The 63,933-nt window shown below is 37.3% G+C and overlaps 2 protein-coding genes across 2 annotated transcripts in view; both read right to left on the bottom strand.

Annotated features, from left to right (window-relative positions):
* Nucleotides 1-9,208, bottom strand: part of LOC127435251 (ELKS/Rab6-interacting/CAST family member 1-like) — a 294,247-nt gene extending 285,039 nt beyond the window's left edge. Inside the window, exon 1 of the mRNA XM_051688552.1 lies at nucleotides 9,052-9,208. The gene's annotated coding sequence lies outside the window, so the exon portion shown is untranslated. The remainder of the gene's footprint in view (nucleotides 1-9,051) is intronic.
* Nucleotides 9,209-11,929: 2,721 nt separating this feature from the next.
* Nucleotides 11,930-56,559, bottom strand: ninj2 (ninjurin 2). The gene is made up of 3 exons (XM_051688575.1): nucleotides 56,321-56,559; nucleotides 14,108-14,318; nucleotides 11,930-13,841 (listed from the first exon to the last, which is right to left on the bottom strand). The coding sequence occupies exons 1-3, from the start codon at nucleotides 56,474-56,476 to the stop codon at nucleotides 13,693-13,695; spliced, it is 516 nt and encodes a 171-aa protein (XP_051544535.1). The 5' UTR covers nucleotides 56,477-56,559; the 3' UTR covers nucleotides 11,930-13,692.
* Nucleotides 56,560-63,933: the final 7,374 nt, after the last annotated feature.

Genomic DNA, 63,933 nt, shown 5'->3' on the forward strand with positions numbered 1-63,933 from the left:
TGTACTTGTAAGAAAGCTACAAAAGTTAAACTTACCACTGTGAAACATCCTGCTCAAGTCGTGCTTGCAAAGGTGGTTCGGGTCGATCAGCTTGTTCTTCCAAACTTTCATTATCGGACTCAGACTCAAACTGGTACGGCAAAAACCGACGCCACTGTTACCATAGTTACAATAGTGTTTACAGCTGTTAAGGAAGCCTGAAACTCAGTTATGGTAAGGGGCATTACATTTCCGACACACGCTCTACGCGGTTGACCAATCACAACAGACTAGGCCAGCTGACCAATAGGAGCAGACTGGGCTTTTCGGAAAGGGGGGCTTTAAAGAGATAGGAGCTAATTCAGAGCATTTGAGCCAGAGGATGAAAATAGGTTTATAAGTACATTATAAGGAAAATGTACATTATGAGAAAAATAATGTGTTTTTTGAACATTAAAGCATGTAAACCTATTCTAGTAGACCCCCAAAATAAAATCATGAACCAGTAAATTAGCATAATATGGGCTCTTTAAAGCAGCGGGCACGCCTAAGCCCGTCACATTACCTAAAGCCGAGACAACATGTTTAAAATGTCTGTGCTTATGCAACTGCTTTAAATATCACTTCCTACAGTGATACATATAACATCATAACATCAAATAAGGCTAACCGTGGATTGAGGCGGATTCAATGTTAAAGGCGGAGTTTCGCCGAACTACCCAGGTTGTGTATCCAGCACACAATGGTACAGGTTCAGAAAAAAAAAAAGAAAAAAAAAATGCAGGCACAGTACAAATATATAAAAATGCTCAATGGACAAAGCAATGCCCAAAGAAATTACTTTCCATGACCACTCGGGACACCATGGCAGTTACAGTCAGTGAGTTGTCAACACTAACTTATCTTGCCATTTATATTCAATATAAACTCGATATTCTAGATAACTAGATAACATGATACCTCAGCTTGAGCTTCCCTCTTGCTTGTGAAATGGGTTGAAAGTGTGACTTTGGCATCACAGCGGTGTATTAAGGGCAGGGTTTTGAGCAATGCTGCAGAGTTATTGGCCCAATTGTGGGAACGCAAATCGATTTTGTTCTTGGGGCTCGAGGTCCGAGGCTATTGGCCCCGGCTGGCCAGTTGATAGCCCTGGCTCGCACTGGCCCGATAATGGAAAAGCATTGTGGACACAGCAATGAAAAGAGCCCCTGTGCCTTACCTCCTATTCTTTATCTATGTATCCCTCCTTCCAGCTATCTCTTATTCCATTACAGCAATCTGCTCACCTTTCCAAAATGGATTTTGTAATTTTCAATGTAATTCTGCCTCATGGAAAAGTTTCCATTTAATTAGGCCTAAATCCTCACTCTGCAGACAAAATTAGTCCAAAAACAAATATTTAACATGTAATCGTTCTCAAAAATGGGAATTCTTTGACTTTTTCATTTTTAATATCTCTAGGAGGAGTTTAGTGTTTTTTACAAACAAATGCTAAAATTGAATGTTTAAGACTTTGGAAAGGCACATAAGATTGTGGTTTCAAAGAAAGAAGAATATGACAGAGGAGAGGAGCTGAATGGAGGACAGTGAAACAACAGAAAAACTGACTTAATAAACTCCACACGAAATGCCACTGAGCTATTTGTACTCATAATTCAGTGTAATAAATAAGCTCACAACAGCCTCACATAGCACAAAAACAGTGTCATACTGTTTATCTGTGTCAGGCTGGGTGATGCCCCTTTCCCAATTTACATAATATATTTTTCAGTTTTAAATTTACGCTTATATGTCGTCAAATGTCTGGCGAGTAAAACAAAAATGTACTAGCCAATGGCGATTCTCCAAAGTTTCCGAATGGGTTGCAAATTTTAATCAGCAGCCAAAATCATCACAAATAGTGATGTCAAAAGTACCGGTACCAAGTTAATACTCAAATAAAAAAGATGTAATGATACTGGTGTTTCTGCATTACCGGTACTACTGAGCACAGACTCAATTCGGTCCCCAAGTGCTGTCTGACTGAAAGACTGCTGCTTAAAAATCCTCACACGCTCATTTGAGCGCATGTTCTGATACTCCTTTTACACAGAAATGGACAACTAATTAAATTAAAATTATGATATGTCCTAGTGTTATTATTAATCCTCAAATGAGTGTGATTTAATTAAATAAATGTAGTCTACATGTACTGCTCGCTGCAAAGATAATATGTGAAGCTGCTCATATGCTGAAAACACCATATTTTGAGTAGATTAAAGGGTGCTCATTTATTGTGACGCGCGCAGTGCCTGCAGACTTATATATATATATATATAATCAAATTGCAGCATTTTGCGCTTCAATAATTACACTGGGCCATTTAACCAACGTCTTATCCGGAAGTGTGAAACTTCCATCAAAATCACTGACCCAGAAATGCCTTCACGTCAAAATAAAAGATCAATTCAGAATAAAAGCCTGAAGTGTGAAATTTAAAACATTGCAACAGAAATATACTACTAGTGTTTAGTAAAATGTATTTTATTATTATTATTGTTGTTATGTTTAACCTGTATCTTACAAGCTAGAGTGCTGTTGTACTGAAAAGTTTTCATCAATGTTTTCATTTATAATATGATGCTCTGTTGTGCAGCAATTTATTTAACAAAAAATAAAACCAATCTCGGGTTTTAGATTATGTTGTGAGGACATTTTATTAAAGCACTCCATTAAAAAAAATATTGTTTAGTTGAAAATTTGATTGAAGTTTGTATTCATTTGATTAGATAACATTTTTATAATGAAATTGAATTAAACTTTAAACCATGGAATTCAGAAAAAAATGTGAATTTGGGACTATTTTTAAACTTATTTCATAGGCTCCACCTTAAAAACTTGAAGCAATGTTTACATGAGGAAGCATGCTATTGTTTTAATTAATTATTTACATTTAAATGTAACATTTTAATAGCCTAAAGGAGTGTGTTCAACAGCATATTACCCTACTTTTTCTATGGTATTGAAACTGGTATTGAGAATCGTGAAATTTTACTGGTATCAGTACCGACCACTGAAATTTTGGTATTGTGACAACACTTATCACAAATATTCAATATAATCGCACACTCCTCCTACATCTGTTCAGAGGATAAACATACCACAAAAGGAATGCATTTTCATTTACTGATGACTCGCAACATAAAAGTAAAACTCAAACTAAAGACTTAATCTTTTAACAGGGTTTTGGAGTGCTGAGTCAGAGTACATGATTGAACATTCCTAAATCAAAATCAAACTGCATTGCTGCCTACAGCAATCAATACAGTATACATTTAAAACAGCCACTCAGATTTAGAGTTTTTACCTATTGTCTCATTTCCAAGCATCTACCTCTAATAGTCATTCTGCCTCCTCCCAGCTCTGTTACAGCATCAATGGGACAGTGTGTGCCAGCCTCTGCTACTATATTTGTAGGAGGAAACAGAGGTCAGCTTTGAGCTAACTTAAAACACTCTGCCTTGTGCCTGACAGCCTGTCACATCACATCACTGTACATGCAAGAGAAAAGCTCTAAATCATCAGCATTCAAGTAACTACAACCAGAGCGTATTTAATTCAATCCACTCTTCACTCTCTTAAACTGCTCCACTGCATTTTGTCTTAAAATCCAGGTAATAACAGGACAACTACATCACAATGAGTCAGGCTGTCAGTGAGCCATCCAGAGAATCTTATTTCCAAAATGGAAAAGGATAAGACAGGATGGTGACAGATAACTCAATAAGAAGCCACAGAAAGAGAGAGACCCCCAAATAAATTTTCATCTCTTCTTAGCTCTCCATTACTTTTTTTCTTTCACTTTTCTTGCAGATTTCTCAGATCTATGAATCGTTCTAAAGTCAACTCTCCTATGGTGTATGACTTGTGGTTGACTGATATGAGTTTTTAAATGGCCAATGCACACAGTTTATCAATATCTAGAGAGCATGGTGGCCGATGGCCAATACAATGCCAATTAAATTACATCAAATGAGATGAACACAAAATAATGAACACAAACACATGAACACAAAATAAAAATTTGCTAAATTGAAAACTTATTTTACACAATATCCACAAAATTCATTAAAGAAAAGAAAATGATCCATTGACGAGGCTGTCAGTAGAGTTTGGAACTGATACAAGGAGTAATACTTCTGTTAATCACCTAAGCAGACATGTTATTATCCAACGCCAATAATCTCAAAATGGCCAAAATGATACTCCATATCAGCCTAGGCGATACATATTGGTCTATCACTACACTCCATTGACAAAAAATAGTACATTAATTGTCAATTTTATTCAGAGAACTATGTAAAGATGGCAGTGGGAACACAGAACATGAAACCAACACAGACGTTGGGTCCTCACCAAAAGCTCGTGTGTGAAAACGGCCTTCCATCATATTTGATTGCAGTGTTAGGGATCCTTTCTATTAGAAACTTTTCAGACAATATTAAATCCCTAAAAATGTGTCAAACAAAAATCAGTAGCACATGTTTCTAAACATGATGGACTGTATCTACTAGTAGTGCCCGACCAATATTATTACAAAATATAATATTTAAAAGTCTGGTTTTCCACCGTTGAAAGTTTCCCCTGAACTTGTATAGCAGAATACAGTGTAACACTGCTGCCGCTGTTTATCTCTCAACTCGGCAGGTGTAAATGCTTTTTGTTTTACAGCCTACCGCTAATTGACTGGCAGTATTAAAACAGTCAGCATTTGACTGATAATAAACAGTACTGATGTTTATTTAGCTATAATTTTAAGTTATTCTTTATTTAAATAGTCAGCAACTGATTGATACTGAACATACAGTACTGATGTTAATTTAGCTGTTTATTGTATTTTTATTTATTCTTTATTTTCTCAGTGTTCATTTCTAGAATTTGTTGACAATGTATAATAGTAATGTTAAATATTCTTTGATAAAAATATTTGTTTAAGAAAGAAGCTTTCTGAGTACCTTTGCATAGTCATATTGGTGTAAAATCGGTGCACAATCCACATAGAAAAGATCTGTTTTTATTCCAGCTCAAAAATTAACTATATCGGCCACCATATCGGTAATCGGTGAATTTTCCCCCACTAAAATTGGTATCGGTCTCAAAAATCCCATAATGTTCGGGCTCTAGTATCTACTGTATATTACCCACACTCTTTAGATGTCCAGCCAAATGCACAGCTTGATGCTTTAAAGCTATCATAAGCCAAAAGTGTGGGAACAAATTCCTCAATCAACACATCATTAACTGCCTGTACCTTCCTCTGGGACTCTAGATCAACAAATAAGTTCTCATCTCCAGTCCTGACCTGCATGAAACGAGAGACCCGGTGCTGAATGTTTTTTTTCTTCTGGCCCGGCAGGCTCTCATCCCGTCTCTCTGAGTGAGTTAATTAGGTCAAAGAAGGGCTGTCTGTACGACCCATGCTAAACAACACAAGGGACACAAGGATGATCAGAATCTTGCTGGGCTCTCTAGCTGGGCAGCTTGGGTCTGGCTTGCTCAGCACAGACACTGAGTTGCAATTGCATTTGGAATGCGGGATACATCTATAGAGCCCCTTTTGCATGCATTTACGAGCATTGTAGCATATTTATAGGGCCCTATGATTTCCAAGATATGGAAAACACGGACAGAAATCGCAGAATTCAGTCATAAAAACTGAATTAACAATAAAATGCAGACTATCATGGAATTTGACATAATTGGGATAAAACCGAGGTATTAATGCACAAATAATGAAATAAAAATCATGATATGTCCTAGTGTGATGATTAAACCACAAAAGGTTGCGATTTAATGAAATAAATATACAGTCTCTATGTGCTGCATGTTTCAAAATAAATGTGTGAAGCTGGCCACACACTGAGAACAATGCATTGGTCCCTTTTAAGGCTAAATAGTCTCTGGTCATTAGCATCACGCGTGCTCTGTGTAGCAGATGACACAAAGCAGATAACTTTTTAACCTTGAAGCATGCAGCACATGCAGACTGTAAATTGTAAAACAAACAGAAAATGTAAAGGCTTCATGCCAAAATAAAAGCTCAATTTAATCAGAAGTGTGAAATTGAAGAAATTGCGACAGAAAAATATCACTACTAATAGGACTGGGTAAAAATATTAAAAAAAAAAAAAAAAAAAGCTTAGGGCTGAAATACTTGCATCTAATAACAGTCACTCATCAGTTGACGACAATTCCACCAGTTTCACTATTTAAAAACATGTTTCTCTTAACACACCAGGTTACATAAAAGTAAAAATGAATTTTAATCAGCTTTAAAACACTAGTTGTAGAACAACACCTTCCCATTAAGAAAAGACTGCATGCTGGTACATGACAGACTACTGACACAACCTTTCCTGCATGTCTTAGTGTCCAAGAAACCATAACCCTCCCAGTGTTAGAGCGGTGTAGACAGAAGGCCCCAGGTCAAACCTGTACACCATAATCTTAGAAGTTTATTTTGGTAATCTGTTTCAATTTATTTCAATATTTCTATTTCTCTCTACTGACAAATTAACAGTAAGGTTTTAGGCCCAATAAAGGTTCTTTGATCCTCTTTGTAGTAATTCAATAACCCCCATCACTGACAGAAAGTAAGATCCAAACCAGATGTCCATCAGATCTCCTAGGAGGGTTCCAGGTCTACAGAGATTCAGACTCTATAGTACGGCCCAGGTGTATTCTCCCTGTGCTTTGAAGCCAAAAGTGTGTAATTTCTGTGGCACTAGAGTCACCAAACGGAATTGCAAATATACTGATATGTTTTTGTTTTCAAATCAACCTATGAAATGCTTATAGTTGCATATTGAACTGAGATAAGAGAAATAATTTTCCTTATTTAAACATTAAATTATTCAATTATTTAAACAATGAAAAATAATTAAACACTTCAGATATACATAGTCTTTAAGTCATATGTCAGTGTGCTGATCGAGACAACACCACATTACCCTGAGTGGGTGCGATTGTGTGTGTGTTCACACCAGGTCAGCTTGACATTACACTAATCCTTCTGTCAAGTAGACCTCGTTTCCAACTTCCTGACACTTCCTGAAGCTGGTGTAATACAGTGATAAACATAGTCACACAGGAATGATCTAATCTGTGAATTACACAAATAATGGTGCAAAAGTGAATTAGTGAAACCTGCCGAGATAGACAACAAATAAAGCAACAAAGCACATGTTCAGTGGTTATCACATCTCACTGTTGGGCTACGCATTCCTCCATTTATGCTACTGGTAATATTCAGAAAGGAATGTGTGGTACATCATATGATTAGACATGAGGGAATGTTGAAACACCCATAGGCTTCCAAAAGCAAGAATCAACAACATGATTTGTACTAAAGGACTCAAAAAGACATGTAATGCTGGTCTGAAACCAACCTGTTGAATCATGAGATATTTGATTGCTGTCAACATTTTAAAAAGCCCCATCATCTAAATAAGACAGTCCTGAGATGCAATACTCTTTCCGCATTAGTCCTCCAATGTTAAAAAAAATAAGACCTTAAGTTGATTACCAGTTTCATGTAATCAATAAGAAAAAAATGAATGAGCTTGTGATTCATTTGTCTTATTGCTCTATAGAATTAGATTTAAATTTAGATATAATTCTTTTTATTTAAAAAGTACCTATATTTTAAGAACCCATATCCAATTACATTATACAACAGGTCAAAAGTGGACACAAAATTATAGAACAACAAAAAAAATTTTGGCTAATAGGAGGGGCACTTGGTTCTTTTATAGAACAGCCAATCACATTTGTCTAAATGCTGATTTGTTCAGAATGAGATCTGATTGAACTACCTGGTCCTGCAGTTGAAATGCAACATGGTCAGACATTGGGTAAAATTAAAAGAAACATGGGCAACCTCATTATGGACACACACCACAATGAGAAAACAAAAAGTGCTGCTCCGAAACCAACCTGTTGAATAATTAGATATTCAACTGCTGCGGACATCTTAAAAGCACCATCCAAATGAGCTATGAGGGGTATTTTAGAATGTATTCTAATCTATGATCAGAGTTAGTCAATTCAAGCATTATCAATTCAAGCTAAGTAATAGAACAATTAGACTTCAAGTTGATTAGAAGTTTTATGTAACTAAAGGAAAGTGTGTTACTACCTTACTACTACCAATAAATGCCAAAATTGCACATAAGGCTATTTGGACTAAGAAATATTTAATGGGAGGAGCTCTATGATCCTTCATAGAAGAGCCAATCACATTCGTCTAAACGCGAATTGGTTGAAATGACACGATTAAACTACCTTCACAACAGTATTACGCGTTTTCAAATAAAACAGTTGCGCGCGAGGGTTTATTGTGCTCTAATAACAAATACAACAGCTCCGAAGTTTGTATAGATATTTCCCCGCTGAGGAAATATTTTAAATCTATTTTAATGGAATGGAATTGTCTGAGATACTTTGTAACTGATACATATTTTCCTGCTAACGTCACAGAGAGTGAGGCGATACTTCGTAACAATTCGAACGATATTCTTAAACCGCCTCGCGAGCTATTTAAATCTGGCCTACAGTGGAAAAAAGGAAATAAATCACGAATGAAAGTGTGTAATGCACATGTATTCACATGGCTCCTTCTTGAAGAAGCATGACACAAATTGAACCGAAGCTTCGCGCTGATTTATAGCGGTTTTTAACACACATTTAGTAGTTAAATCGTATTACTGTCGCCAATGGAAAGAGACTCTTATATATATTTCTGTATTGACTCGATGTATTTTTTTCCTCTTTTCCCTCCTCCCTCCTCCATTGCTTGCTGGCGCAACAGCATTTCATTTCAACAGCCTTCCGTTCCGTGCACATATTGAGCAATATCAAATTTATTTACCTTTCTTCTAGTTTGTTTGGACCAGTGTGGAAGTATACAGACCGTTACTGTGCAATATATAGAAATATGTACACAAACCCCCCCACACTATCAATGGGCTGTGTCCGCGCAGTTCAGAACAGACTCCTCAGCTGAGGTTGAATCACTTTGAAAAAGCTCCTTACCTTCTCGCACAAGAGGTTTGTCCAGTTTAGGGAGATGTATGTGCCAGTATTTCTTGTCGTAGACGGACCGTTATCACTTTCAGACCGTTATTTGCGAGGAAAGCCTTCTTTGGAGTACTTCTGTCGTTTTTTTCCCTCTCTTTGCCAGCTCTGCCAGTAGCTCCTCGAGCCAGGGCGCTTCAAGTGACGTAACGAACCGGGATGCGCGCGCCCGTCACTGGCCTCCATGACCGTCGTGACGTGCACGAGCGTCTCTGTATTTCTAATGCGAGGTGGCACCACATACAGAATGTCATGTACTATGCTGGGTATATGTACAGTTTGAGGTGTACTGTATATGAGTAGTGTGGAAATGGATGTTGATGAATCTACATCGTTTAATACAGCTTATCAATTAAGATGTATTATTAAAACAATATGATCCAAAATGACATTTTGCCCACATTGCCACATCTAAATATATTTTCTTCATTCAGTTCTTTAGAATCGACAAAACTCTTATTTGTATTAAGGAATCTGTAGCCGTGTAGGGATTCGACTTTATTAGACTTATGATCTTTGGTATGCAGTGAATGTTTAATCAATGAATTTAACTGTATTTAATTGCTAATATCAACAAAAGGTTTCCGAATGGAACACGTTTTATTCCTGTCATTTCGGTCATAATTGTCATAATTCAGGCTATATTTATAACTGAATACCATTTAGCAATAGGACTTAATCTGTTTTATGGCCATTGGTTTTCATACACTATATTGGGTTTTTATTATTTGGGGAAATTGTTTATATTAATTTTGATATTATTTACATTTTTGAATAATTATTTAAACATAATAGCACACAACTACTTTATTTTATTTTTATTTATTTATTTTTTTGGTTTATTTAGTTGTCCTTTTTTGTAACTGTTATTTTATACAGTTTGTGTACTGTTACTATATACAGTATATCTTATATGAATTTTTAGATTCATTTTTATTGCATTGTATACATATTTTGGTATCAGTTTCAAATGATGAATATTTTGTGCTAAATGGTTTCTTTAACTAGAACTGCGAAGCACCTCACTGATCTCGGCCTGCATCACCTTGGTCTAATGATGGACTACACTCTTAAAATGCAATACATAGACTGTCAATAAATTGTCAGAAACAGCCTTCATCAGCCAGCTAACAAGGACAATTGCATCTATGTGAACTTCTGCAGTTAAGCCAGGATGGACTTCAAAGACATTAGTCATTAATCTTACAGTTCATACAAAATCTTTGTTTAAACACTGACCCTTAATACTTACTTAGTTTACTCATTTTAAACCATGACTTGCACTGCACATAAATAAGTAACACTGGCATTATATTCATGTTGTTTAGCCAGAGGGGAACTGGCCCCCACAGTGAGCCTGGTTTCTCCCATGGTTATTTTTCTCCATTAACCAACATCTTATGGAGTTTTGTGTTCCTTGCCACAGTCGCTTTTGGCTTGCTCACTAGGTTTCTAAATACAATTATTATTTAATTACTTATTTTTATACACACTTCATAATCGTATTTAATCAAACTACACAGTGATCACTCTAAGACTTTATAGATAATATGATTTCATTTTCTGTTAATGCCTGATCTTCTGTAAAGCTGCTTTGAAACGATGTGTGTTGTGAAAGGCACTATACAAATAAAAATGACTTGACTTATGAGGCTTTAAACTTCACAACCTAACAGCCATTTTGTTCAGACTTACCCACCATTAAAGCTCTAAACATTGTTTTTATCTCCAGCAGTGGCTGTATTGCTTTGGAGATTGCTACTGACTGTGCAGCATTCATCCCTCTATATGAAGACCTCATGATCCTTTGGGTGTAATACATGGTTTGATTTGTTTTGCTGCTTGTGTACCTGAAGCATGACTACAAGAAGGTGGTCCTTCAACACTCACAATGTGTTGATGTAACCCGGTGTTTCCCAACCACTGTTCCACGGCTCACTAGCTTAAACATTATAAAGTCTATTGGTAGATTTCGGTCATGAACGACTCAAAATGATTCACTGGCTCACTCATAGCACATAAGACGCTCATTTGTCGCCACCTAGTGACATTTCCAGAAGGGGTCACTAAACTAATCAGTTAATAAAATTGAACACATTTGTGAAATAGAAGCAAGCCTCACCAAAATACTCTTTATTTTGCAGCTAATTCTTCACAAGTGTAAACTTGAATAAACTTGAATCACTAAAACAGCTGGAATTGGTGCTTTTAGCTTATTCTTTAAAATAAAATATCCCCAGAAAAAATGTTCGTGGACCAGTGATTGTCTTACCTTTTTCGCCCCTCATGAGTTTGCATCCCTGTAATTTGTTGTGGCATTGCAAGAACAAATCTACAAATTAGAAAAGAAGCAAATTTGTTGTTTTTTCATTACCCATTTAGCGCTCTTGCCACCTGTGACCTCACACAGCGTAGCCTACCTATGTGACTTGTTTTTTTTGTTTGTTTTTTTTGCATAGCCGAATTTCAAACATTAAGTAAACACGCTACTAAGATGGACAGAAAACATGGACAAGTTCTTGAAAAGGAAAAATATTGATGATGGTTAGCCTATGTGGGATAGTGGTGTGCCATAGAATTTTTTAGTTGTAAAAGTGTGCCGTGGCAGAAAAAAGGTTGGGAAACACTGATGTAACCAGACCACAATGATCAGTTCCCACCAGCAAGAACACTTGATAAATGATGCTGTAGTCTCATTTAACTAGGGACTCAGTGATGCATTATCAGATGAGGAAATTATGCCATAATTCTTACTGAAAGCATTTTCACACTCTAATGAAATAGATCATTTAAACCAATCCCATTTATACCACATCATTAACTGAATTGTACAATCTCATGTTGACCATTTATTTATTTATTTATTTTCAGTCAAGTCAAATTTAATATGCATTAAATCCTTTTTCATTTTTTTTTCTTCCATTTTCACATTTCTGTTAAAGGAATATTCTGAGTTCAATACAAGCTAAGCTGTATTGACAGCATCTGTGGCATAATCTTGATTACCACAAAATTGTATTTTGACTTGCCCCTCTTTTTCTTAAAAAAAAAAAAAAAAAAGGAAACATCTGCATGACAGTGAGGCACTTACAATGGAAGTGAATGGGGCCAATCCGCAAACCTGAGCTTAAAGGTGCCCTCAGTAACTTTAGTCATTGTGTCAACTTGGACTTACAATGACACCTATAGCGGCTTGGATGCAGCATCATTTAAAATAAAAAGTTTTCAGTTTCAGATGCCATTGTAGAAATGTAGTATTCACAGTCAAGCCATGATTACTTTAATCAATGAGTGAAAGTGTCAATTTACAGGACGGTTACTGAGATTAAGCGAGTAATATTCACCTCCATGTAGAATAAAACAGCTTTCATAAGGTTACTGATATGACTGGAGTCTTCATTTTAATGTGAGTGCTCATGATTTCCTACATATATTGCAAAATTACAATTCATTTCTTTAGGAGTTAATGAGAAAAAAATTACTAAGTGCACCTTTGGCTTGTATTGAACAGGGGATATTTCTTTAACATGTTTGTGTAATACACAAATCTCCCACTAGAGGCCAGTATAGGACAGATATTGAGATTAGTCATACACACATGACTATTGTACTTTATATAAATCCAGCAAGTAATATACAGCAACAATCCTTTATTTTTAGTTTTATAGGGGACAAATAGAAAACTTAAGATACAATGCAACAAGCTCTAATAAATAAAGAAGTATACACTACCTGTCAAAATTTTGAAACACACTCATTCTTTATTATAATTTTTTTATTCTTCACATTTTAGAATAATAGTAAAGCCATCAAAACTATGGAATAACATAAATGGAACTATGGGAATTATGTTGTGACTAAACAAAATCCAAAATAAATCAAAAGTGTGTTATATTTTAACATCTTCAAAGTAGTCACCCTTTGCCTAGAATTTGCAGACATGTACTCTTGACATTTTCTCAACCAACTTCTTGAGGTATCACACTGGGATGCTTTTTAAACAGTATTGAAGGAGTTCCCATCTATGTTGGGCACTTATTGGCTGCTTTTCTTTATTATTTGGTCCAAGTCATCAATTTCAAAAACTTTTCTTTTTTTAATTAAATTTTAGTTTTGTAATGAAAGAAATTAATATGGTGGCACAATTATATTTTTGTCTACAAAACTAATTTCAAACATTTAAGCATACGCCTTCAGATCAAAATATTTTTAAGATCATGAGAAACATTTCAGTCAAGTGTTTCAAAACTTTTGACCGGTAGTGTAATTTACCTCAAGTTAATTTATCACTGCACAGCATATTTGATAGACAAATATTATTTTATTTATGGACTCTTATATAATGCCCTGTGTAAAAATAAATAGAAAAGAAGCTAAAATAATTATGCAGGTGTGTCTCACAGCTGGAACGGTTTGTTTCACAACCATTTTCATGCTGGAGACCATGAAATCAAACAATATGAAATAATTAGTCAAGGGTTAGGTCAAATATTATTATTTACTTATCGTACTGTAGCATACATATTGTATATTCCACATGTTTTGACACAACACCATGCCAAGACAGTCACCTGTAACACCTGTATGATCATGAGACAGTTACTGCTTAGGATAGAGACCTGTCTTCTGCACACCAAACGCGGTGATGAAAATGTTGATGATGACAGTGAGAAACACCATTGCAGTGGCCACATTATTCATTATGTCCAGCTTCCTCTGATTGGCCACTTCATTGAGGTTTTTGCGAGCTGAAATGTGGAAGTATGATAAAGAATCATGGGATAGTTTACCCAAAAATGACAATTTTGTCATCATACTCACCCGCATGTGTTTGGAACAACATGGGGGTGAGTTAAATAACAAATGAATAATATTTTCATTTGTGGGAGGACTATTCCTTTAAATATGAAACAATTTAGAAAATGTGTGGTAACAAAATGAACAAGCTTTTTAAGAGCTAAATATCTTATTTTGATGGATTTTTTGCATAATACACAATGGATCTCACACTCACCCATGTTGACAAATAGAGCTCCAGCAAGCACTTGGAAGAAGAGTGAGACAGCGATGAGTATGATGACGGTGAGGTAGTATTTGAACTCAGGGCCCTGCTCCAGAACAGCTTTCAGCTGTGAGGCGTTTGCCATCAACAGCGCCACATCCAGCATACTCTCTGCTACAGTCTTCTTAGTGGCATAGTGGTTCATGTTGAGAGGTTCTGCAGGCTGAAAGAGAGAGAGAGAGAGAGAGAGAGAGAGAGAGAGAGAGAATCTCTATATATTTACTGAAGCTTTTATTATGGTCTGAGAGCTTTGAAGTGAGTCATTTTGATTCCTCAAACTTTTCTGTCTGGCCAGTGTTTGCTGTTAACATTAGTTTCCAAGGTGTATACAAGAGTTGGCTGTATATACAAAAGTGAGCAAGCACAAAAGAAAACCAAGTGTGTGGGGAAGAGTGTCTGATTGTGTGTATTGTGAATCACTGGACCTTGTCTTCAAAAAAGGATTCTGCCACAATAGCACTTTGATGCAATTCTGGGTTATGTATAGTGCTTCCAAAACACTACAGTGCAAAACAGGTTCCTTTCAGCTGCTTGTCTGAAGGCCTTAGACTCAAAATGGCAATTCGAAATGCTTCTACTGTAAATCTGTGTGACAGTGCTGTGTTGAAACAATGCTTTGAGGCATCTATTCAAGTGGCAAAGTGATTTCAGCAATAATATATTTAGGTCGGTCACATGGGAGCAATGTCAAATTGTTCAAAATGTATCAAATGAGTCATACATGAGACTCTACTGTGTTCAGCTTTGCTGCAACACCTACACACATCGAGAAACAGATCATTCATCTAATGAGCCTCCTGGAAGCTCAGTTGTGGCTGCATCAAAGTTCCATTTGGCTAAGAAATATCTGTCTCCTCCAGCAAAATCCGTGCCCTGCGAGATAATATTCTTTAAAGCAAGAGAAGTTCTCAGCAAAAATGTCAAAAATTAGTATTTTATACTCTATAATAATTTCTGATCACATTCCTTTATTCAACCCCAGCTAAAAAAACTCAGAATTCCCCATTACATTCATAATTAACATACACTTTCTTGCTATTCACACACACATGTTATTTCATACACAAACAAAAAGGTAAGTATATAACTTTTTTTCATAAATACATTTATTTATTACATTTAATAATAATAATAATTTAATTAATTTATCATGTATATACTGTGCAAAAGTTTTAGGCACTTAAGATGTTTGTCTTAAGATGGTTATTTGTATGTCCAGTTTTAGTGTGTCAATATGAAATATACATTTTAGACTCCCAAACATTACATTTGCAAATAGAATAGAAGAACAGGGAGCCCTGCAACAGATGTCATGGCCCCCACAGAGCTCCACGCTGAACATCGAGTCTGTCTAGTATTTCATGAAGAGACAGAAGTAATTGAGACAGCCTAAATAGATAGAAGAACTGTGGTAAATTCTCCAAGAAGCTTGGAACATCCTATCTGCCAACAACCAAGAAAAACTGTGTCCAGGTGTACCTAGGAGAACTGGTGCTGTTTTAAAGGCAACACCAAATATTGATTGAGCTTTTTTTTTTATGGCATTATTTTTGAAGAAATCCTCACTATACAACATTTTCACAAGTGCCTAAAACTTTTGCACAGTACTGTATATATATATATATATATATATATATATATATATATATATACTGTGTGTGTGTATATATATATATATATATATATATATATATATATATATATATATATATATATATACTGTGTGTATATATATATATATATATATATATATATATATATATATATATATATATATATATATATATATATATACACAGTATATATATATATATATATATATATATATATATATATATATATATATATATACACACAGTATATATATATATATATATATATATATATATATATATATATATATATATATATATATATTATATATAATATATTATTATTATTATTATTATTATTATTATAAATCTCACAGCAGTAGTGTAGTAGTACATTTAATTAACAAATTAAAGTGATAGTTCACCCAAAAATGAAAATTCTCTCATCATTTACTCTCCCTCATTTCATACATCATGACTTTTTACGATAAATCAGTGCGCTGTCATGAGTGAAAAAAAATAAAATAAAAATCAGTCATGAAAACTGGGTCGAAGTTCACGTTTGTAGTTATCTATTTGACCAATAGAGAGCAGCATTTCACTATTAAATCGTTAATGTGTGCGTTTTTCGTATATTTAAAAAAAAAAAAACTTTTTCTCGTTTCTTTCTTCTTCTTTTTTCTATTTTTTTCTTTTCTTTTTTTATTTTATTTTTTATTTTGCAGCTATACTTTAGTACTGAATAATCAGAGGTGAAAAGTACATTTTCCATATGCATTCATCTTTTTTTTTTTCCTGAAAGCTGTACATTACAAAAACGAGACTAATATGTCCTTTAGTGCCAAATAGCCAATAAAAGACTGAAGTCATATGTTGACTTTTTATATTCTCAAACCACTAAACTATTTAAAAAATCATCAATCAGACAACCACATCCTTTTTTAACTCAAATGATATCTCTTATCTTTCAGGTGCTCTTGCAACCTTTTATACCAATCTCAAAATCAATTCAACACATACGCCTAACTTCCTGTGGTTTACAAAACACACTTACTCATACCATACCGTCCTTTTAGACTCTTTAAACATGTTCTTATCATTGTCTACAGGACATGTTAGAGACATGTATGTAGATTGAGAGAGTGATTACACCCACACTCAAAATAAAAAATAAATAAATAAATAAAAAAAAAAAAAAATAAATATATATATATATATATATATATATATATATATATATATATATATATATATATATATATATATATATGCATTTCAATTTCATGAAAAAAAATTCTGTTTAAAGCTACACTATGTAACTTTTGGCCCTCTAGCGTTTAAAAATTAGAACTGCATGTGTCTTGCGGAAGAACATTGTTTTGGTTATTGACGTAAGTCGTGCTTCGGCTCTGCTCCTCTGCGTCGGTGTACACTGGATACAGGACATCTTATCAGAGCGAATGGACAAATAAATAACAAAAGAAAGGAAAAGACAGATATCCAAAAATATATCATTTGAGCAGGTAAGTGCCATATCTTATGCTGTTGTTTTGACTTATTGGAAACATTAATGTTTTTAAATAAATTACGTTACAAAAGTTAGGCAATGTTTGTTATCATTAGACATAACGATTGCTAATCTGATAAGGTCAAACGTTGTAAAGTTTTTATAACTGCAGGATACTGTGGCCAAATAGACCACAGTAGTAACTAATTTATATATTGTCATTGTTACCAACCAGTGGTCAACATAATTTCAAGACTCACATGTCCTTGGCAAGCCTAGGACTAAAGGATTTATTTATATAAATTATTGCCATTATAAAGAAAAATACACACGTGTGCTAGCAAATGAAAAGTTCTACTCCGATTACAGTATAATTATTGTATTTCACTAAACACACACAGACATGTGTGTGTGTGTGTGTGTGTGATTACACAATTATACATAAACCATATCAATAAATTATCTTACCTGTTGAGTAAGAAAAAAGCCATCTCTGGGTCGCTTTTAAATCCTTTCAGATCTCCGAGGTGTTGCCACCTCTGAAAAGCCAAGCCGATGTTGATTCAGTTTTTATTACGGACTCTGTCGCTTTAACTTTTTGCTTGTAGACTCTGCTCTCTTTGGTGTTTCTTTGTTTTACAACCGGTGATTCCCTGGAGGTTTGCTGTTTTGAATGATCCATGGTCAATTTTTCTCATTCGTTGAGACAACAAACTTTCAGCTTTACGCTACTCCCACACCATACATACACTACAGTGGCCGGAGCTTATTTTCTCTGTCTACGGATATGACGTCAATTCGCATGGGCAAATGACATACACTACCGGTCAAAAGTTTTGAAACACTTGACTGAAATGTTTCTCATGATCTTAAAAATCTTTTGATCTGAAGGCGTATGCTTAAATGTTTGAAATTAGTTTTGTAGACAAAAATATAATTGTGCCATCATATTAATTTATTTCATTATAAAACTAAAATGTAGTAATAATAAAAAAAAGTTTTTGAAATTGATGACTTGGACCAAATAATAAAGAAAAGCAGCCAATAAGTGCCCAGCATAGATGGGAACTCCTTCAATACTGTTTAAAAAGCATCTCAGGGTGATACCTCAAGAAGTTGGTTGAGAAAATGTCAAGAGTTCATGTCTGCAAATTCTAGGCAAAGGGTGACTACTTTGAAGATGCTAAAATATAACACACTTTTGATTTATTTTGGAATTTTGTTTAGTCACAACATAATTCCCATAGTTCCATTTATGTTATTCCATAGTTTTAATGACTTTACTATTATTCTAAAATGTGAAAAAACAGAAGAAAAAAAAGAAAAAATTATAATAAAGAATGAGTAAGTGTTTCAAAACTTTTGACCGGTAGTGTATTTATTCAATTTCCCGTGAAATCTGTCTCGACAGCTCTAAATATAAAATTATTTTATCAAAGTGTATTTGGGTAAAGACATGGTTTGGAAGATAGATTTTTGTTGCACTCACTCATTAATAACATTTTGTTATTTTTTTAACAAAAAAAAGTTACATAGTGTAGCTTTAAACAAATCTAAACATGTTAAGTTTTATTACTTTTGTTTTGTTAAACATTACAAAATTAAATTTGATGGACATTTGTTAGAAATTGAAATGCATAAATCTTAAAAATAGGCTAAAATATTTTTTTGAGTATATAAATACAGTACATGACCCGTGCAGTTCAAGAATGTGCAGATACTCGCTCATTCGTGCCCCTCAAAGAAGGCCAGCAGACCTCTTTTATCTACACTAGCACAAAGCACTGAATGTGCTATGCTGAATTTCACCTAGACCCCGCCCCCTTCCAAAACATACATGCTGTATACATGTGATATATGCTTGTTTTTTAAGAAAACATTTTTTAACCGCCTCCACAAATCACAGTCCAGTAAAATGAAAACCAGGCATGCTTCCAAATACCACATGCATGGGCATGATTGGGGGTGCTTTCCTTTTCTTTTTTCTTTTTTTTAAATTAACACCATGGGAGAGGTCAGGAATATTTTACATGAGGGGCCCAAGTAGCTGGCCCACAGGAAGTCCACCTCCCCACATTTTTAGTCTCAGAGACATAGAGTAGAGAATGTACATAGAGCTAGAACAATTAAACATTTCTGCAGTGTTTCTTATATTTTCATTCAGTTCATTCAAATAACAGAATAAAGACACCCAGAACTGTTCCAGTGGATTTATGTTGAAGGAAACTGGCCAAAGCTTGCCTTAGTTTAGCCTGTGGGGGTAGATTTAAGTATAATTTAGAAGTCAGGAAATGGTCACATCACCGGGCCCCTGGGTCAGATCCGTCCAACTTTTCTATTTCCTGTATTTCATTCATTCTTTTTCAAGTTAAAGGCTAGCCACCAGTAACCAAATGATGCAGAAATTACACACTTAACATTTAAAGACTTAACACTAAAATGTCCCCTTTATGTTATTCCAAAGCAGTATGACTTACTTACTTTTCTAGAACACAAAAGGAGATACAATGTTTGCGAATGGATCATACAGTTAAAGCTTTTAGGGGACAGTTTATACCCATGCCTCCTGTTATGCCACATGCCCCCAAAGGCATTATTAGTTATCATAGATTCTCGTACTACACCTTCTACAGTGAAGTATGAGATAAGGCCAGAAAACAAAGGATTTCTGTCTCTCCTGGATTTTTTAATTAAACAAATGAAGCACTTAAATGCTATCTGCCATAGTTGTACAAACATGATGAAATAAAGCAGATATTGTGGGATTTTATGACTACACACCCTTTTTGGTTGTGGTTTTTGCTCTGACATGCCTAGATAATGTGATAAAGTAATAAATAAACTGTCGCACAGTGCAACGATGTTTTTTAGCCAAGTGAATTTTGAATGCAACTCTTCTTTATATATATATATATATATATATATATATATATATATATATATATATATATATATATATATATATATATATCACCAGCCTCTGTGACAGCACTAGACTGTGTAAACAGCAAACACACAGAGCATGGGACAAGGTATCTGCCAAGACATTTTCGTAATGTAACCGAACATCCAAGGAGTATGGCTATAAAAAGAGAGACCATGGAATAAGGTGCTTATTTGGACTCTGCCGAGAATGAAAAAAGGTAAGTTAATTGTCATCAGATAAAAAAAAAAAACACAACTGGAGCAGTACCACCAACCACAAGTCCTGAAATGCCCAAATCAGTGCCAGAATCTCCTTTTCAGTGGTTGAATAGTGAAGTTGGTGTGAATTAAACTTGCGCAAGATATAACTGACTGGGCAACACCATTCTCGTCGGTCTGTTACAGCACGGCTCCAGGTCCAACATGACTGGTATCCTCCTGGATCCGAAAAGGTTGTCCAATTCATGGCGCTGCCAGGATGGGGCAGTGCTGAGCAGCCGCTTCACATTGTCAAATTGAGTGACCACTCAAATTTACCTTTTACTGTACTTTCCTTAAGTCAGTCAAAGGGGCTACAACTGGACAGAACTTAGGGCAAAACCTCCTATAATACTTCACCATGCCCAAAAAAACGCATGAACTCCAGTTTAGAGGGCTGTTGTCAATGGCTTAGCCCACACAGGACGCACAATTCCCCGCCTAACAATTTTACTGAAATATGTCACCGTCGCCCTTGCAAACTCACAATTTACAAGGTAGACAGTGAGCCGAGCCTCAGCAAAATGCTTGAAAAGTGCTTGGACACGGCACAGGTGCTGTTCTCAAGTATCACTATAGACACTTAAAGGATTAGTTCACCCAAAAATTATAATTCTCTCATGATTTACCCACCTTTAAGCCATCCCAGATGTGTATGTCTTTCCTTCTCCAGCAGAACTGAAATTAAGATTTTTATAAGCACATTTCAGCTCTATATGTCCATACAATGAAAGCAAATTATTTACTTTTCGATAGTAAAAGTTAATTCTCCTGATTTATCTTATTTTTCTCCATTTCTAAGAGCATCAGCTACCTCTGCTGTTCAAAAGTTAATAAAGAAACAGTTGGTACAATAGTAGCTTTATCTTCTGGACCTTGACCAGAGGGAAAGCCGAGTCTGTCAGGTATTAAAGCAAATACACCCAAATATGCAAGAGCTGATTTTACAATTAGTCCAACACCCTCTTTGAGACATTTTTCTTCAGCTGTAAGACTTATTTTAAAATGTGCTGCCACTTCCAATAATTGCTCTTTAGATAGTTTGTCCAATCCCTCTTCAGTTGGATGCTTAAAAAATCTGTAGCTTACTCTCAAATTTCTCACAATTAGTGATTTTCCCCATCTACAATAAGCACTCTAATTTCAACCCTAGACTTTGTACATCAACCAAGAGCCCCTTTAAGAACTCAGACAGCACAGACACCCCTTGGATAAACCAGAAAGAGACAGCAAACATGCCAATGCCCTCAGCCCAGTATTAGCACAAAATCAACAAACCAAAATAATAAAGGGTTAATGCAAAGTGTTGCTACAGCCTATGGGGTAAAGACACCAGTATGAGAAAGCATATGCCCCAATTAAGCCTCGCTACAATAGACAAACTCAATGTAGGCCTACTTACGGCAGAGACAGTAGACAAACTCAATGCATGTACGGCAGGGACAATATCATATTAAATGCAATCTCAAATGCCCTTACCAATTACCTAATATCCTGGATGAGCCCCCATTTGTTACAGCCTGGCTTGCAACAGATCTGTCATGCTAGCGAGTTAGATCAGTACATGGAAAGAGGTGGTGCAAATCATGCTCAAGAACAGTGGTGCATAGAACAATCTGTGCAAATAAACACTTAAATAAGCCGAACTCTGTCTGGGCCAAGTGTTCCCCATCATCCTAGTTACCAAAGACAAAATAGCGGAGAAGAAAAAAACAAACAAACAGGGAAAGCACAGACAGGACCGTGATTATATATTCAAGACATTAATTTACATAAATTCATGTCTTATCTCACATAGGTCATCAAGTGAGTCAGGAAAGCCACCAGTACCCCCTAAATTAATCATAAATTAATAAATAACCCTTGATCTTGCATCCTTGAGACATCTTTAGAATGCAAACTTCCTTCCTAACAGATCTCATGCCTAGTCCTCAGAGCACATGCTTCTTAAAAATGCACAAGAGTTTTCAGGTGAGTTCATATGCATGTATTTGTGCTGAAAGTCATGGCATGACCCCTACTATCTTTCTGGGCACTGAACCTGAGAAATGAAAACATGTACCCAGGAGAGACATAGACCCTTCTCTGAATGTTTAATGTACTGCTGATTCTGTAACAAATGTCAAAACCATCAAACGCATGCATGGTTACATAAGCATATTTTAAAACTGTCAAGACATCTAGTGCGTTACAACATTCACTATGTTGTCATGGTAACCTAGGAATCTTATAAACAGAGCTGGTTAAGTGATAAGAACCTTCAGCCAATCAGGGGCAGGATGAAATAACTTCATAGCCAATTAGAGAGTGAATATGCTTTTGAAATGTGTTGACAGGTCGACAGGGGCCCCAGAACATTCTGTGAATGTAACAAACAGTAAACCTCTGTTCCCCAGCAACTGGGGCAAAAGGACAAAGCACACATACAGTATTTCAACATATTCATTCAAAGACTCACAAACATTTATAAATGTCTCATAACAATCCGAGTCAACGTTTTACATTTACATGATCTTTTTCAAGTTTATTTATGGAGCTTTGGAATTATTTTCCTAATATGACTGATTTTGTTTTACTGGAAAAATAAATGTAAGGCTCTCAGTGGAAAATATACAATATTTAAAGTGCTTGTTTAGCAGCTTGTTAAATTTTCCAGATAATAATGAAACAAATATAGCTACACAGACTTATGCACAATAGGTGCGCAATAAACTATACTATGTGCTACTTAACTGAGAGCATTCATTTTCATTTTAACACTGAGATTAGAGACTACAAAGTGTGGCAAGTATCACCCTTTAGTTGAAGCGTAGTGCAGAGGCAGACTGGCCATCGGGAGAACTGGGACTATTCCCGGTGGGCCGGCTGCGAAACAGGGCTGTGATATGGCATAGTGGGCCGCCATATGATGATGGGTTTTCGATAAGCTGAAAGTGGCTGCGAAATGATGCCACGATATGCCAAAAGAGGCCGCGATATGCAGAAGGGGACAATGAAACATTGTCAGAACAAGACGAAAAGCAGTTCTTCAAGTAAGTCAGGAAAATAGTTAAAAATGTATGTAACGGTGAAGATAAGCAGAAATACACGAGTGTTGTCAGTTAAAGTGAGATCACTCTGTGCTTTTGTGTGTTATGCATTTCATTTTTCACAATCCAATCCTAAATATATACTGTATAAAGACATCGGTATTGATCTTATCTGTTCTGTTGAAACTATTATTCATCATTTTCCATGGTAAACATATCTCCCAAAAAATAAATAAAATTAAAAATGATTATTTTATTATTTATTAATATTATTGTTACAAGGCCTACAATAAAATTAATATAGTATCACCTTCAAACTGTCAAAAAATAAAATAATAATTATTTATTTATATTTATTTATTTTACTAACAATATAAATGTAATTATGGTTTTTTTTTTCTTTTTTTTTGGCAGAAACTACATTTAAAATACACACACTCACACACACACACACACACACACACACACACATAGTATGCATGTTTGTGTGCATGTTCAAATGTGTAATTTCAGTTAAAATGTTAACATTACAATGAATAAGGATGTTTTCTGTAAGTGTGTCTACATCACAATTGTTTTGGTTATAAAAAAGCAAATTAATTAATGAATACTGTATAGCAACTATAACATATTGGACGGTTTTGTAAGTGTGGGTCCCAGGTAAACACAAAATGTTATATTTAGGTCCTAGTCCAAGAAAGTTTAAGAACCCCTGTCATACAGTATAGTAAAGTATGGTATCATACAGTATAGTATATGTTACAGTAGCCAGCTGGTAGGTAGCTGTGCAGTGTGTAAATCTCACCCCACTAAACCTCACTCCCATCCAGGTCATGGCACCACAGTAACTGGTCCTACTCAACATGCTCCAAGCGGGATTCAAACCAGGGTCTCCGGCATGGGATGTGGGAGTACTAATGGGGAGGCTAAAGCCCCTAGCGTCAGTCGCTAGCGTGCCTCTTGAGGCCAGGGGAGTGACGTTTACACACTGCACAGCTACCTACCAACTGGCTACAGGTATAGTATAGTATAGTATCATACAGTATAGTATATTATAGTAAGGAGTCATACAGTATAGTGTATGTTACAGTAGCCAGCTGGTAGGTAGCTGTGCAGTGTGTAAATCTCACCCCACTAAACCTCACTCCCATCCAGGTCATGGCACCACAGTAACTGGTCCTACTCGACATGCTCCAAGCAGGATTCAAACCAGGGTCTCTGGCATGGGATGTGGGCGCACTAATGGGGAGGCTAAAGCCCCTAGCGTCAGTCGCTAGCGTGCCTCTTGAGGCCAGGGGAGTGACGTTTACACACTGCACAGCTACCTACCAACTGGCTACAGGTATGGTATAATATAGTATAGTATAGTATAGTATAGAGTGGTATAGTGTTGTATAGTATAGTATAATGTAGTACAGTATGGTATGGTAACATACAGTACATTATATTAGAGTATAGTACATTGCAGTATAGTATAGTACAGTATAGTATAGTATAGTATAGTAGGAGTATGCCATAGTAAAGGTGATAATTTCTATCAAGTTAATTGCCACCCTGACTAGGGTAAATACATTTTGAAATACATTTCAAACATTGAAATTGTTGTATATTCCACCATTAAGAAAATAACTGCTTTGTGAGAGCATATTTTACAGACTACACATGGATGCTTTGAGTCTGTGTACACCAATAAAACCAGGGCTTTTAATCACTGACAGTGTGTCTATGCTTTTCTGCAATAACAGATTTCTTTTATATCTTTTAAGTGAAGTTATCCATGGGGCGTATCATTGAGGTGTTTAGACATTTAGAGGGTCACGCCATGTTTATCATAGTTGCTATAAACATTGGTACATCTTCACATCATATCAAATACAGGGAAAGTAGAGGCGGAGAGGAGGAGATCGGACATGCCCCTTCCCTGCCCACTGAGCCTGCGGCAGCTGTTGCACTTCAGGAACCCCATGACCTCTGCACCACCCCCCCCCCCCCCATGTATGACTATACACTTGAGTGGCCAAATAACTTTGTACTTCTTTGCTCATTCCTTCTTATCTTCATTTGTTTGTTTGTTTGTTTTTTCAAAATGGAGTAAAACCTTCTATGCTAACCTGTTGGTTATCAAGATTAATTAATGATTTGACTGTAGAAATGTGCATTAAAACACTACCATAAGGCAGCTGTCCCTTTCAGAGGAGACCAAATGTTACTAGGTCTCTAAAATGACCAACTTAGTTTTACAGAATGAACGATAGTATAACTCTTATTTTGACTTTTGCAAACTGACTTTAATGTTCAATGTTTTGCCGCAGTTTCCTGGTGAAATTAACACTAGACGTGTTACAGCAACTGTGCGTTTTATTCACTTTCACACAAATCACGACTACGACTTTGTAAACACTTATTTTTCACACTATTACTCAGAAACAGCTATGTTGTGATATCGAAACACTCTTTCTATAATGCATCATTTGGAAAATCAACACATCTCAACACTCGTATTACAGACCCACCAACATGTGATTAGCTTCTGCGATAGCTCACCCGATGGAGTGTTAGAATACAGACAGTGGTTCGAGTCCAGCCAAGCACGTAAGCTGACACGTGTTACTGCAGTAATGCATTTCTGTTCAAAGCCATAATCTTGCCCAGAGGAGATGTGCACTCTACGTTGTTCTAAAAGAATTTATATTATATCATCACTGACCATGGCCTGCTTGTCATACCAGTGTGTGTGTGTATGTATGTGTGTCAAAGGGGAGTGATAGAACAGGAAATGTTTATTTGATACAGTAAACTTCAAGATAGATTTCTTACCTTCTATTTCCCATGGACCTACAAATATCCTTATATTTCCTGTAGTGTCACAAGGACAAGTTAATTATCAGATATGATACTCTGTTTTGAGTTGGCATTGGACCAAGTATATGATATGAGTGTTTGGGAATGTGTGTGTTCTTAGCTATAGTTTGCAGACAAAATTGTTCTCAAAGTGAGCTAAATTTGACAAAACTTTCCTTTGAGGACATTTTGAGACATATTCAACTGGAAAAACAATTAATTAATAAAGAAAATAATGTTTTTTAAATTCTAAAAATGCAAAGTTTTCTTTTAAGAGTAGGGTTAGGGTTAGTCTATAGAATTTATAATTAGCTTAAATAAAAGCAGTAGAAATCTATTGCATGTCCCCATTTAGATAAGTTAATGTGTGTGTGTGTGTGTGTGTGTGTGTGTGTGTGTGTGTGTGTGTGTGTGGGCAGGTTTTGGTGGTTCACGAGGACTTTTTTTTAGGTTACACACTGGTAATTACAAGGGTATAATGCTATAAATGTGGTTTATGAGGACATTTCTAGCGTCCCCATAATTCAAATCGCTTAAAAAACATACTAAACGATGTTTTATTGAAAATGTAAAAATGCAGAAAGTTTTTTGTGAGGGTTAGGTTTAGGGGTAGGGTTAGGGTTAGTATAAAAATCATTATGTCTATGGAGAGTCCTCATAATGATAGCTGCACCAACATGTGTGTATGTGTGTGTGTGTGTGTGTGTGTGTGTGTGTGTGTGTGTGTGTGTGTGTGTGTGAATGTTCTATTTTGCTTTTTTAGGATACAGGAACACAGAACTGGACAACAGAGGTGTCATTTCTTTAAACTGGGTCATGATGTTCGGCATTAATCCAGGGGATGAGTGCAAAAGGGACACACACTCAAATGCATTTACAAATGGCATGCACAGCGCACAATAGATATACACACTATCCTACTCTGTCCTTTGATAAAGAGTTTATCTAAACAGCGCCTGGGCTGGAAACAATAATAAAGAGAGAAAGAAGGGGAGATAGAAATGTAAATGGATGGGAGGAGGATGTAGAGTGGGTGAACAGTGTTGAAGCTGGTTCCTGAGCCCAGGGCGGAGGTCTGTGTTTGTCAGCTTAGTTTCCAGCACCATCTTATCACTCTAATTCACTATGTCTCTCTATTCCTCCCTTGGTCATTCTATATCTCGCCTGAGCTCACTGTTTTTCATTTCTATGAAAACTTGACCTCACAAACTGGACCGAGTCTTTGGGTGTGATGTAAACTTCATGTATTCACATAAGTGTCTCTGATATCTCTTGGATGTGTGTTGTGGTGTAGAGTGTGAAAGTGATGTTAGAAAGAGATGTGCGGTACAAAGCAATATTCTTCTTAATTTTGAACATGAAATCGTATTTGGCCCTATTTACTTTCTTAATACACATTAGTGGTCTTATTTCACACAATTAATTGGTGCAGTTTTTTCCAAAAAATATGTTTTTGTCTTCATAATCTTTCATAAAAATGTCATAACCTGCTCCACCTCTGAAACATCTTTATTTTTGGCTGACGTCACCTATACCATTTGACTTTTTACCTTTCCCATCCAACCACCTGACTCCATTCTTGTATGGGATGCCTATTTCTTTTTTTTTCTTTTTTTTTTTAAATAAGTATTTTTTATTCTATTTTTATTTTTTTTTTATTTCAATTTCAAATTGTATTTAATGTTATTTAAAATTCAATTTAATTTTTTAAACTGTAAAAAATAATTTTTGTATTTTTTATTTCTATTTTTTATATTAATTTCAAATTTTATTTTATTTTATTTAATAATTGGCACCTTTTTTCTGTAACTGCTTTTTATTTCTATTGATAATTTGGCAATAATGTGTGTAAAGCAATAATAAAATCTTAAACACTTTGAAAATTAAAACACTTTGAAATTGATTGTACAGTGTACATTGACCCAAAACATACCCACATATTTAACATTCTTTTATAAATCTTTAAGAATTAACTGCATTACCCTTTGTCAGAGACAGGGATATACATTATACAGTATATATAGGCATGTGATAACACTGTACACTGGGATTTATAGTAGGACAAACGCATTTTCCCCACTTATTAACAATTTCCATCTTCTCATTGCCATCAAACTGGCCTGTAATTGAAAAAGAAGGCACCAGATATATTTTTAAGAGAATTTATAGCCCATTTACAGCAAAATGATAGATAATTACTCTCTAGGCATTTTTGCCCCGTCACACTGACCTCATAGTGACTCAGATTTATACTACATGCTACCATGTCATTATACCAGTGCTCTCTAATTGTATCTTTTGACTAACACACTAAAGTTAGTGTGTGTGTGTGAATATGTGTGTGTCTGTGTGGGATCTATAGTGGGGTGTGGTTGATTCAGTGTTGGTATGGGCAGGGCAGGGCACAAAAAGGCATAATGGCCTTGATTTGGCAGCAGTGGCTCTGGAAAGCACCGAAATGGCTGACTGATTTAGTCATGGCTGCTGTAGTCACATGCACTGGAATGTCTTTCATACTGGATACAGTTGAAACAGCCAGAAATGCAAGTGCAAATTCCGGCCTCTCTGGTCAATGAGTTAACAAATAGTTAGAGTGAGCTGGGCTTTTCAACTACTCTCTGCAACAGTGTATGAGTGGGGGGTCAGATTTTGCCTACATTTTGTTGCCCAAATATCCTCATAAGGATCGAAAAACTTTAAATAACTTACATTGTAGGGACCAGCCCACGGCCCCCACGATGAAAATTGTTTAATAAAGGTACTAAATAATGTCTTCATAAAAAATCTAAAAATGCAAAAAGCTTATTGTGAGGGTTAGATTTAGGGGCAGGGATAGAAAATAGCATTAGCTCAGTGTAAAAACAATAGAAGTCAATAGAAAGTCAACTACAATGCAATGCTCCATTTGTCAAGCGACTGTTGGAGTGCCTGAAAAACACAATAAGAATTTTTCATCATCTGCACATATGTGTGTGTGTCTGTTTGCAGGTTTGGGTGGTTTACGTGGACATTTTTTTAGGTTACAAACTGGTAATTACAAGGGTATTATGCTATAAATGTGGTTTATGAGGACATTTCTAGTGTCCCTATAATTCAAATCGCTTAAAAAACATACTAAACGATGTTTTTTTGAAAATGTAAAAATGCAGAACGTTTTTTGTGAGGGTTAGGTTTAGGGGTAGGGTTAGGGGATAGAATCTATAGTTCGTACATTATAAAAATCATTATGTCTATGGAGAGTCCTCATAAGGATAGCCACACTAACGTGTGTGTGTGTGTGCTGAGAATGGTCTCTCTAGCACACTGACTTGAGATTATGAGGCCCTGATGACTCATTGAGCTCTGAAGGCCATGTAGTGTCTCAAATACTTCCACTGGAGTATTCACAGGCCATAATTTCATGCAGTACCGCCTTTGTCCTGCAGGGGAACAAGTAATTTGGTCAACAATCTCACTCCAGAAAGTGAAACATTTACTGTCAGAGGAGAGGACCATGAGTACAAAGTACAAAGTATATTCTGTTTGTGAAAATGAAACAATGAACCCATTTCTATGTAACATAAAATCTGAGTGGAAAACAAAAAGTTCAAAGACATGTAGAAGAATGGACATGTGTGTTTTTGTGCATATCATTCAAAGGGACGTGCATGTTCCTGTTGACAGGAAGGTCTCTGTTCAAGTCAAACAGGCTATATAAATAATCTCAGACTACATCAATCGTCTCCACTGCCATGTCTTGTACTGACAACTGGATAGACAGATGCCAAACAGGGATAAACAGAGCACTACACTGTCTACTGGCTATTCTGAACAACTTCCCAAGGGCTGCTTGTTACATAAGCATCAAAGTATGAAATTTTATTGTGTTTTCGCCTGGGAAATTCATTCCAGTAAGGTAAAGAGCATGGAAACCCAGTGTCATGACTCTTGTACATCAGAGTGGTTGTACATATGGGCAACATTGAAGGGGTCAGAGTTTGGCTAATTAGCTTTTTAAGTGAACCCCTGCTGGCAGATACCGTAATTACACCATTATGCTGGAAAAAAGCATTTTTCTCCATTGACTCCCATTCTCAGATATGACTAAATAACATCTTTGCAAGCAACATGTAAAACACCAGTATATCATTATATTACAGTAGATGTTTTACCAGTGCTCAGTTTTTTGGAGGGCTATGAAACATGTGAAATTTACTTGTTTTTTCCCCAATGGCAAGATTGTTGCTAGTGAAGGGCTTGGGATTGTGTACATTCTTATGGTGTCATCAACCAATTAGCGCTGTCATGACGTTATTTTTCAGTGGCTCCAGAGTAATTCGTCACATGGTACTTGAAGCTCAGATGATTGGCTCAAATCTTTTTATTTGGAACTGCACCAGCCAAGCAACTGCCTTTGAGATAAATTGGAATGCTAACTGATAATTGTCTCCAGGTACTATAGACCAGTGCTTTGTTGTCTAGAAACATTCAAGTAGCATAATGCATGGAGCCTGTTGGCTCCACACTAAAAAAAATTGACACCTTCGTTGCTGGTTTTAAAAGCCACAGACGAGTCACACAGAACTGGATTCAATCAGTACACCATAAACCAGCTGGTTTCTTTAGATGAACAGGCTCTTCTTGGATCGCAGTCAGGGCTAACTAGTGGCCAGGCATTAAATCCACACCTATATTAGTCTACAGTGGAACAGTTTGACAACATGTTTTATGGCCATGCCTCTCATGGTGTTAAAATACACTGTATCGAATGTATAGCAACAAGACTTAAAAATTATGCTTGCTAACATGAGACTTAAATGATCAAATTGCTTACAAACCTTGTTTGAGCAAAGTTATATTCAATTTTCCTCTAGTCATGACCATGTAAAGCTGGTAAAAATGGTAGCTTTAGCACAATACACGCAAGGACACAAGAAAAAGACTGGAATTACATTGGTAACGCCTAACTACAAGTTCATACCCCTAGAACGGTAGTTAATCCTACTGCTAAAAGGGTAATTTATACAACTTTACTGCTCAAATGGCACATTTTTGTATGGAAGAATTAATATAAGTGCTTTAATAAAAATGACTGCTGATTTCTGGCATTAAACCCTCCAGAATCCCTAGCATTACTGTATAAGATGTTTGCATATTTTTACAAAAGCAGTTATTGCCTGTAGTAATCAACAGCATGCCACAGATTCTGTCGACAGACCTTAACTTGTTTTGAACATTCTTTTGAAACTGGTATTTTGATGACACTGAGATGTTTTAAAGGGATAGTTCACTCAAAAATAAAAATTCTGTCATCTGTAATCTAATAAGAAATCAAACACTCATTATCTGTCCTGAACCCTACAGGTCAGGCTAGATATACAGTATATATTATATATATATATATATATATATATATATATATATATATATATATATATATATATACTCACTGAGCACTTTATTAGGAACACTATGGTTCTAATAAAGTTCCCGTGTTCTTCTGCTGTTGTAGCCCATCTGCCTTAAGGTTCGACGTGTTGTGCATTCTGAGATGCTATTCTGCTCACTACAGTTGAACAGAGTGGTTGTCCGAGTTACCATAGCCTTTCTGTCAGCTCAAACCAGTTTGGTCAGTCAGACCTCTCTCATCAACAAGGCATTTCCATCCGCAGAACTGCCGCTCGTTGGATGTTTTTGCTTTTGGCACCATTCTAAGTAAATTCTAGAGGCTGTTGTGCATGCAAATCTGAATCTGATCCGAATCTGAATGATTTTATGCACTGCACTGCTGCCACACAATTGGCTGATTAGATAATCACATGAATAATAGGTGTACAGTACAATACACTGTATATATAAATATCAACCAAAGAACAGTACCAACCATCTAAAGCCCATACATCATAAAAATAGCTGAACAGGGAAGTTACTATGCCAAAGCATCTTATTTGGCAGCAGAAGGCATGACCCTAGAAAACCCCACATGTTTTGTTTCCACATGTGACATCTCAGCATAAGACTTTCCTCCAGGGCTTTCCTGCCTTTCATGGTGAAGCACCCGCTGGTTTCGCTCGCTAATGAACGCTGCATTTTCTTCCCTACTTTGCTATGAGAAGAGCCGTCAAGGAAGAAAAACGGGCAGATGTTACTGGATTCAGTAACTAAAACTGGCAGCTGACCTGCAAACAATCAATCATGCTGTCAGTGACAATCCATGTTCAAACACACATCCCAGCAGTGCCATATGTGTGTCCAACACACATGAAGCCTCAAAGACAAGGGGACCTACACATGCCTGCTATACTGTATGTAAATAACCAATGCTGGACCAAAATATTAAAGGTTTAGTTCACCCAAAAATGAAATTGTCATTATTTACTCACCCTCATGTTGTTCCAAACCTAGATACATTTCTTTGCTACGCAGAAAAGATGTTGAAGATTCCTCTCTTTTCAATACAATGGCAGTGGATAGTGACTCACTTTATAGTCATTTGAGTGTTTTAATGAAAAAACTAAAGTTTTAGAAACTGGGGTGCGAGTCTAAATTAATTCCTTTATTTCCAGGTGTGTCCATAATGTCTCACAGTAGGAGTGCACATAACACAAATAATCAAAGCCACTGAATACCTCTTCACATCAAAAACCACAACCTAACAATCATGTTGTCATCAAGACATTAAATCAAATAGATCAAGTCGGTTAATTCTTTATTCATCACAATCGTGATGCTATCACAACTTCAGGTTAGGCGTTGTTCAAAAGATAACTTAAGGGAAAATTCCAGGTTCAATACAATTTAAGCTCAACTGACAGCATTTGTAGCATAGTGTTGATTACCACAATAAATAATTTTGACTCGTCCCTCCTTTTCTTGAAAAAAAAAAAAAAAAAGCAAAAATCTAAGTTACAGTGAGGCACTTACAATGGAAATTAATGGGGCCAATTTTTGGTGGGTTTAAAGGCAGAAATGTGTCGTTGGCCATGGCAGGCATGGGCACTGGCTCGTTGGCCGCGGCAGGCGTGGGCGCTGGCAGCAGCAGGGGAACAGCCGCCGTGACCGTGGACGCTGGCAGTGGCAGGGGAACGGCCTCCGTGACCGTGGGCACTGACAGCAGCAGGGGAATGGCCTCCGTGACCGTGGGCACTGACAGCAGCAGGGGAATGGCCTCCGTGACCGTGGGCACTGGCAGCAGCAGGGGAATGGCCTCTGAGGGCATGGGTGCTGACAGCGACAGGGGAACAACCTCTGTGGTCATGGATAATGGCAGCGGCAGGGAAACGGCCTCCCTAGCCACTGCCAGCGGTAGGGAAATGGCCTCCGTGGTCGTGGACGCTGGCAGTGGCAGAGGAGTAGGTGCCCTCCTCCTCCTCTTCTGGGAGGAGGGAAGTACTGCTGTTGTAGCAGCCTCTGCCTCCTGGCGGTCAGCAGCGGGCTTGGCCGAGACGTCCACTTCCATGTGGGGGGTGCCCTCGTCCTCGGGTTGGGATGAGGATTGGAAGTCCCCCGAGACACAGGCCGTGATGTTCTCCTCCCATTTAAGGGCAAGCCTGACAAACCAAAACCCACAAGGGAGGACAAAACAAACATATACTACCCAGTAGGAGAAAAAGATAATCCAGGGCAGGGGCAGAAGGCAGCGGGGAACAGGATGGACCGGACCGGGTAGGGATGAACAGGACAGGAAACTACATCGACCGACAGACTGACTGGAACAAACAAACAAAAACACAGGACCGACTGTAAAACATGACTGGAAACAAGATGAACTGGCACTGGACAACAAACACGAGGAGACTAAAATAGGGAGAGAAATCAACAGGTTAACAAGACAGGGCAGGTGTGACTTATAAACTAATAATGGACAAACAAGGAGGCGGGGTTTGACGTAAAACAGAGTGACATGCGGCGATACAAAAACAAAACAAAGCCATGTGCTCTCACAAGAAAACAAAACACCCGAATGGCATGAGCACACATCGCCAAGACAATAAGGCAATATACGCCCATGCCAACAGACAAACAAGATGATAGAATGCGTAGCAATGCCAAACAAAGCGATGCCACGCATTCTCACACTAAACGAAACCTGAGCGTACATCGCGAGGAAAACGCCACGCGATGCAAGCAACAGGCGACAAAAACAAGACAGGACACCTGTGCGAAATTTCGGCCACACACATACCTGAAATCTCAGACAAAAGTGAATGAACCTCAGCACAACGTGAAGACAGCTCGCGACACCGGCGCACAGCGCAACGCAAGCACGACGCGAGGTGCACCCGTGTTTGCGAGAATCAGACATAAACTATTGATGTGAGTGCATGCTGCCAAGATGACATAAGCGCCATGCACCCACGTCAATAACAGACAGACATGGAGCACGAGTGTCCGGATCCCGACACAGACCAAAACCGAACCAGACAGGAAGTCTGGACCCAGACACCATACTCCAGACATGAAACAAGACAGACCGAAGAGCGTACGGCAGGGAATACAACCGAAACCGTGTGCTCACACAAAGGAAGACAATGAAACACAAGACAGACATGGAACGATAATGCCACAGTCCTGTCAGACAAAAACCCAAACTAACAGAATGACAGGACCGTGACAAAATGTGAAGCTAATCATTTTATAAAAGCACTTACATTAATTCTTCTGTTTGAACTTGTGTATAATGTGAGCTGTAAAATTGCTTAAATTGCATTTACTTGATTACAGGGTTTATGGTGTTACGTCATCATGGCAACAAAGTTGTAAAATTGTATATAACTTTACACAGAAATAGTAAACGATTTTATCACACTTAAATCACATTAACATGCTAATTGGAGTGGTGGACTAAAGCACTGAACTTGTAAGCAGAAGGCTGTTGATTCAGTCCCCACAACCACCACCACTGTATCCTTGAGCAAGGCACTTAACTCCAGGTTGCTCCAGGGGGATTGTCCCTGTAATAAGGGCACTGTAAGTTGCTTTGGATAAAAGCATCTGCCAAATGCATAAATGTAATTGTTTACATTGTGTGGCTTTATTTTTGGAACAGTATTTTAATGCTTATGGATTGGCTCCATTCACTTCCACTGTAAATGCCTCACTGTAACCCAGATCTACGCTTTTTTTTTTCCTAAATAAAAGGAGGGACACGCTGAAATTTATTTTTTAATTTTTTTTGGTAATTAACATTATGTCTCAAATGGTGTCAACTGAACTTAGCTTGTACCGGAATATTAATTTAAACTAACATTCTCTAAAGACATGGCAACAGGGGAACGGTGTATGCCAGGGGGCTTAAATTTTCAATTTTCTTCTAGCTGTTACTTTTTTACTGTTCTGTCTAAGAGCTTATGCAACATATTGCATGTCCTCTGTGAGTTCTCTCACCAAGAGGCCCCTGTGAAAGAGGCCAATCTTTTCTCTTTCTACAGGTGAAATGCATGTATGTGTAAGGAATATGTACGTTGCATATGTCATTTTGATAACGCTGACCTATCATGGCCCCCTCAGCCTTGAATATAGGGCTTACCATGACTCTAGGCCCATAGTGCAAATGTAAAGTATATTCTGCACACACATCACCTCACTAACGCAGGGCAACAGATTCTCATAACTGTGTGTGTGTACTTGTGAAGAATGAGAAAATGTTTAAACATGTCAGTCATTGATGGTCTGGTTGGAAAAAAGAAAGTAATACAATTTGAAACACATGAGGTAAACTATGACAGAATTACATTATTTGGGTAAATTAACCCTTTAATACAAGACTCATTTTTGTTTACTCATCTTGCATATTTCACTGGGAAACATTGATGACATTCTTTTCAGATAGAAATGATAAGAACAGAAGAAGTTTCGCTTTCTTGTGAGACTTTGACATTTGGGTATTTAAAGTAAATGTCGTACTGTACTGACTTGCCAGAACACTTTTAATGCAGAAATGCTACAAATAATGTGCAGCACATGATTAAAGGAGGAGAAACCACATTCTGACACAAGTTTCTCTAATCTAAAACATGGATTACCTTTTTGGAAAATTTGAAATTAAGAAAAAAAATAAATAAAAAATAAATAAAACCAAAAAAAAAAACAAGAGGACTGAAGAAGATGTCTTCATAAAGGCAATAGGCGAAGTTAATCTACAAAAGAAACAACAGCAGCTAAAGACATCTGTGTCCCGCTGTCACTATGGTGACCAAACATCCAAGCACCAGACAGCTTTAATCAGAAGACCAGAGTTAAACATTAAACAGAGTGTTATTATTATGGCTAACAAGCCTAATTACCAATAACCCTGTTTAATGCTGTTACGTAATCCATGTTTGGCCTTCAATGTCAACCGTATGACTGCATAGCTTTTAATATCTGCCTTCAATTTTAGCTTCAGGATCATCAAACTAGTCATTAAACTTTGTTATCATGGTCTTTATTTCATTATAACGGAAATACGGTGCTACTAAATTCACTTTAATGCAGCGTAGTAAAGGGTACTGGGAGTTTCATCATGTGACTGTGCTTAAAGCGATAATTCACCCAAAAATGAACATTCTTTCATTATTTACTCATTATTCATTATTTACCTTCATGTTGTTCAAGACCTGTATGACGTTCTTTCTTCTGTTGAACAAAAAAGGAAATGTTAGGCAGAATGTTGACCTCATGTAAAAAAGATGCAATGAAAGTGAATGGTGACTGCAGAGAAACATGTTTGTCTAACATCTCCTTTTATATTCCATAGAAACAAAGAAAGTTGTGTGGGTTTCAACAGCATGAAGGTGAGTAATTGATGACAAAATTAGCAATTTTGGGTGAGCTATTCCTTAAAATTTATACAAGACCCCTTCGGAGATGACAGCATTATTGGGCAAATCGGTTTTTCATCTCACATCTGGAAACACTAATATCTCCATGCATTCCTCTGTGCATTATAGTATTAGCTGTTATTGTTACTTCAAAAGCACCATTATGGGACGGGATCCAGACCTCCAGGCAAAAAGATCCATGATGTTGCTTAGATTTCCATGGAAATGCCACATAAATATACAAAACGCACCTCCTAAGGTACTGTAATATTTCACAGCTCCCAGCAACAAATGAAAGTCAAAGATGAAGTGATGGTGAAGGAAATACATTCAACATGTGACTGTTGCCTTCATATGTTTCACACTAAGTGCAACTGCCCACTATAGAGCCTGGTTAAAGTGGCATTAGGGTGCCATCAGGTCAGAGGGCAGCAGCCAATTCCCAGAAGTGGCGGCCACCACCCTGAACTTCACAAACTTCACAAAGACACTACAAATGTTACAGCCGACCAGAAGAAGACAAGAAAAGACTGGAGAGAATCTGGAGGAGAGTACGCTTTCAAAATGACTGTGTTTGTAGAATAGAAGAAAAATAAAAGTAACAGTTTGCATTTTTTTAAATAATTTACTTAAAGGTGCACTCGGTAATTTTTGTCTTCTTTAAAAAAGATTTACTCCTAAAGAAATGAATAGTAATTTTGAAACTCATGTATAAAATCATGACCAGTCACATGAGATGAAGACTCCAGTCATATCAGTAACCTTATAAAGCTGTTTAAATCTATATGAAGAGGGTCCCCTTATGGGGGCTACCATGCTGAGATCACATGACCAGCCAAATACTACTCGCTTAATCTTAGTAACCACCCTGTTATTAAAAACTTTCACTCATGGATTATATTAATCGTGGCTTAATGTGAATAGTGAATTTCTACAATGGTGTCGGTAACTTAAAACTATTGCATTTGAATGATGCTGCAACTATGTTCCTAGGTCCAAGATTACATTAACAGAAAAATTACTGAGTGCACCTTTAATATTTTGAGTAAATATATTGACTGAACTTAAAATGTCAAGTTGCCATGACTTGAAAAATTTCATCATTGTAACAATTACCTATTTAAAGTAACTCTAAGCAGTATTTTGAACTTATTCATACAGTGATTTCAATAAGTATGAACTTATTCTATGCAAAATGTTACCTTTATTTGCTTTGAATTGTTCAAAACGAGTATGAGAATCATGCATGGAGAGCAAAGTGCTTTTTGTCTGAAGCTATTGACAACATCACATCACACATTGTATGCAGCATGACAAGGGTAACAATCAACCAACTGAACATTTTAAGTAGAGGAACAAATGCATCATGACATCACAATACAAGAAGTTACTAAATGTGACAACAAAATTAACAATAAAACTGGGAAACAGTCAGACAATGCAAACATAATTATTCATGCCCCAGTGCATGCTGGGAATAGCGCAAACAGGACTGAACCACAAAATCTCTTTTTTTCAGCATATGCTGTACGCATAACCTGCATTTGTTACCTTAAGGAGCTATTTCTACCTGATCTAAGCCTTAAAATATGTTTTGTTGGTGTAACCTAACATACTCAGGTTGATTAAGTGATGTTAAAAAATATTTTTGACTTTTAAAAAAAAAAATTTATTTAGATGTTACCATATGAAGCACATATTTGGGTTAACGTTTTTAAGTCCAGGCCAATTTGAAATAAAATATCAATCAATCAAACTCATCTGCTATGCTTGTTGGTTCAACTTTTAAAAAAAATCTAAGTATATGATAGTAGAAAAGCTGCATCAACACGCACTACTTGTGTTTCTGAAAGTTTCGTACACCAAAAACCTCTATAATCAAGTAAATCTTTGTTTGTTTTCGAGGCATTACTTCTTTGATCCAAGAATATTTTTTTATTTAAGATACTTGGTGGTAAGTGGTAACAGGTAGTAATAAGTTGCATTGGTAAAGAAAAAAAAAAAACAGCCCTGCCATGCATAAAGGATTTAAGGTTTGGCCTCAACATCAAAAGCCAGAAGAGATGATACCCTTTGATACATAACTTTCATGTAAGCAGCACCACGGTAAATGTTTTCTCATGGGACTAAAATACTGTAATGGTTTCAGGGATCTAATGTAGACATAATAGATTTTTTCATCCCTACGGTAAAATTGAGTAATATCTGTTATCCAATACCACTTATGCACATATCCAAGTTCGAATGACCTCCTTGAGCCATTTCACATCTGTTCAACCCACTCGGCCACTGTTTTAATCAGTGTATTATCTCGGAATCATTTTAACAGGGATCAACATGCTCTGTAATATCATATATAGTCCTCTAACTGCTCTGCCTGCAAGGGGTGTGTAATCCAGAGGAAATGGGATCCCAAGCTCACTGTCAGTATTGTGGATTGGGCAGGGATTAGTTTGGAGACCCGGTGCTGACAAATGCTTCTTGGAAACATGGTGTGCAAGCATATGTGCATCTGTACCCTCTGAGACAATCTACAAACCATCCCTGTGTGACCAGGCAGAGACATTTGTTTCATAACTAATTTATAATTCATAAATGAGACTATTTCATAACTAATTCTGCCTTGTCTTGGCCACTGGCGTGTATTATAAAACAATATAATCTAATTATGTCATTATAAAATCTTGCGCACACCAACAGGTCAGCAGACATGGCATATGACTTTTGGAAATAATATTGTTTTACTGGCACATGCTTGGCAGATGGCTGTGAGACATATGAATTAAGGACAGCAAGGAGACCCCTATGACAAACAAATCCTGCAGGAATTTGTCCCCAGCACGTGGTATGCCACTTATAGTAGCAGTAGTTTCTGCACAAAAGTAATTGAATAAAGTCCTAATAATGAAAAATATTGCTGTTTAATAACTTTGAACTTCAAAATGTTTTGTATTCCGAAATACAAATACAAATAAAAAAAAATACGCCACAAGAGGTAGTGCTTTACAGTGATTATACAATGGTTAAATTGTGTCCTTAAAAAACTGACACAATTGCACAGCAATTTGAAGAAGAAAAAAAGATAATTTCAATAAATAGTTAAATTTATTAATTAAATTGGAATTAACAATTTTCCCAAAAAGTTATATAGTTAATTAGGCCACGTCTACACTAATCCATTTAAGAAACCTCCGTTTTCAGTTTCCTAACGTCATCCAAATTATGCAGTTATGGTGAGCATTTTTAAAGTCTCTGTTTTTGCAGTAACGCATAAACGTAGCAAAATCAATGTGTTTTTTGTTTTGTTTGTTTTTTATCCCCTTTTCTCCCCAATGTGGAATGCCCAATTCCCGCTACTTAGTATGTCCTTGTGCTGGCGCAGTTACTCACCTCAATCCGGGTGGCGGAGGAAAAGTCTCAGTTGCTTCCGCTTCTGAGACAGTCAATCCGCACATCTTATAACGTGACTCGTTGTGCGTGACACCGCGGAGACTCCCAGCATGTGGAGGCTCATGCTACTCTCCGTGATCCACACACAACTTACCACGCACCTCACTGAGAGCGAGAACCACTAATCGTGACCACGAGGAGGTTACCCCATGTGTCTCTACCCTCCCTAGCAACTGGGCCAATTTGGTTGCTTAGGAGACCTGGCTGGGGTCACTCAGCACACCCTGGATTCGAACTTATGACTCAAGGAGTTGTAGTCAGCATCAATACTCGCTGAGCTACCCATGCCCCCAAAATCAATGTGTTTTCAAAGAAAAACAAATTTGCTTGTACGTGGCCTGATGATGCGTTCACATTAGGTTGGAATTTCAGTAATTATGATATGACAACTCTGAGATTCTACCAGAGACTATTTAGCAGAGACTGGCCACATCTATTAAAATGAGTGGGAGAAATTGGAATGCCCAGTGGTCAATGCATGAAGAAAGGAAGTCCCGCCTTTCAGGCAAAAGAGCCAATCACATTTTAGATACATATATCAGTTGTCAATCAACTCAACAACGCACATGTGCGTTAGCTATGCAAGCCGTAAATATTTTTATATTTTTTTTTATTTAAGGTAACAAAGCACAATTTATGATTCCAGTGTTGTCAGATTTTATTGCAGATCTGAAATATGTTCTTTGATTGTAATCTTGACCAACCGTTCATGAGATTTCTGTGTTTCCCCATTCAGGTAGATAGGAGGTGCTGTCATGAATGGAAATAGCCTCCCAAGGGTGTTCCAAAGATGGCCGACAGTGGACTGACTTGCTAGAGAGACTCTGAGAGCTCGGAGCTGTTCACGTCCTTGGATTTAGTAATTATCCGTTGCTATAGCAATGTTTGTAATGCCAAAACTGATCCATATGCAACTTTGTTATTGATATCAGCAAAATATTTAATCACTACATGAATTCATTAATTCACCACTATATGTTCTTGCAAAACATTTAAGAACAAAGAAAGTGCTCCAGGTAACACATACAATACATTTGCACATGAAATAGAAATACAGTATGATTAACTAACTTAAACTGTTGAGGCTAATGCTATATTCGTTATTTTAACATAACGACACGTCGGTCAAGTCAGAGCCTTCGTACAGTTCCGAGTTAACAACTTAATTATGATCAGAAATTCATAATTACGGTAATTCCAACACAACATGAACGCAGCACAAGTCTAACTGTAGGCTGTTTGCAGTTGCCAAGTGTAACCCAGTTACAAAATAAAAGAGTTTAATACAAAAAAGAGAGAGTTATAAAAAGTATTTATGGTTCTCACACTCTTAGCCAATCAGAATGCACTAGAGCACAATGCCCTGCCTCCTGATGGCAATGATAGATTGTGCCAGCTAGGTGGCCGAGAGGTTGTGCGAGAGGGTCGAATCGCGGAAGTCGAATCACCTGATGAATAGCACCTTATGGAAAAGAGGACGATATATAACATGTGGTGAAAAGTATGCAGACAGCAATTAAAGAAGTAGAGGACTGGGCAAATAATTGGAGTTTTAAGCTGTCAGTTGAAAAGACCAAAGTGGTGTGTTTCTCAAAAAAGAAGAAAACTCCCTCTGTTAAATTGAAGCTGTATGATCAAGAGTTAGAGCAAACATCAGTTATAAGATTTCTAGGGATTTGGATGGATTCTAAATTATCATTTGCCACACACATCCAAAGAATAATAGACAAAAGCAAGAAAGGTTAATTTCAAACATCCCCAATATCAGCAATACAAGTGGAAATGGGTGAGATGCCACTGGAAATTCAAAGAATCAAGCTGGAAATGGCATATTGAATTTCATTAAAAGGACAGTTAGAATCAAATCCAGTCAAAAGAGTTCTTGGGAATATGAGTATATGAACCTGAATAGCTTTGGATGGAAAGCAAATAAGGAAGCTGAACAAATAGGAATAAGTCATATCAAAGTTAGCCCAACTGTTGTCATGTCAGTATCACCTCCATGGCTTTTCCTAATGCCAACAATTGACTTTCAGGTGCTAGACAGAATAAATGACAAAAACAAAGTTGAAAAAAATGGTGGGAGAAATTAGATTTGCCAAAGTTTTACAGGATGGAGCGTTAATGGCGGCATGTTGCAATGAAGTACAGAAAGACAAAGCAATGAGAATCAATCCATTTGTAAACAGGAAGTGGTGAGTAGTAAACCAGTAGGGTATAAACAATGGGTAAGTGGAGTGATTACTGGAGTGCTGCTGTGAGTGCCTATGGAAAAGTTAAAAAGTCATTTGAATGGAGGGGCTATAGTTGATGCAAGACATTTGTTGATGAATAAAGAAGGAAATAGAGTGGAAATTCTTTCGGTAGTATTGAGATTCGAAAGTGAAATTTTGCCGGAAAAGGTCAAGCTTGGCTATATCAGCTATCCAGTGAGGCTGGAGCAATCATTAAGATGTTATAATTGCCAAAAATATGGACATGTAGCAGTAGTATGTAAATCCAAGAAAAGATGTGCACGATGTGCAGGTGAGCATGATTACGGGAAATGTGGAGAGGGAGTGGGGGTTAAATGTTGCAATTGTGGTGGAGAGCAATGGAGGTACAGAAAGAGAGAGCATGGAATAATAAAACATATGCAGAAGCAGTGAAGGCAGTTGAGGCAAGATCCAAAGATAAGGCAAAGGAGAGAGTAGTGCAAAGGGGAGTTAATGAAGAGTTAAGAAATTCAAGGTGGAGGGAAGAGACTTGGAAGATATGATGATTGTAAGTAAAATTAATTTTTTGATGTTCATGGCAGAAGTAATCAATTGTACAGCCCAGGCAGAAAGGAAGATGGTTAAGATTCAGATTATAGTAAGAGCAGCAGAGAGATTCTTAGGAGTGAAGGGGATGACATGGGAAACTGTTAGGGATGACCTGGTGACAGATACACAGGCAAGTCAAGAACTGTGGTTTGGTTAATAGTTGTAATGATTTTAATTTTACAATGGAATGCAAGGAGTCTTATGGCTAATGGGCTGGAGTTTAAAGGTTTCATTAATGATATGGAAACTAAATCAGATGTGTTATGTATACAAGAGTTATGGCTTAAGCCCAGGTTTGATTTTGTTATAAAAGGTTATGTGAGTGAGAGAAGGGATCGCGAGGAGGGTAATGATGGAGGTTGTATCACTTTGATTAAAGAAGGATTACCATATAGAGTGGTAGGTAAGGGAGTAGATAGGGAGTATGTGGTTGTGGACATATGGGTAGAGAGGAAAAATTAGGTAATAATAAACTTTTACAATCCTTGTCAGAAAATATTATTGAGTGAACTAGAGCAAATAGAGGGTCATAGTAGAAATAGGGTGATTTGGTGTGGGGATTTTAATGCACAGAGCACTTTATGGGGGGGTTTAGTGACAGATGTAAATGGGCAAGTAATCGAAGATTTGGTGGATATGAGGAATTTGGTCTGCCTAAATGATAGGGGATATACAAGAGTGAATGTGGTTACAGGTCAGGAATCAGTATTGGATCTAACATTGGTATCTGATTCTCTTGGGGGGATCACTAATTGGAAGGTTTTAAGAGAGAGTACAGTAGGAAGTGATCATTTTCCAATATTAAGCTCAATTATGGTAAATGTAGGTAGAATAGACATGAGCTAAGGTAGGTAAATGGAGGATAAAGCAAATTGGGAGGAATTTATGAAGGTGAGTGAAGAAGGGTTGAAGAACATAAAAATAGGAGAAGATGGATCAGTAGAGATGATTAGCAGACAAATAATACAAGTTATACAATCAGCAGCAACAAAGTATATTCTAAGGAGTAATGGAATGATAAGTGTGCAAATGCAATAAGAAGGGAGTAAGAAGCATTTAGGAGGATCAGGAAATTTCAGCATTTGATAGAGTATAAACAGGCTCAAGCAGATGTCAGAAGAACAGTAAGAGAGGCTAAGAGGGTATACTGAAGATCATTTTGTTGTGAAATAGGGAAGAGTACACCAGTGGAAGAAGTATGGAGCATGATTTAAAAAACGAGTGGAATCCAAAAGAAGTATGGGTATCCAGTTTTAAATATGGATGGAAATATAGCAGTGAAGGATAAAGAAAAAGTGGAAATGTTTCTGAAGGCTTTTGTCAGAGTAAATAGTTCAGATAATTTAATAGAGCAGAGTAAGAAATTAAGAGAAGATATAGTGAAATAATGTCCAGACTTAATAAGGAAAAGAGAGGCAATGGATAATTTGTTGGATGTTCCATTCTCTATGACAGAATTAAAACAAGCAGTGAGAAGAATCAAAACAAACTACCCCGGGGCAAGATGGTATTAGTTACTGTATGGTGAAGCATTTTAGTGATGTTTCAATGGAAGTATTGCTAGCATTCTATAATAGAATATGGACGAAAGGTGTATTGCCAAAGAGCTGAAAGGAGGCATTAATTATACCTAAAATGAAGCCAATCAAAGATCCAAGTATCCCTACAAACTATCGCCCAATAGCTTTAACTTCCCATCTGTGTAAAATAATGGAAAGAATGGTTACTGATAGACTGACATATTATTTAGAAAAAAAAGAAATTACTTCTCTCAATATCAGAGTGGGTTTAGGTGTGGGCGAGGGACACTGGATCCACTGATATCATTAGAGGCAGATATAAGAAAGGCATTTATTAATAAAGAATGTGTAATTGCTGTATTTTTTTTTTTTTTTACATAGAAAAGGCAAATGATATGTTATGGAAAGAGGGATTATTAAGAAATTTGGGGGTGGTGGATAATGGAACACCTCAAGGTAGTGTGACAAGTCCTCTATTATTTATCATTATGATAAATAATGTTTTTTCAAAGGTAGATAAAACAATTGGTAAGTCATCGTTTGCTGATGATGGGGATCTTTGGTATAAAGGAAGAAATATAGAGTATAATGTGAAGAAGATGCAGTCTGCATTAAATAAAGTAGAGGAATGGTCGATACAGGAGGGATTCAAGTTTTCAGCAGAAAAGACACAGATTATCATTTTTACTAATAAGACAAAGAACATGGAAGTAAACTTAAAATTATATAAAAAAAGAATTAGAACGTGTATCCATAGTAAGATTTTGGGGTTTATGGTTTGATAGCAGATTAACATGGAGAGTACATATAGATAAGATGGTTGGGAAATGCAAGAGAATATTGAATGTAATGAGGTGTGTGTCAGGTCAAATATGGGGAGCAGACAGAATGGCATTAAAGACTATATATACATTAATGATACGGTCTGTACTGGACTATGGTTGTATTGTATATGAATCAGCAAGTAAAACTCAATTAATTAAACTGGACAGAATTCAGTCTCAAGCTTTAAGAATCTGCTGTGGAGCATATTTAACATCTCCAGTTTCAACTCTTCAAGTTGAAATGGGTGAAATGCCTCTTCAATTAAGAAGACAGCAGTTAATGGGGTCGTATTGGGCAAACTTAGGAGGCCAGAGTGAAAATCACCCTACGAAAAATGTAGTGAGTCCAAGTTGGGAACATGGGAAAATTACATGCACCAGTATTTGTTGGGTTGTTGGAGATTTATTAAAGATATGTGATTAGAGTATAGATGGATCAACATTAACTATGCCGCCAGTACCGTTATGAGTTATGCCACAGCCCAATGTTGATCTAACTCTATTAGAAATAAGACAAAATGAAGGACAGAGTGAATCGGAAGTGTGTAAGGTTAGGGAGTATGTGGGGTTGAGATATGGAGATTTCACACACATTTTCACAGACGCTTCAAAAGATCCAAAAAATGGTTGTGTAGGAGTTGCATACACAATTCCAAAGTTGAAAGTATCTAGGATAAGTAGGATATCAGATTATTTATCTGTGTTTACTGGAGAAATGATTGCTATAATGATGGCAGTAAAGTGGGTAAGTGAAGTTAGTGCTCAGCTTGTAAACATATGCTCAGACTCTAGCTCAGCCCTCTTAAGTCTGAATGTTCAGCAATCAGATACAAGACAGGATTTGGTAATAGAGATTCTTCAGGATTTATATTCATTACAGCCAAATAATATACATGTTCAGTTTTAGTGGGTTCCGGCACATGTGGGGTTGAAAGAAAATGAAGAGGCGGATACATTGGCTAAGAAGGCATTAGAGAGGGAAACAGTGGATATCCAAGTGTCTTTTTGTAGATCAGAAATAAAATCAATAATCATAAAGAATATTAATAACACATGGCAACAGCAATGAAATATAATGAAATGAAAGGCAGACATTTGTATGCAATTCAACCAGCAGTAGAAAAGGGCAGGTTATCAGGAGGGAGAATGAGAGAAGAGAATATAATAACAAGACTAAGGTTGGGTCATATAGGGCTGAACAGTACATTATAGGCAAACATCCAACAGGATTTTGTTTAGTGTATGGAGTCAGAGAGTCGGTGGAGCACGTAATTGTTCAGTGTAGAAAATATAGAGTGGAAAGAAAGAGTGTAATAGAAGAGTTAAGCAGAAAGGGAGAACAGCTTACATTAAAGAATTTGTTAAATCCACAAATATGAAGTAATAAAAGCTCTATCGTGATGAAATATCTGGAAAGTTCTGGGCTAGTTAATCGAATATAAGGTATTTTTTTTTAGGGGCTGCATGTGGAAGCTGGAGGAGCTGAACATGCAGCGTCAGCTGAAGCTGCAGCCCCGACAGGGTTAGGAAATTAGGTGTGAATGTAGATAGGGTGGTGTAGGTATTTTATTTGTAAATAGAGTATCGATGGTCCAAATGGGAGATAGGTGGTGGTAATGCACCAATGGGTTTGCGAACCACCATAAAACAGCAAGAAGAAGAAAAAGAAGAAGAGGTTGTGTGAGACTGCACAGTGCTAGAAAGAGCATGTGTCGGCAGGTGTGAGAGAGATGCAGTTGAAATCTTGAATAGTCTTGTCTATTAACTGAAGATTACAGCGGATCAACGTTTGATTGTTCATTCACTTTATGGTCAAAGTTCCCTGTATATCTTGGGTTGAGTGGCACTAAAGCTTTTTGACTGCCTCAAGCAATTTGGTTAAATTTCAAGGTCAGTTAAGATTACTCAGCCTGATTCAGAATTCCGCAATCAGGTTATTGTGGAATACACACATGATGTTGCAGTAGAGGCACTTCAAGATATTTTGCCTTTAGATAGACCAAGCACTACTAACCCTGATATCATTCACCACACTGCAAGCTCTAGTGTCTACAGTAGTGAAGTAGGTTTAGCAGCCCCAAGTACCTTTCTGTCTGAGCCAATTGTAGAAACTAAAATAACTCAGGAATCAATCTCACCACTTAAAGATACAGTGAAAAGCCTGACCATTGCTCTGAACCAAACCCTTCCTTTGATGCACAGTCATATGCAGAGCTTAAATCTGCACCTTCAGTTAATGCAGCGAAGGTTTTGCATCCATTTCAGTTATCCCCTGACCATCTAAGTACACCAGAAGTGCAGCGTGTAGTCGTAGAACTTCTGTAGGGGATGCTGGGACAATACTTAAATTTCCACATTACAGCTTGAGCAAAAGAAACATCACCCCCTACCTTTGCAGAGCTTCTACTGCTGCTAAGGACAGAAGAAGATAGAAAAGCAGCCAAACAAACAGAATGAAGCATCATCTAGGACTTGTAAAAGCAAAAGCAGTGTCTGATGAACAAGCTGTGTTCGCTTCTGAGGCAGGTGATTATGATGTAAGCAAGTTGATAGTTCATCTTCAACAATGAAGCAAATTCAAAAATAAACTGCTGACCTCCAAACCCAACTTGCGGCTTTTACCACTGCCAACAAGGGACCATCTGAAAAAGCTAAAGTAGCAAAGACAAAGAAACCCAAATCAAGCGAAGACCCCACATGCCAAAAAGCAAGCACAATCCTGTTGTAGTAAGCAGAAAACCTAGGCCTTGGTATTGCTTTCAGTGCGGGAAAGATAACGATATCGCCAACAGCTGCAGTAATCCCCAAATTTGACAACCATTTCCCTGGCAGAGGTCACTGAGATAGTCAAAGAGCTCTGAAGTGGCAGGGCGCCAGGGATGGATGAGATTTGCCCTGAGATGCTGAAGGCCCTGGATTTTGTTGATCTGTCATTCCTGACACACCTTTACAGCATTGTGTGGACATCTGGGGTGGTACCTAAGGATTGGCAGACAGGTGTGGTGGTTCCCATTTTTAAAAAGGGGGACCGGAGGGTGTGTTCCAACTCTCGAGGGATCACACTTCTCAGCCTACCTGGGAAAGTTTATGCCAGGGAGCTGGAGAGGAGAATACGGCTGATTCTCGAGCCACAGATTGAGGAGGAACAATGCGGATTCCGCCCCGGTCATGAAATAGTGGATCAGCTCTTAACCTTAGCGTGGGAGTTTGCTCATCCAGTTTACATGCGTTTTGTGGACTTGGAGAAGGCATATGACTGTGTCCTCCGGGATGTCCTGTGGGGGATGCTGTGGGGAGTATGGGGTACCGGGGCTGCTGGTGCATGCCATTCGGTCCCTGTTATAACCGTTGCGAGAGCTGTGTCCGCTGGGATGTGGGTCAGCACTTCCAAGTCTGAAGCCATGGTTCTCTGCCGGAAAATGGTGGATGGTGCCCTTTAGTCAGGGAGAGAGCAGCTGCCCCAAGTGGAGGAGTTCAAATATATCGGGATCTTGTTCACGAGTGAGGGAAAGTTGGAGTGTGAGATCGACAGGTGGATCGGTGCAGCATCTGTAGTAATGCAGTCGATGTACTGGACCGTGGTGGTGAAGGAGGAGCTGAGCCTCAAGGCAAAGCTCTCAATTTACCAGTCGGTGTACATTCCAACCCTCCCCTATGGTCATGAGCTTTGGTTAGTGACCGAAAGAATAAGATCGTGAATGCAAGTGGCCGAAATGAGCTTTCTTTATAGGGTGTCAGGGCTCACCCTAAGGGATAGGGTGTGAAGCTCTTGATATCCGAGAGGGGCTCGGAGTAGAACTGCTGCTCCTCCGCGTTAGCTAGTTGAGGTGGTTCGGGCATCTGATTAGGATGCCTCCTGGATGCCTTCCTGCGGAGGTGTTTCAGGCATGTCCAACTGGGAGGTGGCCCAGGGGAAGACCCAGAATACCTTGGAGGGATTATATCTCTCGGCTGGCCTGGGAACGCCTCGTCCCCCAGGATGAGCTGGTGGATGTGGCCAGGGAAAAGGATGTATGGCCTACTTTGCTTAGTCTGCTGCCATTGCGACCTGGTCCTGGATAAGTGGGTGAAGATGGATGGATGGAAGGTCAATGTTCAGTTCCCTAAAGAGTTAATTAACTCAGAACCTCAAATGTAGACATTAGTCTTCATAGTGCCAGACACACGTTCAAATGTCAGTGTGCCAGCTATAATAGGGACAAATACTCTTGACTCCCTCTATGAGCAATACTGTGACATTAACTCCTCCAGAAACACTCCACTCTATGGTTATGCCCAAATATTCAAAACTCTACAGTTGAGGCACCAACAGCGTATGATTGGAAAACTTGGAATCGCAAGGCTTAAAAGCAGTGAGCCAAATGTTGTTCCTGCTAGTCAGGAAGTAGTCCTTGAAGGCTGTGTGAATGTAAAATCTGCAAGTCATGAACAATTTGCATTACTTGAGCAGCCATTAATTTTATCCTTACCTGGTGGGATTTTCACTGATAACTGTTTAATCTCCTTACCAAAGATGTTTCCTTATAAGATCCCTGTGCAAGTGAGAAACGAGACACACCATGACATCACAATTCCTACTAACTGTGTAATCACTGAGTTAACTGTTCCACAAGAGATAATCCAAAATACCCAAATTGACCACACAAAAACAACAGCTTGTTGTTCTAGTCAGCAAAATGCAGACACAAGTTCAAGCTTAAAGTAAAGAACATGGATACCTGCCAAACTGAACAGCTATTCTGATGTTTTTGCACATCATGACCTAGACCAGTAGTTCCCAGCCCTGTTCCTGGAGGCCCCCCAACACTACACGCTTCGGATATCTCCCTAATCAAACACACCTGATTCAACTCATCAGCTTGCTAGAGGAGACTCCAAGACCTGAATTGGGTGTGTCAGAAAAGGGAGATATACAAAATGTGCAGTGTTGGGGGGCCTCCAGGAACAGGGTTGGGAACCCCTGACCTAGACTATGGTCATGCAACAAAAGTGAAGCACAGAATCAAACTATCAGATGAAACACCATTCAAACAGCACTCCCGTCCCATACATCCATGAGTTTACGAGGCTGTTAGAAAACATTTACAATCCCTTCTAGATGCAGGCATCATCCGAGAATCCAAGTCCCTGTTTTCATCACCTATCATGGTGGTATGAAAAAAATTGGTGAAGTTAGGTTATGCATTGATTTTAAACTTAAATCACAAACCATCAAAGATGCTTACGCATTACCTAACCTGGATGAATCTTTCTCTGCGCTGAGTGGGTCTCAGTGGTTCTCTGTGATGGACCTCAAGTCAGGGTTCTACCAGATAGAAATGGAGGACAGCAACAAACAAGAAACTTTTGTATGCCCTCTAGGATTTTGGGAATGGAATTGTATGCCGCAAGGAATCACAAATGCCCCAAGTACATTCCAACGCTTAATGGAGAAGTCTATGAGAGAGAGAAATCTGCGTTAAGTGCTGGTATTCATTGATGATCTGATAGTCTTCTCTAAAACAAAATAGTATGAGGGAAAATAGCCTCAAGCTGTCACCAGAAAAGTGTCGCTTTTTCCAGACTTCAGTACACTATGTAGGCCACATAGTCACAAAAAGGAGTTGAAATGTACCCAGAAAAAGTAAAAGCACTTAATATCTGGCCAAGACCACAGACTTAAAGAGTTGAAGTCTTTTCTCTGCTTTTCTGGCTATTATTGCAGGTTTGTTCAAGATTATTCAAAAATTGTAAAGCCTCTGACCAGCCTTACCTCTGGTTATCCACCTCTGCAGAATAATCAAAGCAGATGGCAAGTACTTCAGTCCCAAAAAGCCATTCGCTGAAAGATGGACAACTGCATGTCAAAAGATCTTTGAGACCATCATTCAAAAGTTAACATCCTCTCCAGTTTTGGGATTCGTTGATCCAAATTTACCTTATACTTTGCACACGGATGCCAGTACAACTGGACTCTGGGTAGTGTTATACCAAAATCAAGATGGAAAGAATCGTGTCATTGCATATGCAAGTAGGGGCCTGTCACGGAGTGAAGCGCAATATCAGCACATAAATTGGAGTTTTTAGCCCTAAAATGGGCTGTCACAGAAAAATTCCATGACTACTTGTGTGACAATGTCTTCACTGTTGTAACTAACAACAATTCACTGAGATATGTCCTAACAACAGCAATGTTGGATGCTGCGAGTTATTGATGGTTAGCTGTACTTTCCACATTTACATTTGAAATCAAATATAGAGCTGGTAAGCAAAACAAGGATGCAGATGGTCTTTTGCATAGGCCACATGGTGAGTTGGAGAATGACAAGCATTCTCAAGAGGAAAGTTCCAGGATATGAGTTTACCTTTCATCATCTTACCCCTAGTCTCTGTCCTGTTGAAGCAGTCCAGACGACCTGTCAGAAACACATCATAACAAATGAATGGCGCACTACCTTGTCTAGCAGAGTCTCTGACAATGCACTCCAATGTGATCCCCGATATGTTCAATAAAGAAGAGCTGTCTTATGGTCTTACCACAGTCCCCAAGTATAGCAGTGCTGAGTTAGCCAATCTGAAAAGAGAAGATCCCATAATTAGTAGAATCCTTAATCTGATAGAGTCAGGAGAACCGGCACCAGTTAACCTCAAAGCAGAGCCTGCTGAGGTTTTTTTTTTTTTTTTTGTGATGCTCAAGGAAATGAACCACCTTGAAGTGATAGATGGTCTGCTATATAGGTGATGACAGTGTGACCATAGACCCGTAGTTAAGGTCATAAATTCTTGATAGCCTTCGCAATGAAATGGGACTTCTTGGAGTTTAATGCACACTTGACCTGGTCAGGATGAGGTTCTATTGGCCAAAGATGTCCTCCAATGTTGAAGTTAAGGTCAAGACCTCTGGAAAATGTGTGAGAAGCAAACGTCAACCTGAGAAAGCAGCACCCCTGGTAAACATACAAACCAGTAGACCTATGGAGTTGGCCTGTATGGACTTCTTGTCTTTGTAAACAGAAAATCATAACACAAAAGATATTTTGGTAATCACAGACCACTTCACAAAATATGCCATTGCTATCCCCACAAGAGACCAAAAGGCCAGCACAGTTGGATTCCCAAAAATGTCTCCATAGTTATCAGGGATGCGACTTTGAGTTCAAAACTATCAAAGAGCTGTGTTATTTAGCTAGAATCTGCAAAGTGAGGACCAGTCCATATCATCCCTGAGGAAACCCTGTAGATCGTTATAACCACACACTTCTAAGTATGTTGGGGACTTTGCAGGACAAACAGAAGACAAAGTATGTATGTGCGAGTATGTGAAACCTCTTACCTGTACAATTGTACAAGAAACAAGGTTACTAGGTTCTCACCTTATGACCTCCTGCATCTACATCTCACTCAGAGTATGTGAAAACCCTCAAATCTCACCTGGAGGAAAGTTATCATTTGGCGTTGAAAACTCATAGAAAGCAGCTAGAAAGAACAAGCAATGATTTGAATCCACAGTAAGACAGTCTAAGCTCGATGTAGGAGATAGAGTCTTAGTTCATTTCCTTAAGTTACAGCAAGCACAAACTTGCTGATCGCTGGGAGTCCACAGTCTATATTGTGCAGAAGAAGGCAGAGTCTATACTGTGTGCCCTGAGGGTAAAGAGGGACCATTACATACCTTACACCAGGATTTGTTACTACAGTGTGGTTTCCTTTCTGATCTTAAGGAGAAAGTGAGCTAGAAACCGTCCAAAGGAAACCTAGGACTAGAAGTAGTCCCATTCTGCCGAATGAGGAATGTCCTTACACTGAAGAGGAATGTCAATCCTGTGGACATTCCTGTAACTAAAAGGACATTCATTCAAGTCTATAAAATTCCAAAGGCGCAGAACAAAAACGGTTGAATCACACCTACCTGAACAGAATGTACTACCTGAAGCTCTTACAGCTGCTGATGGAGTCGTAGTTGAGAAAATAATGAAACCAGTTGATGAAAATAAGCAACCTTCACAACAGTCTTTACCAGACCTACCTGATGTGTCCCTAGATAAAGCCACAGAAGAACAAGAGCAGTTTAAATGGTCTTCAATCTTGCCCTTGCCTGAAATTTTTAATTTAGTGGAAGAGGGTGAGACATCAGAGGTTCTGGTTGATGTTCCATTGGAGGAGGATGATGTTCCTTTGATAGATCTATCTGAATCAGAGACCAGTCAAAGTCAGAAAGAGGACAATCAGCAAACCAATGTTGGTGGTCATATACCTACAGAGCCAGAAACTATAGATGATGTTGTTGACGAGACTGACAAAAGTCTTCGAAGGTCTGAACGCTCTAGAAGGGCTCCTGGTAGATTTACTTACCCAACACTTGGTAATCCCCTTATCTCTTTTGCTCAAACTCTATTGAAGAGTTTCAACAAAGTGTTGATTGATATTGGAAGCTCTAATGCTTCTGAAAATGACATGAAGGCAATCATGTTAATTTAGAGGGGGTGAGTGTAAGTGTAAGAGGGGTTGAGTGTAAAAAAATGTTAATAAATAAAAAGCATTATAAAAAGTATTTGTTTCTCACACTCTAAGCCAATCAGAATGCACTAGAGCACAATGTTTCACCTCCTAATGCCAATGATAGGTTGTGCCAGCTAGGTGGCCAAGAGGTTGTATGAGACTGCACAGATCATGCTAGAGAGAGCATGTGTGATTGTTGGTCGGCAGGTGTGAGCGAGATATGGTGGTGGCATAGTGGGCTAAAGCACATAACTGGTAATCAGAAGGTTGCTGGTTCAATCCCCACAGCCACCACCATTGTGTCCTTGAGCAAGGCACTTAACTCCAGGTTGCTCCAGGGGTATTGTCCCTGTAATAAGTACACTGTAAGTCACTTTGGATAAAAGCATATGCATAAATGTATATTTTGGTGAGTTGACATTTTGAGCATTTGTCATGCTAAGTGATTTGTTTCATCAAACTAGTTTTACTGGCTAAACAATGTGCCATCGACCACACATCTCAAGAGCTGCTCAGTATTGTATGACAAAAGTCATAATATCTTTATAATTTATTTCCAGTTTAATATTCATGTTTTGTATGTTTTGTTGTGTAGAAACAAGCTTTTATGTTGTTTTGAGTTACCAAAGGAGGTATTATTCTTAACCTTGCAAGTTAAGTATGCACTTTGTTCAGGTCAAAAAGGCCAATCCTGCTGATTGAGATCCTGAATCTGATCTTTGCAATTTTGCAAAGGTGTATTGAAAATAACACATTTTCTTGCATATATCATTTCTCTTGTACTGTTGAATCTACAGGATAGTGTTTTTGGTTGTTGTTAGTATATTTTTCTGTTAATTTCATCAAAAGTTCCTGTTTAAAAATATCAGTACATAATTGATGTTTCCACATACAATATTCATGTGGTATGTTTATTTTCATAAGGAATGTGATCATTAGGCCTAATAATATGAATGATGTGATGTGCAAACAAATGTTTTGCAAATACAGGTCAGGTCTTTAAGACAACCCCATTTGAGGAGGCAAAGCATTGGACATTGAAATAGATGGCGAGTCACCCAGTTAGACCAGAACCAACCATTATATGTAAAAGAAGACGGAGTTGATTTCCTGGATTTCCAATTCATTTAAACTTGAACTCAGAGCTCTGAAACTACACTGTGTGATAGGACTGTTGCCCACATAGAACAAAACAAAAATCGGAGGATACTTGGAAGACAGAATCTGTATGATCGATCTGATTCATTTGATACACATACACTGACAAACAAATTCACACTGACACACATTTAAAAGTGTTTTATTTTACATTGTACGCCGGCTTAATTCTTTTGTAACTCTGTACACAGTTCTAACGTTTCACTAAAATACTTTTTTTTGTAAACCGAGACTTGTGTCCATTCATTTGTCTTACCTGAAGTCCTACGAACCTAGCACTAGTGTACTTGCTTACAGATGGGTTACACAAGCAATGCAGCAACTTGACGTTACAGATGTGCATATATCAGCTTTAACAAACGGTTCAAACGTGGCTCACCCAATCAGAATTTAGAGTCGTAACTTTTCATTTATAAAGAGACATTTCTAGAGAGTTATGGTGGTCTAAAAAAAAACATTCAAATGGTTCGAATTTTCAACATCGCCTGCTCACACCATCTGAGATCATGAGTCTTCCAAAAATAATCATGATGCCTGAACCACACAAACTTGTTTTACTCAGCTGTACTACAACAGACTCCATAGAGTCCATAGACTATCTCAGAGTACCTAAGATCTTCTAGTTTTCCCTGCAATGTAACTCTCCTTGGGGAACCACAGCTATCAGAGGGTTGCTACAATCCTCCAGTAATAGTTTAGTAAGTGCATGCTTTGTTGATCTTCAGGTACATTAAAGGTTCAGTCTGTCTTTGCAGTCCAGCACTAATTGATATTTGATGGATTCTTTGAATGATCTTCAGCTTCAGAAAGAGAATGACATGAAGAGAACCTCAAGGGAACTAATGATCCCCTTCTTTTAAATACACAGAACATTTTGCACTATTGTGTGAGGACAAAGAGAGGGAAGGAAACAGCAAAAAAGGGAGAGAAAGGAAAGACAGAATGCCATATCACAGTCCCCAAAGAAATACCAATGGCTTCTAGACATCACGGCGTACCTGCAGATCTGCATGTCCTCTTGTTGCTGGCATTGCCGATGGTGATTGTTGGTGTTTCCTGCACGGTTTTCTCTTCTTTAAGGCTGAATAACTGTTGAGAGCCAGTCGGAGTTGCTGAGAGTGGGAAAGTTGGAAAAAGCTTTTGAAGAAATTCATGGCAGACAGCAAGGAAAGCTATCCAGACAAACAAGTGTGTTATTCATTTTTTTTATTCCAGCCCACTCCAACACGCTGGACTCGGTCACTGGTGTGTGACACAGAAAAGGCAACAAAACCGAGCACTCTTTTCAAACAGTAACCCAGTCAAATACCAGTAAACCAACTCTGTGTACTCTACTCACAGTCTGCAGAGAGAATAATGACGAGATTTTTCTATTTTCAAGTGCCCAGTCAGAATAATTAGACTCAAATGCCCCTGTTCAGTCAAAGGCTACATTGACTGTTCATTTGCTCTCCAAATACGTTTTTATTTGGTATTTTAATAAATGTGTGGTCAATATGTGGCTTGTATTTTAATGTAAAGTACACAAAAAGACTGAGTTGGAAACAGAGTGAAACAGTGGTAACTTCTGTTTTGACAAAATGTGTAATTTTTGTTCAAAAAATACTTTATCCCAGTTTAATTAGCTAAAAGTAGACATTTGTTGGTTGTCTATCCCACAGAGTCTATACATTGTGGTTCTGTGGTGCTTTCAAAACATTTGTTTGAGTGGTCCAGTTCAGTATTAAATTCATGGTATGTTTGAAATGCAGAACTCTGGCTGTATTTTATTCACTGTATACCTACATTAATAGTATAATATAAGCCAGTAATTTATGAAACGACTCCTCAAATAATTCTCTTACGTTTTGACATTTATTTGGCCATGTATCCTCCACCTTATATAAATAAAACGGGCAGAAGATATGCAGGCCCCGAATAGCCTTTACTATCAGCACAGGGTTGGGTTGTGAAATGGATATTTTCATCCAAGGCACCACTGACCTTCTTGTTTACTTGTTAGCAATTATCAGAGCGAGGCACATAATATCCCATTATGCAGTCATAATAGTGATTTGACTCAAAGTCACAAAGGAGAATAATAATTGCTGTAATTACAGACTCAGAGAGGATCTGCTGAAGAAAAGGATCAAACGGTCCAGATATTCATGCAAGCAAAAGGCCTAGAGTTGAAGAATAGCCAGATTTAAGAAGCTGAGAGAGGGTGTGGGTTGACAGAGGGTCCTTTCAACTGCAGTGCCCCGATGCAGGTATGTTAAACATGCTGTGTTTGCTGAGGTTCTGGGCCTCACTAAGAAAAAAAAAACTGGAGGAGGGTCAGAAAAGTTCAGAATGTTGTCAATCTTCAAAAGTCTTGCGTACACAGTGACACCAAAAATTATTTGGAAACTCATGTCATTTAGAAATGCTTAATGTAATTAATTACATTAGATAACAGAATATCAAACCAAGTGACATCTGTATACAAATTATGCTAGAAATCTTGTCAGTACTAACATCACTTTTCTAAGCCATTTTTGTGTTGACTTTTAACCAGTTGGTGTCAAGGAGTACAGCACTGAAGAACCAAGCAGTAGCAAAACTGTTCCCACAGTGACAGCCCGTGCTGGTCACTCCATACTCTCCTCCTAAAATACACAATAAGGCATTATCTGCCAGCAGCTACACTCACTGACACAGTCAAATTGCTGAGTGCCGCTGCAGTAGTGGTGGACACACAGTATTTGCAGTTCTTTTGTGTTCTGCTTGTTCAAAAAAAGAATATGTAACCACAATCATGAAGCAACACTGGCCAGAGCAGGTAACTCTGTTGAAAACTAAAATAGACTGAAGTAAAATTAACTTAAGCAAGCACATGTTGGAATCTAGTCCAAGGAGCCCATTCACACCTCTTATCGCTAAACATGTGCTGTCTATACAGTGTATGCCAATGTACATTTACAGTCCAATTTATGTAGCTGTTCTCTCTCGTTAATATCATAAATATTAAAAACACCAGTGACAGAAATTATTATATTTAAAGTGATAGTTGACCCAAAAGAATTATCTCAATTTACTCACCCTCATGCCATCCAAGATGTGTATGACTTTCTTTCTTCTGCTGAACACAAACAAAGATTTTTAGAAGAATATTTCGGCTTTGTAGGTCCATACAATGCAATTGAATGGTGTCCAGAAATCTAAAGGTCCAAAAAGCAGATAAAAGCAGCATAAAAGTAATCCACATTTTTTTTTTTTTTACTATAAATCTTCACTTTCACATCTGAAAGACGCATGTGGCACCTGTTTAGAGTTAAGTGGATATTTATTGTAAAAAAGGACTTAAATATTGATCTGTTTCTTCCCCACACTTATATCGCTTTTGATTTTACCACTAGAGTCTTATGGTTTACTTTTATGCTGCTTTCACCTTTTTTTTTTGTAATTTTTTTTTTATTTCTGGCCACCATTTACTTGCATTGTATGGACCTACAAAGATGACATATTCTTCTAAATATCTTTGTGTTCTGCAGCAGAAAGAAAGTCATACACATCTGGGTTTGGCTACCACCCCTGGAGTTCACTAGTTCGAATCCCAGGGCGTGCTGAGTGACTCCAGCCAGGTCTCCTAAGCAACCAAATTGGTCCGGTTGCTAGGGAGGGTAGAGTCACATGGGGTAACCTCCTCGTGGTCGCTATAATGCGGTTCATTCTTGGTGGGACAGGTGGTGAGTTGGGCGTGGATGCCACAGTGGATGGCGTGAAGCCTCCACACGCGCTATGTCTCTGTGGCAACGCGGTCAACAAGCCGCGTGATAAATGCATGGGTTGGCGGTCTCAGACGTGGAGGCAGCTGGGATTCATCCTCCGCTACCCGGACTGAGGCGAATTACTACGCGACCATGAAGACTTAAAAGTGCATAGGGAATTGGGCATTCCAAATTGTGGAAAGAAAAAAAAAACACACATCTGGGTTGGCATGACGGTGTGTAAATGATGAGAGAATTTTCATTTTTGGGTGAACTATCCCTTTAAGGACCATTTTTATGCCACCACAATTTGAATATCTGGGGCATTTTTGTCATTTAAACTCTTGTTTGTAATTTTTATAAGCCAGAAATCTTCTAAGAGGTTATTTCAACAGCGTGATAAAGACTTGATGAGCAAATTCTAATTATTTCCCTGTGATAAATCAACAAAATTGCTTATTTTGGTAACTTTTACAACATACTATATGCAAAGACAACAGACTCCTCCCAGCTGCTATGCACGTGAACCCTGGCATGGGTACATTATGTACCCTCTGTGGTATACCATCAAAAAGGACATGCTTCAGCATTTGGAACAAAAATACAGAAATCTGTCAAATCATCTGTCTTCACCTCACTTAGATACCTATAGAGGTTTTTTTTTTTTTTTTTTACAGTGGAATGTCACTAAAATTGCAATGCTTTCCTGTGTTGTGGTGGACTTCCATAGCCATTTGTTGCTTGAGTGTAATTTTAAGTTATATTTATTTTTATTATTTCTTTATCTGGAACAAATCTGAGAAATTGCATTTTATGCTATTAATAAAAAGTGTTAATATGGGTGTGCCATAAATGTGTTATCTATATCATATAAAATGTAAAAAAAAAAAAAAACTATATTCAATAACTAGAAACAGCAGCATTTTTTTGTATACAGTATGTATAGCAAAAAGAAAGATGGCCAAATTTTTCCTCAGTGCAAAATGATTGAATGAGCTGAAAGTTAGTCATAAATTATGACTCGAGTTCTAATATATTTTAAGGATTTATGAGGTGGAATTTGAAAAAAGTATCTCCATATTTTCTCATTTATGTGCCACCACACTTTGCATATAAGTGTTGCTGAAAGATTAGCATGTGTGAACATCCAGTGACTCTTTACAATGGAATGCTAAACTTCCCAGCTGGAAGTTTGATATGGTGACTCTGCGATAACCCTGCTAAAGGTTTCAAATTAGGTTTCCTCCTCCACAGCTATGGCATTTGTGCATTGTTTCAATCTCTAGGTAAATAGTTACCCTCCAGTAAGTATTGTGTCCGGTAACCTTTTAAGTACCATTCTAAACAAATTTAAGAGGTGTGAGACCCTTAAATACTCCTATAGGATGCTGTTTATAGAATTAAAAAATTCTGTATTTATAATAATGTTTTTTAATGGAGTAAATTGTGTGCTCAAAAATGCCTGTTTTTGTCACTCACTCATTACCACCCTCATGTGGATAAAATGATGTACTGACACTGCCTGAGCCTGTGAACTTAACAGGTTGAGAGGACTTTTGTATCAAGAAAACAATATATATAAAATATTATACATATATATATATATATATATATATACACATACATACAGGGTTGGGGAGTAACGGAATACATGTAATGGGATTACGTATTTAAAATACAAAATATAAGTAACTGTATTCCACTACAGTTACAATTTAAATCATTGGTAATTAGAGTACAGTTACATTCAAAAAGTATTTTGATTACTGAAGAGATTACTTTGCATTTTATTGTCATTTGTTTCATTTAATATTTAGTCCTTTCAGATGGAAAACATTTATACATATAAATGATGCGATCCAAAATGCATTTGAACAGCGGTGAAACACTTTCTTATGATGTGTTACATTCATACGAGCAGACAGAGAAGTACGTTTGAAGTTTGGAGCAGAAGAAATAGAAATAAACCTTGTGTAAATTGTCAGCTTTACGCTAAACTAAAATGCTATTTCTAGTCATTTTACATGTTCATGTTAACAGCCACGAGCATATTTTTTTAACAAGAAAATTCACGTTGGATCATAATTTCTTTTTTTCTAGTAAGACCTTTGATATTAGGGCAAAAATTGTATTCTTGATAATAATTTTTGTATTGTTTTCCTGTAAAAATATTAAAAAATCCTTAAAACAAGATCAATTTGATTAATTTTGTTTTAGAAACAACACTGCATAAGATATTGAAGTTTTTCAGAGAATGTATTTTTAACGTGTGTATTTTCTCTTACTGTACTGGCAGAGTTTTTATAGACAAAACAAGTGAAAAAATCTACCAGTGCTGAAGAAGTAATCCAAAGTATTTAGAATACATTACTGACCTTGAGTAATCTAACAAAATACATTACAAATTACATTTTACAGCATGTATTCTGTAATCTGTAGTGGAATAAATTTCAAAAGTAACACTCCCAAACCTGTGTGTATGTGTGTGTGTGTGTGTGTGTGTGTGTGTGTGTGTGTGTGTGTGAGTGTGTGTGTGAGTGTGTATACTATACACACAAACACACACACGTGCTTTCTCAGCCAGTACTTTAGCTATTCCCCTAATCCATTTAGAGAAATCTTCAGTCATTTAAATGTGAGAACAATAATGTCACACCTTGTTAGCAGTAATTGATTAGTCAAATAATGAAAGGTTTGTTCATGTATTTAGTAAATGGCTTTGTTGCATCCTCATTCAATGTAGACTTACTTTAAACTTAAATTACATGTTAATTTAATCTTTCTTGACATTCTTACTGGTGTTAAATTTCCACGTGCTCTAAGTTGACCTGAATGTCAAAAGAATGCAATTGTGCAGGGGAATAAAAGTGTACCCATACCTTTGAGTCTAGAACAAACACATACACAGCCTCTCAGTGTGCAATCGAAGACGCATACTGTGATCTTAAATGCATACAAGACACCTTACTGTCTTTCTTGATTATGCACATCCTGTATATCTTTGTGTCCCCACATTGGACCCCATAGCTGGTTTTAAGTAGGAACGGAGCCTCCATAGATAATCTGTGATTTTAGGAAGGATCTTTCTCATGTGTGCCAAGGGAAAGGACGGGACTGCTGAAAAGGAAAATAAATATCTAGGAGTAGGGGCTTGACATAAATACGGTCTAAGAAAACTGTCTGAAAACAGAAAAAGAGAGACTCACATGTATACTAAGAAGCGAGAGCATGTGTAATGTTATGTCATTGCTCACAGTGAAAGACGCTAGAGCACGCCAACAATAATAATGGAACCCATTGAGTGTGTGACAGAGAGAGAGAGAAACATATATTGTAAGTATAGGGTTTATAGCTCAACTGGTAGAGCATGACACTAGCTCAAGATCATGGGTTTGATTCCCAGGGAACACACAAACTGACAAAATGTATATCTTGAATGCACTGTTAGTCACTTTGAATAAAAGCATCTGCCAAATGCATAAATGTAAATATGGTTGAAATAAAAAGGGATAATTTTAGAAAAGATGAACATTTAAATATGATCTTTGCTTTCCTTGTTGCATATTTTGACATTGTGTTGTGGTTTATAGTAGCTTTGTAAAAGATTGTTTGTACTTATTCTTAAGGACTGTTAACTTGTACATAAAAAAAGTTTCATGTATTATATTATTTTTATTTTATTATATATAATTAATAATTATTATTGAATAATTTTTAATGTTATATAATTTAATTATTCATTTTTACAAATTTAATTTATTTCACAAAAAATAAAAACTTGTAAAAAGGAAAATATTTTTATTTTAGATTGTGACAGTATTGTATTCATTTTTTATTTTCATTTATTATATGTAACTAATAATTATTATTCAATAATTTAATGTCATAAAATTTTATTTGTATTTTTATCAGTTTAGTTTTGAATAAATTCCGCTTACATTTGTAAAGAAAACATATATAATATTTGTAAAAAGAAAAATTTGCAAGGGAATTATGACAGTATTGCATGGATCACGCTGGCATTTAAAAAGGTCTGTTAATTTATTAAGTTTATGTGCTAGAAGTTTAAGTTTAATGGCCTGATTGCCCACAGATTCACCTAATTAGCGGCATTTCAGCTGAGCCAGAAGTCCATGCCAGTTCAAACAAGATATATTGGCCTCTGGTTGCGGTCCAACTTGAAACAAGCTCTTAATAAGTTCTAAGATAAGAGAATGTGCAACTGACATGCATTACAGATCACTGCATCCTATTGTGCCATGGTACATGCAGACAAATGTAGCATATTTTTCACTTTCTTACTTTGTATACTATATATATATATATATACAGTACTGTGCAAGTTTTAGGCACTTGTGAAAAATGTTGCATAGTGAGGATGTCTTCAAAAATAATGACATAAATAGTTTTCATTTATCACTTAATATCATACAAAGTCCAGTAAACATAAAAAAGCTAAATCAATATTCAGTGTGACCACCTTTGCTTTAAAACAGCACCAATTCTCCTAGGTACACCTGGACACAGCTTTTCTTGGTTGTTGGCTGATAGGATGTTCAAAGCTTCTTGGAGAATTCACCACAGTTCTTTTATCTATTTAGGCTGTTTCAATTGCTTCTGTCTCTTCATGTCATCTCAGACTGACTTGATATTCAGTGGGGGGCTCTGTGGGGGCCATGACATCTGTTGCAGGGCTCCCTGTTCTTCTATTCTAATATTTTCTATTTGCAAAGGTAATGTTTGGGAGTCTAACATTTATATTTCCTTTTGACACACTAAAGCTGATGATATAAATAACCATCTTATGACAAATGTTTTTGTGAAACATCTTAAGTGCCTAAGACTTTTGCACAGTACTGTGTGTGTGTGTATATATATATATA

The sequence above is a fragment of the Myxocyprinus asiaticus genome, chromosome 45 (genome assembly GCF_019703515.2).
Source record: "Myxocyprinus asiaticus isolate MX2 ecotype Aquarium Trade chromosome 45, UBuf_Myxa_2, whole genome shotgun sequence".
Lineage (NCBI taxonomy): Eukaryota > Metazoa > Chordata > Actinopteri > Cypriniformes > Catostomidae > Myxocyprinus > Myxocyprinus asiaticus.

Coding starts and splice junctions, on each gene's coding strand:
- ninj2 (XM_051688575.1), bottom strand. CDS start 56,476: ATGAATTTCTTCAAAAGCTTTTTCCAACTTTCCCACTCTCAGCAACTC. Junction 14,319..56,320: donor GAGGACATGCAGATCTGCAG/GTACGCCGTGAT, acceptor TCTCTCTTTCAG/CCTGCAGAACCTCTCAACAT. Junction 13,842..14,107: donor AGCTCTATTTGTCAACATGG/GTGAGTGTGAGA, acceptor TCCACATTTCAG/CTCGCAAAAACCTCAATGAA.